General features: G+C 40.0%; 6 protein-coding genes across 10 annotated transcripts in view; 1 reads left to right on the top strand and 5 right to left on the bottom strand.

The window, feature by feature from the left end:
- The window catches only part of LOC103146882 (phospholipid transfer protein-like), a 7,354-nt gene extending 1,771 nt beyond the window's left edge, over window positions 1-5,583 (bottom strand). The window contains exons 1-13 of the mRNA XM_007564976.2: window positions 5,361-5,583; window positions 5,144-5,266; window positions 4,956-5,043; window positions 4,638-4,766; window positions 4,178-4,333; window positions 4,050-4,104; window positions 3,735-3,896; window positions 2,261-2,428; window positions 2,089-2,139; window positions 1,823-1,984; window positions 1,676-1,743; window positions 1,552-1,591; window positions 1,399-1,450 (exon numbers count right to left, since the gene is read on the bottom strand). Coding sequence (XP_007565038.1) covers window positions 1,399-1,450; window positions 1,552-1,591; window positions 1,676-1,743; window positions 1,823-1,984; window positions 2,089-2,139; window positions 2,261-2,428; window positions 3,735-3,896; window positions 4,050-4,104; window positions 4,178-4,333; window positions 4,638-4,766; window positions 4,956-5,043; window positions 5,144-5,255 — 1,243 coding nt within the window. The 5' untranslated portion in view covers window positions 5,256-5,266; window positions 5,361-5,583. The remainder of the gene's footprint in view (window positions 1-1,398; window positions 1,451-1,551; window positions 1,592-1,675; window positions 1,744-1,822; window positions 1,985-2,088; window positions 2,140-2,260; window positions 2,429-3,734; window positions 3,897-4,049; window positions 4,105-4,177; window positions 4,334-4,637; window positions 4,767-4,955; window positions 5,044-5,143; window positions 5,267-5,360) is intronic.
- Window positions 5,584-7,511: 1,928 nt separating this feature from the next.
- LOC103146880 (integrin alpha-3-like) lies at window positions 7,512-29,749 on the bottom strand. 4 transcript variants are annotated; one of them, XM_007564974.2, is made up of 29 exons: window positions 29,471-29,748; window positions 28,309-28,478; window positions 21,981-22,108; window positions 20,023-20,108; window positions 19,782-19,912; window positions 19,600-19,706; window positions 18,892-18,990; window positions 18,586-18,645; window positions 18,353-18,506; window positions 18,058-18,251; window positions 17,898-17,986; window positions 17,489-17,622; window positions 17,341-17,412; window positions 17,198-17,259; window positions 14,561-14,697; window positions 13,295-13,438; window positions 13,121-13,218; window positions 12,754-12,922; window positions 11,868-11,954; window positions 11,711-11,790; window positions 11,560-11,637; window positions 11,189-11,288; window positions 10,946-11,119; window positions 10,742-10,861; window positions 10,423-10,533; window positions 9,422-9,520; window positions 9,222-9,347; window positions 8,961-9,103; window positions 8,117-8,205 (listed from the first exon to the last, which is right to left on the bottom strand). In XM_007564974.2, exons 2-28 carry the CDS (start codon window positions 28,464-28,466, stop codon window positions 8,993-8,995), a joined length of 3,108 nt encoding a protein of 1,035 aa, XP_007565036.1. In that variant the 5' UTR covers window positions 28,467-28,478; window positions 29,471-29,748; the 3' UTR covers window positions 8,117-8,205; window positions 8,961-8,992. The 4 variants fall into 4 exon arrangements, with proteins under 4 accessions (XP_016533428.1, XP_016533430.1, XP_016533429.1 ...); XM_016677942.1 differs by lacking the exon at window positions 8,961-9,103 and having other exon boundaries at window positions 7,512-8,205; window positions 29,471-29,749; XM_016677944.1 differs by lacking the exons at window positions 8,961-9,103; window positions 19,782-19,912; window positions 20,023-20,108; ... (1 more) ...; window positions 28,309-28,478; window positions 29,471-29,748 and having other exon boundaries at window positions 7,512-8,205; window positions 19,589-19,607.
- Window positions 29,750-36,044: 6,295 nt separating this feature from the next.
- On the bottom strand, window positions 36,045-51,425 carry LOC103146879 (globoside alpha-1,3-N-acetylgalactosaminyltransferase 1-like). Its single transcript, XM_007564970.2, has 11 exons — window positions 51,351-51,425; window positions 46,685-46,858; window positions 44,154-44,186; window positions 43,368-43,403; window positions 40,454-40,510; window positions 39,407-39,439; window positions 39,197-39,331; window positions 38,995-39,127; window positions 38,067-38,262; window positions 37,039-37,258; window positions 36,045-36,963 (listed from the first exon to the last, which is right to left on the bottom strand). The coding sequence occupies exons 2-11, from the start codon at window positions 46,732-46,734 to the stop codon at window positions 36,825-36,827; spliced, it is 1,032 nt and encodes a 343-aa protein (XP_007565032.1). The 5' UTR covers window positions 46,735-46,858; window positions 51,351-51,425; the 3' UTR covers window positions 36,045-36,824.
- Window positions 51,426-53,156: 1,731 nt separating this feature from the next.
- LOC103146878 (DELTA-sagatoxin-Srs1a-like) lies at window positions 53,157-57,172 on the bottom strand. 2 transcript variants are annotated; one of them, XM_007564967.2, is made up of 4 exons: window positions 57,097-57,172; window positions 56,372-56,546; window positions 54,820-54,905; window positions 53,157-53,738 (listed from the first exon to the last, which is right to left on the bottom strand). In XM_007564967.2, exons 3-4 carry the CDS (start codon window positions 54,894-54,896, stop codon window positions 53,321-53,323), a joined length of 495 nt encoding a protein of 164 aa, XP_007565029.1. In that variant the 5' UTR covers window positions 54,897-54,905; window positions 56,372-56,546; window positions 57,097-57,172; the 3' UTR covers window positions 53,157-53,320. The 2 variants fall into 2 exon arrangements, with proteins under 2 accessions (XP_007565029.1, XP_016533434.1); XM_016677948.1 differs by lacking the exon at window positions 57,097-57,172 and having other exon boundaries at window positions 56,372-56,625.
- Window positions 57,173-58,893: 1,721 nt separating this feature from the next.
- Window positions 58,894-63,210, top strand: LOC107837727 (interferon a3-like). The gene is made up of 5 exons (XM_016677947.1): window positions 58,894-59,670; window positions 60,825-60,896; window positions 60,990-61,142; window positions 61,809-61,910; window positions 63,015-63,210. The coding sequence occupies exons 1-5, from the start codon at window positions 59,536-59,538 to the stop codon at window positions 63,117-63,119; spliced, it is 567 nt and encodes a 188-aa protein (XP_016533433.1). The 5' UTR covers window positions 58,894-59,535; the 3' UTR covers window positions 63,120-63,210.
- A 4,074-nt stretch (window positions 63,211-67,284) lies between these two features.
- On the bottom strand, window positions 67,285-68,256 carry LOC103146917 (DELTA-actitoxin-Aas1a-like; the record flags this gene model as incomplete). The annotated part of the gene is made up of 1 exon (XM_016677949.1): window positions 67,285-68,256. A coding segment is annotated over one exon (468 nt), but the record flags the coding sequence as incomplete, so codon positions are not given.
- Between the last annotated feature and the right edge of the window lie 1,135 nt (window positions 68,257-69,391).

The raw sequence follows: 69,391 nt of genomic DNA, 5'->3' as shown, positions 1-69,391 counted from the left end.
TTCAACAAATCACTAAAAGTTTTGTCTTGGTTTTTTGAAGGTCTTTGAGTTTCTTTTGGTCTCAATAACAGCATCCACTTTGTGATGGACCGAGTTAAAACCAGAAGAAGTCACAGGATATTAATTAGAAAAATAGGTTTTTATTTTAACCCAAAGATTATAAATGACAAAGGATAAACTGAGCTCATAAAAGAGGTCAAAGAAACAAAACTGAACTCAGGCAAAAAATGTAAACAAACTGGCTGCACAAACAAACATAACTGACCTAACAAAGAAATGACACACAGGGGTTTATATACTGGCTGATCAGACCAATTAAGACACAATAGGGATAACTAAACAGAATACAATTACAAATAACACAAAACAACTAACAGTACAGCTAAGTTTAGCTAAACTAAAACCCAAAAAATGAAAATCAAAAATATTAAAGTTTAAATACTAATATTTACTTAAATACAAAACTTATCTAAATAAAGAAACTACAAATTTCCCCTGCCAGCAGGAACTAGTGGTGCAGTCCAATCAGCATTTAAGCCTGCTGAGCCCTGGCATCCATCTTTTGTCTGGCCACTCCAAGGCAGGTAAGTACCGGCAAAAACAAACAAAGTTAGTTGCAAACAAATTAAACTTTAAAGTTGATATAAATACACATGTTAACTAAATGTGCGCGCTAACATAAAGAACAAATGTATCCAAATCAACTAATAAGTGTTTTACTTAAACTAAAGTGTTGTTTTTGAATGAAAAAAAAAAAAAATTAAGAAAACTAAATTGTGCATAAGAGTTACCGACTTCTGCCTTCAGAGTGTGGCCATGGATTTGGCCATCACACACTTACTGAACAACATTACTTCAGGTAGCACCATATGTTTTATGCAACATGCTGACGACTTCCCTCTATTTGGTCAAAGTATCCAGCTAACGGCTCTTTGGGAAGGGTTGGAGCTAAAATCCTGTTTTCTGTCTAAGTGTTTTCTTTGGGATTTCCCAGAGAGTTTCTGTGGCAACCTTTTAGTGACAAACAACCTAAAAGTCTAAGTCAGTGCTGGTAGAGAACAAGTCGTGTTACTCTCTCAACTTCACAACTTTACTACGACTGTGGTGGAATCAGTCATAGGTCAATGTTAAGTGACTTAAAATCCATGGACCAAACTGAAAATGAATGGAAATCAATGAAATTGCAAAGCAATACCCTGGCAGACCTTTAGAAAGTCTGGAGAGATGTTGACCCTGGCAAGTTTAAAGGGTTCCAGGAAAGACCGGCCCTATCTGGTGTGTGACATAGCCACTTCCTGGATGATTGAACTCAGTCTTTCTAAGTTTGAGGACTGTTTTTGCATCGACCTCCTGAGGCTCTCTGCCGTCAGTCAATTCTTTTCCTCTCCATCATCTCACCTGACAGGAACTTTGTGGCTTCGTTGTTCATCAGCTTGTTCAGAGGAGCTACCTGCTCAGCAGCAACACAAACACCCACAAAAAAATCATTACTCGGCAAAGACTGTTGAAGGGTCTGGGTATGGCAGCTGACAGATGAAGAAATGTTCTTACCAGAACTTTTCTAACTTTATTGCTGGTTTCAATTCGACAACTGAAAAATAAAAAATAAAAACAATTTTAAAGGAATTAAAGACTCCATATCTGAAAGTTCGGAGGAGTTTTCATGTTTCCATACTTGATGTCTTTCGAAGGCAAAGTGAGACGATTCCTCTCAATGGTAACCATCATGCTAACGGAGCAAACCTGCAGCAGAGATGGAGGTGAATGAGAAGAAAATGCCATTGGTCCACCTGAATCTCCTCTGTGGGTCTGTTTGCGTTACCGCGGACACGGAGAAGACGTCGGGCCTTCTAGTTTCAGGGGCAATGACCTTAACTCTGATTCTCATGTTGAAAATGAAACCGTCACACTGGGTGATGCTGATGGTTGGCGCTTCGGTGAGCCCCACCTGACCTTCAAGAGGTTGGTCCAGGTTCCACGGTTGCTGTGGAAATACCGTGTCATTATTCAGTTTTGACTTCAGAAGCTCAACAATGATCCCCCTGTTTCAGAACATCAGTGTTTTCGTATAACTCTTATTCCACTTACTGTGAAGAACTGCTTGACTCTTAAAGCGAACTTCATGGCCCTCGAGTTTATCTGCCGTAAAAGAAAGAGGATTCTGAAGCCTCAATAAGAAAGCTACATCATCAATGAGTGTTGTTAAAGAGTTTTCTTTACTGAGGACTGGACATGTCAGCATAACAAAGTCTTTACCTACCCTATCAAAGTTTTTCGATAGGGATCCTGCTTCGTAGAGGCATCTGGCAGCAGAGTTGAAGAAAAATTCAGAGATCCCCACATAAGCCATCAGGGTGTTCTCCATGAAAACTGGCTCCACGACTGTTTCCATCACAGGAGGGGGCTGTGGCTGCCTGTACGCCAGGCCCTGGTGGATAAACACACTGGATCATGAAACTAGCAGGAAAAAGCATGTCAGCTTGCATCAGCTCTGACAAGTTATCCACAGTCTGTGGACACGAGACCACCCATGATACCTACAGTCCAGTACCACCCCACTATCTGGAACCCCAAGAGCTGTGGTACCATTCGGACCGACCAGCAGAGGCTGATTTGAAGTCAGACGTTGATTGGTTCATTGACTGTGAGGGCAGGTACATCATATGTTGTCATTTTGACCTGTGGCCTGAAGTCTTGCAGTTTTTTCCTGGTTCATTTGGACTTGACTTGCACACCTGCATGTGCATGATCTCAGGGTTTTGATGTTTTTCTGGAGGATGAATTCACACTGGAGACTGGGATTACAAGCATCACTACAGGCAAAGTTTTGAAATCAGGGAACAGTGATTAGAACTCGGCAAGACTCTCTGAACGAGGGGTTCAGCAAGGCCCTGAGTGGCGCATGGTTGATTTAAAGGTAAAACTGGGAGTGCGGAAGGAGCTGGACGAGACACAGAAAACTCTTCTGCAGGGTCTCTGTGGAGATGGCCTCAGTCGACTTCATCAGGAATTTGACATGACGATCCCTGCTCACTTCCAAGGCGGAAAAAATGCCACAGATGATGCCCACCAGGAAACTGTCTTATGTTAGTGGCAGCCGCCATCTGTCTGCTAACCTTCTCTCACTGCTCTTTGTCAGAGATGTTCATGTGTCACAAGTTCTGACCAGAAGATGCAGCAGTTCATCCTTACCCTTTTTTGAGTTTCTTGATCCAGTGCAATGGATTCTCCTTTCTAGCCCTCATCTGACTCTGACCACCCTTCTGATTTTTACACATTAACTCTCTTAGCGACTAGACAACAGACCCTTTATTAGCACAAAGATAAGGTACCTCATCTCTGCCTCTTCTTGCATGACCCGTTTCCTTCTAGAGGAGTGAACTACAGCACAGCATGCAGGTTATTTGGATGCAAAGATGATCACCTATATTTGGATCGCTACAAAGGATCCTACCCAGTACCAGAAGAAGTTAGTAGCTTTCTGTTTGAGTCTCTACAAATTAACCAGCTGAGAAAGAAATAAAATCTTTTTTAGGGACAGAATAAAGGGAAACATGTTTTTTATGTTACAGTACACCAGGTAATCTGTATTCATATTGTCCATTCCTTAATTATACACGCCTGACTGAATCTTAAATATGAGACAAAATGTACAAGTTTTTGCATTTCAAGCAGGTTGTAAGTTTAAAATCGTAACTCAAATCTAAAAAGCAACAAAGTAAATCTTTCCTCACTTTGAAAGTCATGTCCAGGCTTGTAGCTGTCACTTGGATGTCTCTGGTTAGGGTATAGTCAAAGTTGATGCCCAAGTCTAGCGGGAGCGGTGCAGCCATTGGAATACTGTTCAGCTTCTGGTTCACAAAATCCAGAGGATAGTTTTTGAGAAAGGGGCATAACTGTAAGCAGAGAGAGCAGAGAGAGTCCTGTTAGCCTTCATACTGCTGGATAAACACTGGCTGCTTCAAAGATAATTAAAGTTTGTGATATCTGGCCACTAAGCAGTCATTTATCAACATTCAGGTTCAGACAGAAGAGGACGAAGAAAAAACCTTATTGGAGACTATATAGGCCCCAATTCCTTGTTCAGTTATCTTCTGAAGATTCCTGGAAACAAAATAGAGCTTTCAGAACCTTCACAGACCCAGAATCTACTTCAAATAGTCCGGATCTCAGTTACCCAAATTGAGCTGCTCCAACAAATCTAATTTGGTCGGCTGAAGCCTGGCAGGCCCTCATGTCAGCTACCAGCCCTCCATTTTCATTTCTGGCCAGACCAACCTCCATGTTGACGGCTGCACCTGTAAAGATGAATTCTCGGGACGTCCCTGGTTCACTGTAGAACCAGAAATGGATCACTTAAGTCATGATGATCAGAAATACAATCAAAACTTTCTAAAATCAAATAGGGTTTGCTTTTGCTTTCGTTGCTTAAAGCGAAGAACTTCTAGACACGGATGAACTTTGACACTGAGGTTTTAGAGTAAACCCTGCTGAGTGAACTCTGAAGCATTAAAACTCTTCCTTTTTAAAGTCATCATTAGTTCTGCTGATTTACTGATGTTACTGAATTCTCCACCAGTTTGGACCCTCAGTCTGGTGTTCTACTAAAATTGGAGTAGATAGAATTGGGTACTTACACGAAATAAAGATTAATGCTGGCGTCAAAGTTCAAGGTAAAGCCAAAGTTTTGAATCACTAACTGGAAGCCATAGTTCTCCACGAATGAAAGATGAGCTTCGTTGACGTTGACCCCAGTGAACTTCACACTGAACAGAAGAGAAGAAAAGAAACTTCCATTTCATAGTTGATTATTTAACATGCAAAATAATACTTATCTACTAAACCTATAAGTTAGCTAGGAGCCAGTTTACAAGTACAACTTTTCAAATGGCACCACTTAAGTTGGTGTAATGCAGTCAGACTTTGTGTCAGTGGGTGTCCGGTCAAGACATTACTTGTTGAATTTCAAGTTCAAATACTGGAAACCTGGAAGTACATTTCCTTCCACTTGCTCGTGAAACATGATAAGAGCTTCGTCTCTCACTGTGGAAAAACAAACAGCTTCATCACATCACAGGAACTCAACAACCAGAAATTACAGCTCCGTTCCCATGTTCCAACTCTAGGTCAACAGGAACCTTACACATGTTCAGGGCGTGGTTGGTGATCCGGACTTTAAGGGCGGTGGGATCAACGAGTCCAAAGGAGGAAAACATGAAGCTGAGGAAGAGGAACAAACAGGTAGAGGAAGTCATCCTGATGACACCTGGAATGTTAGAAGAAAATAAATTATTTTCAGAGAATCAGCATCTTCTTCTTTGCGTCTGGAAGCATTTTAGGACTCTGGTCAACATTGTTACTTGTTTGAGTCTAGTTGATGGAGAGTTCAAGAGTTCTGTTTGTTCTCAAACCAAACCATCTGGTTTCTGACCAGTCTGAAGTTTCTGACCAGTCTGAAGTCTCTGGAATCAATCAGGACCGAAGTGGACGACTGCAGCCGCTGATCTGATCCTCCACAAACCCACGGCTGGAGTTTTATACTCCTGATTCAGCATTTCGTCACAGGAGTGATCGTGAGAAGACATGATGGTTGATTCTTTACTTCCCCTGATTGGGTCAAATGTTTCTCCAACCATGAGGTTCCATCATGCTGCAAGTTTTCCCACAATTCCCACATCACTGCAAAAACACAAAATCTCACCAAGCACTTTTGGTAAATATCTTAGTACACTTGAAACTAACTTACAAGTAACTTTTCAGCAAGATATAAGCTTCTGTAAATAATTATTTGGCTTTCTTTGGTTCCATTGGCAGATTGTTTCACTAAAAATACGGGGAAATGTCTCGTTACAAGTGACATTATCTGCTAAGTTTATTCACGTGATTTTAATTTTATTTCTTATTTAATGGAAACGGAATATAAATAAAAATTTTCACATATTTGTAATGGAAATGCAGCTACAGAGCTCTTCTCACCCAGTGGACTGGAAACGGATCCATCTTGCCGCAGTTGTTGGCATTAGTCCCCGAGTCTCTCTGGAATATCTCAGACACTTGTTTGGTTTGAGGTTAAAGCAGAAAACTGTAGCTAGTTGATGCTGGATTACTTCTGTGGTTTAGCTTCAGCAGGAGAAAGGAGAAGTCATGATTAAGTAGCTCTGATCCTTGAAACTGCTCTGAACAAAAAGGGAAGCACAATGTCTGCATCATCCGTGAGAGCTGAAGACGAACCTTATCTCCTGCACAGCGCCTGTCCTGACAGGATCTTACCCAACAGCCAGCAGTGATTCTGCAGCTTTTCTACGGAACATGAATATTTACTAAGCTCAGAAATGGTCATCAGTGTGACATAATCATTATCTGATTGCATTTCTGCTTCTTAGCATCAGAACTGAAGTCCAGCTGAGGAAGCATCAGAAAAGGGAAGCTGCAGTGAAAATACAGTCTGGTGTTAAAAATTTAATTAGGAGAGAGTGGACTCAAACTCTAGTCCTCCAGGGCCAGGGTCCTTTTACATGTCTCTCTTGTTCTACACACTTGAATTAAATTGCTAAACTTCCTCAAGTCAAGCTCTGCTAATGAGTGGGAGTGTAACGATGCCAAAAACTCATGATTCTGACATCAAAACAATGAGACGGGATGATGGTGTTGCATGTTTTTTTATGACTTATGATTTGAACAAACTTCATGTGGGATTTTAATTGCGTTTCTTAATTAGCCTGAAATGTCTTGTGCAGATTTCCAACAGAAACGCAGCTAGTGAAAACATCTGTGCCAGAAAAGTTTGAACCTCCTTCTGTTGTGTCCTGAGTTTCTGGAGAGATCACAATCCAGTAAAACTGTTTATCTCCAAAGATCAATAGTTTTGACTCATTATCCCTGAAATCAGGAAGCTGAACATCCAAATCTCAAACAATAAATTAATAAACAGAAGATATTGGAACATTTTAACCTTTAACCTTTGGTTATGTTTGGTAACTCTTGCATCACATTTAGAGGTGAAATGATTCCATCTTAAGGCAAGTAATCGAAGGAATGATACTTGGCTAAATTAACTTGAGAAAAAGTTGTTTTCTATAGCCCTGAATCATTTCTAAGCTCAGACGCATCCAATCTATGAACATATCACTGCATTAGTTACTACTGTCTTACTTTTCTTGGCTGAGAAGCTGAAGCTCCTGGAAAGAGGCAGAACATCCCCCAAAAAATGAGGGTGAATCATAATCAGTATATAGCAGCTACTAGTCTTCTCCGGTGTGATAGACTTTTGATCTGGTCCACAGCATCAAGATGATCCAGTCAAGCACCTTTGGGATGTTCTGGACTAAAAAAAGTTTGTTTTATGAGCTTTACCTTCTGTCTTTCAGGACTTAAAGTATCTGCTGCTGATGGATCAAGTCCGAGACGGAGATCCAAGACCAGTCAGAAGTCTTCTGGTGGCTTTGAGAACTGACAAACAGAACATCATCACAGCACCACATTCTCTTTAGGAGCATCACAATAAACCAGTGAATAGTAAAAAAATACTTTAATATCATCAGCATACAGACAAAACATCCATTGACACTGCAGGGAATGCTAACTCACACAGACTAGAGCTGCTTTCAGGGGCTGTCAGAAATTACAAAATTGTACATCCATGTCTACAGCACGAACAACACTGGACCACGGAGCACCTGAAGGCAGCAGGACGAATTTACAGACGAGTCATGAAGGCAGCATGGACAGAAATGCTGACCCTGCAGCAACATCTGGTCCTTAAAGGAGCATTCCAATATTTAGAACATAGCCCTTCAAATTAAAACCTTGCTGGATCAGTTGATTCTTTCCAATGGCTGAGGGCCAATCAGACACGGATCAATAAAAATTGTACCAATAAAAAAATCTTTGAGTTTGCAGCTCCACCTCTGAGTGAACTCAGGGTAAACAGGTGAAGCGAGTGGCAGCAGCCTGGCAGTGTTGATCAGATTTGGTCCGGATTGGTTCAGTTTGGTATAAGATCCGTTTCCATGGATACCAGAGGTCTCAGTGGCTTTCAGTCCAAATGGTGACCCAGTGTTTCTGGATCTTCTGGTTCTGGGTCGAAGTCACTTGTTCCTGGATCAGGAAACCATCATCATCGACATGCTGCTCGGTGTTACCCATAATCCTTCTCTGCTGGAGCACCGCCGTCTGCCACGCCTCAGGATGCACAAAGAACTGACACTGCAGAAAAAAAAAAAAAACATTGTTTCCACTCAACCACAGCGGACAGGTGAGCAGACTGACTGGTGAACAGGTAAGTAGGCGGACAGGTGAATGGGTCAGGATTAAGGCAGGTAAATGTGCAGCAGGTGTGAGAATCAGAGACCAGACAGCCTGAAATGTTTTAAGCTTTATGGTGAACATATTCTCTGATTGGTTAAAAACGTCTAATGATGGGCGTGGCCTTATCTGCAGACAGATACTAACCAAAACATGGCTGCTAAATTTGATAAAGTATAAATTATAAAGAAAGAGACATTCATAAAACTAGGAAGACAGAAGTTAGTCCTTAATTAGCAAGCGGTACTAACCCATCTATAAAGCAGGCAGTAAGCACCACAAAGCCACGTCCTTGCAACTATCTGTACAGTCTGTAAGCAGGCAGTAACCAGATTGTAAGCACAAAGTAAGTTGTTCAGTGTTCCTTAAAGCAGAGCTTTCTTGCAGCAGTCAGTAAGTGGTAAACAGTCGGGCTGTGGTCCTTGCAACAGGAACCACCTGCAGCAGCTTGTGCAGTCAGTAATCAGCCAGTAAACACAATGTAAGCAGGCAGCAAACAGTTGTTGGTCCTTTAAGCAGGGCTGTCTTGTAGCAGTCAATAACCAGACCGTTAGCAGTCAGTAAGCAGTCGGCCAGTGGTCCTTACAGCAGGGCTCTCCTGCAGTAACCAGTGCAGTCAGTAAGCAGTCAGTAAGCATCCGGTCAGTGGTCCTTACAGCAGGGCTCTCCTGCAGCAGCCTGCCTGGCCTCAGAGCTCCTCGGTCAGCTTGTCCATGTCAGACGGTTGGCTCTTCATGCAGGCCCTTTGGGTCTTGGCCTCGTACATCTCCCTGGTGCTGGCTCTCTTGAAGAAGCCACACTGAACAGCAGGGGGCAACATAACAATTTACCAACCGGGGTGAGCGACGCCATGGGGATGAGATGATGAGAATGTCTCATGTGGTGGATCCTGAAAACCAGCGTCGGGCTTCACAAACCTTCCAGAGCAGAACGCAGATCAGAGCCAGTAGCAGAACTCCAGCCAGGACTGACACCACTATGATCCACCAGGGGGCGCCAGAGTTCAGCTGCAGCTCAAACTCTGGGTAAATGTTGACCTCGATCTGCAGACAGGAAGCAGAGACTCAGGGAGGCTGCAGCAGGCCATCAGGCCGGGATGGGAGCAGCAGGGTGTTACCAGTGAGGGGGACGACTTCATGGTGATGGTGCTCTTCGTGGTCTTCAACTTCAAAGTGGCCTGGCCTTGAACCAACACACTGCTAGCATCTCTGTAGTCCTGAAACACAACGGGAGGCTTTCTACTCAGTGGCCACTAGAGTGCACTGCAGCACAATGAAGCTCACATCTACAGTTCACATGCTAATATTCTTTAGTCAACCATTTTATTTATTCGTTTGTGTTTAGGGTTTGGTATGGATTGGACAGGAAGTGACCATGACTCTGGCTGAACTGTTGAAGCTGGCGAGTGTTGCTCAGAACCAGTGGTGGGCACACTTATTCTAATCTGCTAATTTTTCATTTAGCAAACTTTCATTTATCCTCCACTAAATTTCGCTGGATAAATTCTAAAGCATTAATTTATTTTGCTGTTTTGTGAACTTTCAAGTTGAATACAGTTCAAGATCTTTTTTTTATTGAGTAATAGAATATTAAATAATGGAAGTACTAAATATAACTTTATTCATGACAGAAAATATACATGTATATTACATATAATTGATGAATTATGTATAATATAGAATTACAATTTTGATTTGGGGATGACGTTGCGAGTGATAACAGTACTAGCAAGGAAATGTGTCATGAAAAAACTTGTACATAAAACAAATGGCTAAATCTTTGGTTAAGATTTCTTCAACTAGTTAGACATTTATATTCATGCTTTTATTTTGAAATAAGTGAAGCCTGTTTACACAATTTCTTCTCCTCATGTTCACTCTCTTTTTTCTCCATTACCTTTATTTCAAGCAAGAAACATAAAGGAAGAAAATAAAAAACAATAGAGAACAAGCTATAACAATATATGCAAGTTATAAGTGTTTATTTAGAACTCATTAGCATTAGCTTCCACTAAATACCATGTAGCACTTTAGCATTAGCAGGATTTATGGTTAGCGCTACTAACATTTTAACTAGCGGTGGAACCTGACAGATGATCACCGTTCTGGGTGACGGTACCTCAATCATGGTGGAGTTCCACAGCCGGCTCTTCACCGTCAGAGTTGCAGAGTTGTTCATGTTGAGCAGAGGACATGAGAACTTCACACACCTGGCCCCGCTGCTGCAGTTCTGCAACACATTAGGATGATCACTTTTCTTTTGGACTCCATCGACCTGAACCAGTTAAACCATTGACCTCCATCAGAAGGTTCTCTCTGTTTAACCTTCAGTGCTAACCACTTTTCCAGAAGTCTGGCTTTTTAGCTGGAGCTACAATGTTCAATATGTCAAAGTGGAAACCTTCACTTTGTGGACATGTCCGTTGTCATGTCTTTACCAGTTTAAAGGTCTTTCTCTGTCTTTGCATGCTGAGGACTGGGAGTGTTTTCTCTTGTTTCCTTTCCTCCTCTCCCTTCATCCCCAGACTCTTCCTCATCATCCTCTCATCATCGGACATCTGAACAAACAAATGCATACATCAAGCATTTATTCTGACTGTTATTTTGAAAACAGTGTCTGGGACAGGTGTTGCGGTGGTTACCACAAGCTTCAAAGGGTTGATGATGTCGCCGTGTGTGCACTGACGATTCGAGGTGCCTTCCAAGCTGATCTCTGTCAGGTACAACAGCCACTTTCCGTTCGCCACCTCCTTTGGCCAATCGAACTCGACCTCCAGGTCGCCAAGGTGACCTAGAGGCTTCCCCTGGACGTGAACCTGTTGGGGAACACCTGGTTACACCTGTCCTGTCTCTGGTTTGGAGCAGTCCAGATCATCCAAACAAACCTGAAAGGTGAAGACCACCGGACTGCCCACGTCCTCCGTGCTCTTCATGGCGCGCTCACCAACCACATGACCACCGAAGAAGACTGAACCCGGTTTGATTCTAACAGGAAACAGTCAATCAGAGGACAGCTTCAATTAAACTACTTTATTATTTAGTTTGATCCAACAGAACAAAACCTGCTACTCTATGATCCAATAAAAGTCAGAAATAATTCACCTGTTAAGTTTATGGCCACTAGATGGCACCCTATCACTAACCTTTAGTGAGGTTTGTTTTTTACTCATGAAGCAACATTGTGTCAACCTACTGAAAGCAGAATGGTGCCTGCTTTCCTACCAGCTGTTCATCAGTAAACTGAATCAGTTCTTACAGAGTGAGAGTCGCCTGCAGGGAATACTCCACCAGCAAGCAGACGAAGACTGGAGACAGGTCTGACTGGTTGCTGAGCCTGAAGACACAGAGACACACATCAGCATCCGGTGGTACAAACTCAGACCGAGACGTGTGAGTGGATGCCCTACGTGGACAGGACCAGCTGAGACTGGATTTCCTTGGTGTCCAAAGCGATTGCAGATGGCTCAAATTTAATGAACATCTCAATCTGGAACACAGGAGCAGAGAGTACAGACAGACTGTGATGCTACAGCTGGAACGCCACATGCAGGAACGGGTATTTACCTTCTGGTTGCTTCTGAAGGGATTCCCCAGCTGACAGAGAAGAGTGGCCCCTTCAACAGAACACTCAATGGCTCCTGAGCTGCCCCCCTGAAACAAACAGAAACACAACAAAAAAATAAAGACCCAGATCCTTCAGGGTTCACTCAAGTCTCCTGTGGTTTCTCACTGGGACTAAAACGGTAGGCAACTAAATTCCAGTGCTGAAGTGTCCAAGAAATGTTCTGAGTGTGACTGATCAGATTAATACCCAATGAACTCAAGATTAATTTGGAAATCAACTTTTTAGTGACAGAACTCTCTTTAGGAGTCAAACCAAACCCATTCCTTCTATTGTAATGGAAGATTCAGGGACTTTTCAGCCCTGATACTTTGGTATACTTGGTTCGATTAGGGATCAAAGTGGCAACATTCATAACATTTTCAGCTGCTGCGGTACACTTTCACGTGGTGCCTGTTCCTGTAGTGGTGATGAATTAAAACCAAATTAAGGAAAAGACACAAACACCTCCTAAAAGACACGAGAGTAACTTCCTTCTTCACATGATATTAAAAATGGAGTGGTGTCAGATTTAAGCGGTTGTACAATTTCTCTTTTGACTGGTAAAAAACCTTGAGATATTTCTCCAGCTAGCGCTAGATGCATGTTTGTTTTGGTTGTATTTACCCATAATGCCCTGTGCTATATTCTGCTCCCTACTTTTGGATTGGTGTCCTCTCCTTTTGCCGTTCGAATCGCGTCAAAGTTCACTTCGACCTAACTGATATCTAGGTTTGATCACACATTCAAGACTTTCTGGGCAAATGAGCTGGAGTTGGATTAATGCAGACTAAACAGGACTGGTGTAAATCCATTGTTAATTGGAATTAAAAATCTCATCTTCATTGCCTTTTGTTGGACTCCAGAGTAAACAAGCGATGCCGGGACGCTGATGTTGAGGACAGTGTTGTGGGCATCCTCTGCCAGTCGACCTGGTGACGCCGTGTTGCTGACGTTGACCTCCAGAAATAACCTCCTGATGCTGCTGTTGTAGTTCAGCAGTTGGTTGCCATCCTGCCTGGAAACAAACGGATCAACAACAGAACATCAAGAACCTGATGTGGCTGGAGGAGTTTTTAGGTCCTGGTTGCAGGACGGACTCTAGCTGGTGGTTGTCATAACTTCTTCATCTTTACCCCACCTGTATTTGTCTCAATGGTAACCAGTTCTGATCAGATCAATATTCTGACATGATCCAATCAGCTGTGTCACTCACATGGAGAAGGGTTTGTGGTCCTCATCTGTGAACCGAGCCACCATCTGAAGGTTACTTTGACAGATGTTATCAGACCCACAGGCCTTCTCGATGTGAATCTGAATGATGAAGAAAAGCAAAAATCAAACAGTGTTTCAAAAGATAGTTATTTCTCTGAAAGCAACCGGATCTGACCAGGGTTTTGATGAGTGGAGGTGTCGGGCTTAGGATGGGGAAGCGCTTCAGATTCTGAACAACATTGCTTCTGTTGGGAAGTTTCTCATTTAGAGAGACGTTCAGGGAGAACACCAGAGGCTCCACCACGTTTTGGATGGCACTCTGCAGAACACAGATAAATAGAACATTTTATTTAGTTTACCAGAACATGGGTCAGGTTTTCCAGCTGATAAAGATGTGGAAGTAAAGTAGTCAGAAAGCAAACTATATCTCCTTAAAGTCCAGCATCAACCAACCACTTAAAAAATAGGATCAGAGTTTCTAACAGCTTTTTGTTTTTGTTTAAACTCTGGAGAACAAGAATGTGGACTCTGTCACCAGCAGACTGATTAACACATCACAGCGACGTTTGTCGCAATCTATTGGACTTATCTCTACCAGCAGAACTTCCTCTCACTTAATTGTAGTCAGAATTTCACAGATATCAAACGCAAGTGCCAGAACTCCAGGCAGAAGCAGATAAAAAAAAAGCTCTGATTGATTGAAGAAGCAGCATTTAGCTACAACTAGGAACTTTGACATGTTAACTTTGATTAATTAATTACATAGATATTAAGTTGTTAAACATTTCAACGCAGTTAATCGCAATTTCTTTTATCCACGCAAACATCCCGAGCCGGAACCTCTGTATCGTGTTTCTGCTACGGCCGTAAATCTGATGCACAAGCAACGTCCGCAAACAACATCGATAGAGACAAAGCCGCTTCTCTTGATTCACTGGGGTTCATTTTTGCTTCAAGAAACGATCTGATGTGACGCTGGGCAAGATTATCGCTGTGTGAATATTGCGCTAAACGCAGTTAGTATATCAGCGAAGCCTAAAATAGCAACGCGATGCTAAACGTGTAGCAGCACAGACGTCCCCAACGTCAGCATCCACGGTCTACTTTTCTACTGGATTTTTTCAAATGATCAGCACTTAAAAGCTGAATGGTATAATAGCTCTCATATGAATCTGTTGGTTTCTATAACCTAAATAGAAACCAACAAAATGTCTTTGTGAACTCATATGTTTATTTATTCAATAATTTAGCAACAAAAAGGCTTTTTGAATTGAAAAAGTTCCTCATTTTGTTGATGTCATTTATATATTAAAATATGATTCATTGCGATTAACTGATTACAGACCCTTCAGTTAGCTCAGTTAAAGATCATAAGGTGTTTTCACGGTTCATATTTTCATGTGTGATGAGCTCAGGTGCCTGCAGGTGGCGCATATCTCACCAGCAGTCCGGCTTTCAGGGTTTTACACTTTCCATTCCCTACTGACTGGATGCTGGAGTACACGCTCTGTCTGCTGTCATGGAAACGGAGGCGGGGCGAGAGACTGGTGACGTCACCAGTCACAGTAAAGTTGACAGCTGTGAGAAAAAAACAACAAAACTGAAAACAACTAAAGTTACAACTTAAAACAAGACTTCAAGTTTGTGGACATTAGAAAAAATTGTCACATTCTGCATTTTTTTAATTTAACTACTTAAGCCTTTTTATCCAATATCATAAATACATTAGAAGATGCAAAAAAACAAGTAATTCAGTTTCTTTTGAAAAATATTTCATGAAATAAAATGCAATGAAATAGCATTTCTTTTGGGTACACTTGATCTTTTATAGTAAAGGCTGCATGTGCAGCTGAAAAATCCTTTAACCATCAACATGTGAAACGCTCTGCCCTGTCTGCCTGACATTACATCAGTCCAGTGTACACGTCTTTTGCATTGATTAAAAATTGCATTTTAAATGGTGCTTAAAAGTTTTTTTTTCTTTTACAGAATTTGAACCCAGTGAAGCTTAAACTAGGCCAGTTGAGTAGTTCTGGGTCGAACATATTTACAACCACGCCTTTCTTTTTCTTACATGTAGAACATGTATGTTGTTTGTACAGTTTTGCTTAATTACTTTTGTGAGTATATTGTTCTTTCAGCTACTGGCATGTTTATTGTGTTCATTAAGGATTACTAAATTAGTTGCTGATTATTTCAGTAACTGATTAATCGCTTCATAAACTTTGGGTTTTCCAGGACGACAGAGCAGGCTAAGGTGACAGCAACACAGATGAAATCTCACTCAGAAGGACAAAACAGAAGCCAACATGCTGGGATCAAATCCTAAAAAGAACAACACTTGGTAACAAACCCAACCAACCGTCCCAGATGTTTGGTGTGTTTCTGCTTTGGCCTGAAGAAGTTTATGTGATTGGTCAGGTCTAATACTACTGGGAATATTTAGAGGCTGTTTCTCACTGAGACAGCCAGGGGAAGTTAAGTCCAGAACATTTTCCTGATCTTCATGTGACAAAGTGTCTAATAATCTAATTAGTCTCAGAATTACACTGTTTATTCCATCTAAATCAGATTAACTAACCCAAAACTTCAGATGAGGAACTTCAGGAAATCAAGATGAAGCAAGAATATTAAAAATGATTAGACTTTAAACAAAATGTGCATGAGGTGACAGTTTTACTCTCAGATGATGATCACTCCACCTCATCTACAACCGGTTTATTCACCTCATGAAAGGGGTCACCTTGACTCTGATTGGTCGGATTAACGACAGCGCGCACACACTCTCACAGACCTCAGCGGAGGGAGTGTGTGTGTGTGTGTGTGTGTGTGTGTCAGATGGAATAATATCCGTTTGTTTAATGCGATTTATCATCCACAGAAACACCGGGACACTCAAGGACACGCCATGATGTCATCTGCCGTGTGGGCGGTGCAGGTGTTGTCATAGCAACAGGGTGACCTTCCCTCAGATTGGACAAATTAACACAATGAGGACATGCAGCTCATCAGATATGCTGATTAACAGCGGGGGTTGATTAGCAACATGCGCAGGAAGCAGCTGTCAGTAAGCAGTGTAACTGAGCTTGTTGCATCTCCAGCTGCAGGAGACGCTCCAGTTCGACTCCACCAACGTGGCGGTGAGGGTCAGTCGGACCTGCTGAGTTTGACCTTGAAGCCAGAAGCATCCAGGTGAAACAGCAGCAGGAGGACGACCGCCTCTGGAAAAGCCCAGAGGAAGTTTCAGGAACCTGCAAACCAATGCATCTCAAAGTCTCATTCACAACATTTACAGGAAATAGATAAACTTTGGGATTGAGGATCACAAGAAAGACTGAATTATATAGCTGTCTACCTTTCCAACTATCATTTTAGTAATCGATTATTCTATTTATTATTTGGATGATTACACATTCTGGTGAATTTTTGAGGTTTACCACTTAAGCTTCACAATTTTAACTAATTAGATTTACTTGATTTTCCTCATTTCCTCAACATTTTAATTAGGGATGAAACGATTAATCAGGTCAATCACAATTAATCAAGGATTGAAATAATTGTCAACTAATTTAGAAATCAATTAATTGGAGTATTAAGACTAAAAAAAACATTTGCTGAAAGAACAACACTGTCAACGCAGTAATTAAGTGAAAGTTACAAAAAATAATCAATGGATAACTGAAAATTAACCAGTTAATCACAGAAATTTTATACATTCTGCAGATTTTTAATTTGTACCACATAAGTCTTTTTATGCAATATTAGAAATAAATTAAAAAATGCAAACAAACAATTCAGTTAATTTTCTAAATTATAAATAAACATTTTGGTGAGTAGAACAAATTTACAGACAAGGTTTTTTATCTTAAATGCAAAATGTATGTATGTTTTGTACAGTTTTAAATTAAATACTTTTCCGAGTATGCTGTTGTTTTAGCAAATTTCCTTTTCATTAACTTTAACTAAATTAGTCAATTATTATTTCAACAATCAATAAATCACAAATGATTGTTTCAGCATATGGTTCTACTTTTTTAAAACCTTCATATTGCTCAACACAAATAAACTGCAAACTCACAGATGCTGCTGATGTTTTCTCCAGCGTTGAACTTGAAGAAGAAGCACACCTCCACCTTGATACTGAGAGACAGACCTTGTTAATGATAATTATCACAATAATAACGATGAAGGCAAACTTGAACAGTTTCCTCTGATTCTCACTCGGTCTTATTTCGGGCGACCACACCTGGAGAAACTCTTAACGTGGTGTTCAGCTGGATGACAGGGCGAGATCTGAGGAACCAGCAGAAAATTAAGACCTTCAGCTCAAGCAGGTAAAGCTCTGGTTAGAGAAGCTCTCCTTCAGTACCTGAGGAGGGCGACCGAATCATCCAGAGAGCCGACCAGCAGGTCTGGGTAGTGGTTTCCATCAACATCCACACCGGCAGCCAGGGAATACCCGAAAGTCCTGAACCCAGGAGCTACAGAACGTCCTTCGATCATCTGAGGGGGACAGGTGAAGGCTAACAGGTGAGGTGGTTGAATTACTAACTTAATTTAGTGGAAGGGTTTCAGTATTGATATAATCCTGGGGTCTGACTTTCTTTTTGGCATGTACCCATATGCTTGTAATCATAATCTGGTTCAGGGGATAAAGGAAGTCACCTGACTGGTTTGGGATTGAGGTAAAACCTCCATACTCAGCTCAAGCTCCTCTTATCTCCTCTAGATGGAGATAAGTGGAGTTGGAGTTGCCCGTGGAGAGCATTGTTTGATACCTGACTCGGTTTTGCAGAGATTCCCTCTTTGCTCCCAGTCCAGATCATCACACATCCAGTATCGTGAAAAGGAGCTCCCACTGCAAAGTCTGAAACACAACATCACATCACCCCGACTGATTACTGATTATTAGACGTCAGCATTGTGCTGCTGCCTCACCCTGGTAGCCATCTTGGTTGAGGTCCCCTGCTGCAGCAACAGCCATTCCAAAAGCAGATCCAACTGAACCCATCAGAACCACAGTGGGTTCAGAGTGGAACCTCCCTCCTGCGTTCATGTAAACATAAACTGCCCCGCCCACCTCCTGCTGGCGGTTGAAGTAAAAAGGAGCGCCCACCAGCAGGTCATTCCACCTGCAGGCCAAAAAACCAAACAGGAAGTGAAGCACTTTTCATCAACCAGATCAAAATGCAGGTTCTGCGTCTGTCATTGCTGTATCAAAATGATTTCTCACCCATCGCTGTTCAGGTCTACAGCTACCACGACGTTACCAAAGTATGAGCCAACCTGCTGACCTCGTAGAGTCTGCTGAATCACCAGATCTTTGGACCGCTTGACCGCCAGCATCACAGAACCACGGGCGTCCATTTTATTGTCCCTGGGAGCCCCTGTTCACAAACACATCAACACATTGGTCAGAACATCAACAGACCCCAGGAGCTGATGAGGAATGAAGGTTGGCTTCACCTGCTACGATGGTTTGACTCTCTGCAGAGAGAAGGTGAAGAGCCTGAGTGACCGAGTATCCTGCAGGAACACAGTTTAGTTTTTAAGATGCTTCTTTAATTTCAAAATGAGAGCAGCTGCAGTTTGATGTGTTTAACTGGCTATCATTAGCATAAACATCACAGATCATCGATTCGCTAGAAAGACTGAAGGTTCTCAGGCATCTTCTGAGCTTCCCTGATGCTCCTCAGAGAAGATGACATGTTGAGAAGGAAGGAAGCTCAGATCAGATTCTCAGGAGAAGAATCACTGAAACAGATAGCTCACCTAAATAAATATTCCTATAACTTGAGTTCTTGTAGTCAAAGGAGTTCTTTGTCGAAATAAGGTCATTGTTCGGATCCATCCAGAAGGCATAAACATTTCCTGGAACACACACATTAAAAAGTCAATAACACTGGAGAAAAGAAATGCATGAAACAAGAAAGGAATTTTATTTATTCTCATTTGAAAAATTACTTCAAAGTTCTGCAGAGACCAGAACACATCCTCTATATCTGTACATGCCTCTGATTTAAACTTCAATGTATCTGAGTTGGGACCACATTAAGACAAACCAATTTAGTTTCTATAAAACTCAAACAGCTCAAGACCGTTATCTCCAACTTGGAGGTGCTGATTCTTATTCCAGCTGCTTCACACTCAACTGGGAAATGGTCCAGATCACGGTCTGATGAAGCCAACAGAACCACATCGTTTGCAAAACGCAGAGACCCAGAAGGCCACCAGAACGGTTACCCTCAACACCTTGGCTGTGTTCACGAACCAAATCAGCGACAAAGGGCAACCTGGAGGGAGTCCAACTCTTGTTTTGTGGACATGACTCAGTGTATAATAATGGCGCCTGCAGGTTCATATCACTAGCTATATATCAGTGGGTCTGAATGGTTGTGGACTTGGAAACCTGGAGGTGAGGAAGTAACCAGACATGTGATGGTGACATCATAGAGGGGCGGGACTGAACAGAACAGGTACCCCGCCAACTGTAGCTCCCAGGTGAGCCAAAGATGGCGTCGGTGTGCGTGATGAAGGCGGAGATTCCAAAAGTACACATGCCCTCACCAGTGTGATCCTTCCTGTAACTAAACACACACACACAGGTACAACAGGTAAATGTAGCCTCTCCCACATACTAAACATGGAGTCATGTGACCTACTCGCAGTTCTGCTGTATTTGCTCCCAGTTTAGCGGCTCTTCATCATGACGTGGGCCGTTTCTATGGAGATAGCACCGGCCAATTAGCTTTCTATCTCCTTGGTACACCTTAACGAACCGGTGCCCACATGCCTGCCAAGACACACGGTTCACGTTAAATTATTTCAGTTTGTGGTTAATAAACATTTAATTACAGCAGAACGTTTGGTTGAAATAATCAGCCAATGAGAGCAGAGTCTCACCAAGACCCTCCCTCCAGGTCGGCCCTGACTGGCTACTGTGACGCCCAACCACATGTCCTCCTGCTGGTCCTCAGTGGGGTCCAGGTCTGCAACAGCACAAAGACAGAAAACTGGTATAAAGTACTCCAATGAGACATGTCCCCCTAGAAAAAAAAACAAAGGTCTCAGATTGAGGAATTTGACTAGGTCGTTGCAACCCATTTGATTCTTTCATTTATCAGTCATTCTGTTGAAGATTTGAGTTTGGGATCATTGTTCTGTCGATGACTGTGGTTGGACCAACCTTCAGCTGTTGGACATTTGATTCTAGAATATTTAGGCATAAAAATGAGTTTATGGTTCAGTCAGGTTCCCAAATTTACTTAGAACAAGACAATTTACCATGTTATAAGGGAAATAATCTGCTAGTGAACAATGTACATTTTCATCAATATTATCAATTATTAACTCACAAAAACTCTCCTATATCTTGCTAACATGTTAGTTATAAGTTAGTTCTGTCTTATGTCAAATGGAAAAAGATGTTTGCACTAGAAACTAGACTACACTACTTGGTAAGAGTTTATGTTTTGCAGCGTATTCCTATTCCCTGTGGCACAGTATCTACATTATCAGTCATCATGCACCAGCTGTCATGCTTTAGTCTATTTGTTTTTATTTTTGTGTTAAATTTTACCTCTGGGTTATTTTTACAGTGAGTCCTGAATATGCCCCACTCAGGATCTTAATAATGGGAGTGTGGTTGTGTTGTTCTGAAACAGACAGCAGATGTCACAGCTCAATGACTGATGGACTACCCATAATGCACCAAGATGGCGATAAGATCACAGGCGGCAACGAATCAGTCAGCTAATGAACTGAAAGTCCAGAGCCAAGCAGCTCAAATGGGTTGTTTTCTTCCTGTGTCATGGCTGTCAGGCTGATGGGATGATTCACCTGTCATGGACGAGCTACCATTAATCAGCTGTTTTAACTCTCTTGTTACTTTCTTAAGATGTATTAAAACTACAGTTAATAACTGGGCTGATGTCATTTCAGTCCAATGTTCTGCCAGGACGTCTTGGGTCAAGTCATCTTTGTTTGTTCTACCACCTACACTGGAAAATCATAAAATCTTTAGTATTTTTCATCTAGTTTCTTGTGTTTATATTTATATTAAAATGAGACAAAAATAATTTAAAAGTAACTTTTTCAGTAACCCAAATAAACTTGTGTTAAGTCAGAAGATCTTGACTATAGATTAAAAAAAAAAGTGTTGGTTCCACTGGAAGATTTTTTTTCACTTAAAACAGGAAAATGTCTTTTTAGAAGTAAAAAAAATCCCGACTAATACAATAAAACTAATACATTGTAATCTATATTCAAGAATTATTGACCGAAAACAAGCACATATATCTTGATGAATAGTTATTTTGAAGTTATTTTTGTTGTATTTCATGCATACTAAATTAAGATTGTGTGTTGGTTTGGTTTGACTTTATTTAATGTAGTGTACTTTTGCAGTGTACTGTAGCACTGTTTTGCAGATAAAAGTCTTTAAAGGCCTCTGCAGTGGGAGCTGTGTGTCAAACCAAAGTTCACTTCAGGCTGAACTCCAAAATCCAGAAACCTCCTCTGAGAATAACCAGGATGTTCAGATCCCCGAGTCAAAATGGTTTTTCAGGATTTGTTGCTATAAAACTGAAAGTTTTGGAGATCCTGAAGGATCTTTGTGTCCGTCATGTGTCATGTGGCCTTATGTGGTCTAAGCTTAATTTGCTCCTTCTTGCTTAGAAAGGCCAGTAAGGATCAAACTTCCACCTTATTCCCAAAGATCTGTTCTCCACTCTACTGGGAATTTGGGAACCAATTTTCATGAACAAACTGTTGGCCAACGGAGGCTTCAGAGTCTCAGAAGACATCCACATCCCTCAGTGTGAAACAGGAAGTAGGATGACATGTTAAGAGGGGGAACTTACTTTGATCTATGAATGTTATCCTACTGCACTCAGATGGGTTAGCCGTGACCGGGCAGCTGTACACGCCTCCTGTTCGATTGGCTGGAACGTGAGGCTCCGCCTTCTCCCTGGGAGCGCCGACCAATAGCCTTTCAGGAACAGAGGTAGGCAGGGTTACCTGTTGTCTGATTCTGTCTTATTTTTCATGTTGATGTTACAAGTTGTTTTTTTGTTTTGTTTTTTTTTTGCTGCTGATGCATCTTGTACTACAAACAGTCAAGCACTAACTAAATGAATACTGTTTTATTTATTTTGAACAGACAAAAACGAAAAACGCTTTTCAGACAGAAAATGTAGTATTTTCTGATTTAAAAAATAATTTAATTGTTTATTTGAACATAAAGGAACAGTAGTTGTTGCATTTTAGGCTGGAAAATGTTAATTTTCTTGCTTAAAAAATAATTGAATTATTTGTTTAGTTGCATCTTTTATATTTCTAATGTTGCATACAAAGGATGAAGTGGTTGAATTAAAAATCTGCCGAATATGCAAATTTTAAAAATCTAATCACAAGGAATATTTGGATGATTAATCGATTATTCTGACGATTAATTGATTAATCATCAGATTAATTAATCAATTTGGGCATTAACTGTCAGATAACTAATTGATTAATCGATTACTGAAATAATTGCTAGTTGCAGCCCTGGTGTTAGATGTTCGGTGTTAAAGGAACAGTGTTTTCAATCCTAAATGTCATCCTGATTGATGGCAGTGACCCGTCATGGTTCTTTGGGTTTCCAGGAATCACAACCTGAGCTTCCCAATGGAGGTCATTGATGCTTAAACTGACTGTTTTTATATTTGAGTCACATTTCTTTTGAGTCTCAGGATAAATGGAGTCTGAAGGACAGAGGGGACACCCAATAACACAATGACAGACTGAGGACAAGTGTCTCCCTCTGATTAGCTGAAGTCATGTGACATAAATCAGCTGGAGGACAACAAACTGTTTGGAGGTCAGTGTGAGTCAAGCGTGACCGGATAGGACCCATCCTGACTGGACTGGACTGGAAACACTGGAACAATGAGTCAATCCAGCTGGGAATTCATTTAAAGGTGACCTGTTGTGCTTCCTTGAACAGCGTAGGACAGGTTTAAGATGTAAACAAAACATGTTTACTACATCTTTTCAACAAAATCATTCTTAGAAAATGATATTTTAGTGTGATCAGTTCAGAATGAGTTGATTTAGGCCGTCTTGTCACTTTAAATGCAAAAAAGCGGCTGCTGGCCACGCCCCCTTACTCAACTGTTTCACTTGTATGTTGAAATGGCTGCAAACAGATGAGTTATACATCCGTACATCTCTGAAAAGCAGAATTGGAGCCTCCTGCATAACCAACAAGAATACAGCTAGTGGTTTCCATATGATAAGTCAACAACAAAACACATGTCTTTTCCAGCAGCCATTGTACAGCACATACAGCAGTAAAACCAACTGAACAAATGTACTGGAGCTCCACTTGGGTTGCTAGGTAATGACACAGTGCTTGCTTATTTGTCCCATTGCATTCTGGAGGTTTTTGAAATGGCTCATTTTGGAAAAACCAAAAAACTAACTTATTGCCAAAAAACAAACAAACAAAAAAAAGGTTGAACTGCTTTTAGAAGCATCTGCCTGTACAAAAGGAGGTACAAAAATGTAAATAATGTGAATTTTGGACAATACTTCCTGTCAAAGTGAGGACTGGAGGTCGCCATGGAGACAAAACGATGCAGCATTCACGTCTTTAAATGCCAGAGGGATGGGTGGCTCCTCTTACTGACAGGAAATCTGTGGGTGTGACCACTTCCTGTGTTCACTCAGATACTTTAACTCTATGTGACCTCTAACCTGTTCTCTGCTCAGGTAGGTTGCCATGGTGATGGAGTAACAGCAGTGTCAGAGAAGAGCAAAAGCATCTATAGGAGATAAGTTATTGATTCCAGGATTGTCCTCCATGTCTTCTGGGAGAACTAATCCAGAATCCAGAAATTAATTTCAACGACTTCCAACATCCCTCAGTCCAAATTGGACTTCAGACGTCTCCTGGCAGAACTCAGAGTCTATATTCTGCTTTCAAGAACCAATAAAACCCCATCGACTCGCTGGATAGCCAATCACGGGGCTTGGAGTCTGATTAGAGGAAACTCCGACCTGCAGCACCTGAACCTCCAGAGGAACATCACTCTGTGCATGAGCTACACCCACAGCCAATCCAATTAACAGACATAAAGAGACGGTAGCCATGGCGACCGTGGAGACAGACAGCTGGGTGACCTCCGGTTGAGCCGCGCGAGGATCTCCTTCAGGAAGCGGCAGCTCAGGAGGGGATGAGACACGTATGTTCAGAGTCAGAGCAACATGGAGCAATCAGCTGCTCAAAGGGAGGGGGAGTGTGTGTGTGCATATGTGTGTGTGTGTCTGTTTGCGTATATGCGTGCATGTGTGTGTGTGTGTTTGTGTGTACAGGGGAGAGGGGGCGTACCATGTGACCTGTCAGCATCTACAACTGCTTAAGCTCATAGCGAGGCTGTATGTGATAAACTGTCCTCCAGAACCAGCTCAGGCTCCCAAAATAAAGTTTGTCCACTTCCTAATGTTCCTTCTTATTAAAGTTTACTCTGCAAAAACACAAAGTCAAAAAACTAAATCTCAACAAGTACTTTTGGTCTGTTTTTTAAGACTTGTTTGAAATAAGAGGTAGATTGTTTTCAGTCAAAAATTTCTTAATATTGATTAAAAAAATACAAGTTCTTTGGCAGATTATTTCACTTATAACATGATGCTTTTCCAATGTTATAAGTGTAAAATAATCTGCCAGTGGAACTTGTACTTTTTCATCAATATTGAGGAACTACTGACTTAAAACAAGCTCATATATTTTGCTGTAAAGTTGCTTGTTAGTTTTGTCTTAAAGTGTACTAAGATATTTGCACTAAACATAAGATGTAAGATTTTGTATTTTTGTTGTCCAACTAACCTCCAAATCAACTTTTTGTGCAGATAAACTGTCTAAATTGGTTATTTATGGTTCTGTTTTTATGGTTCTGTTCATATATTTGTAACATTTTTGTGTAAATTTGTTTTGTTCTGCCTAAACCGTCTCACTGCCGGCCTCCTTCTGCCCAGCGGTTCCTAAGCAGTTGAATTTTCCTGTTAGTTTCAGTGGAACAGCTTATGCTCTGCGTTCGAATGTAAAACCGTCTCAGTCAGATTCACGGGGCTCCGGCGGCGAGCACAGAGCGACACCGGAGTGGATTCTCACTCCTGTCCCCTGATCCCACTCCCACAGAAAAATTCCTGTTCCATCCCACGGCTGGTGAAATTACTTCCACTCCCATTTTTCTTCTTTTAGTCTTCAGGCAATACACTAAATATTTATTTTGTTGTCCCTATTCTTCATTAACTTACTTTGTTTTCTGTGGTTTTAATTCAAAAGATGTGAAAACAAGAATAGTTTGTCTGTGATAATATAGGGAGGCATTTATACCTTTGATCAAAAAACTTTTACTAAAGGGCTCAAAACAACTAAGTTTTCAATAGAGATTTATCTGTCAAAATGTAGTAGGAAAAAATAAGAAATTATGAAATTAATTTCAGAAATTTTGGAGAAAAAAACATGGAAGTTTCTGAGTTTAAGCAGTTGAATTTCTGAAAATGTCTGTGTTTAGAAAGTCAAAGTTCTTCTGCTTTTAAAACTCAGAAAATTCAATTTTTTCCAGAAAATTTCTGAGATTATCTCGCAAATTTCTGACTTTTGAAATTCTGAAATTTCCCAGATTTTTGTCTCAAAAAATTTGGAGATTTTCTTGTGGAAATTTTATCCTTGATATTTTCTGTTTACAATGATCCTAACACATAGAAAAGTCTCTTATAAGTTAGTTTTATCTTATTCCAGATATTTGCACTACAAAACAAGACCAAAATTACTTGGTAAGAATTTGTGTTTTTGCAGTGTAGGAAGCATTTTATGGTTGCATAAAAGTCTCCAACAACAGAAAAAGAGTCGCTAGACTTATCATGTTTTGAAAAAAAAAATCTAAAAAGTCAATAAATAAAGTGTCACAGTGGATACGTAAGCACCATATGATTTTCTGGAGAAAGCTTTTGTTTTCCATTGTGGGTTTTCCATATAATCGTTTCTGATCTGAAGTTGTTGCCTGATTCCTGCGGCCCCTTTCTGCTCCAGCTGCTGCCGTTTTCTCAGGCTGCAGGAGAATTCAGACACATTATTAACACTGCAGGGCATTCACCTGACTCCCTGTGCTGCACATTCACACACAGCTCTGATCTGATGGAGCCTCCTCATCATGGACGGTTATCCACGTGAGTCTCATGGAGCCGGATCAGCAGCAGCTGGATGGAGTCGGCCTCCTCAGAGGGAAACCACTTATCACAAACTGGGAGATAAAACTGCACGGAGTGGAGAACCAGGAGAAACTCTCAGAAGACCGGAGACTGCATGGAAATCTGAGCTCCAGACCTCTGAGGAAACGCAGACTGATTGGTTCTGACCCGGTTGTAGTTGAGCAACAACTCCTCCAACTCTCACAGCTGGCTTCATGAATCATTTGGATATTTCTTGGTAATGATGATGGGGATACTGGATGTGTTCTGATGGGGTGCTGCTCCATCCTTCAGTATGAAATAATACCATTTGTTTGAGCGTTACATGCTGCAAGTCCATCAGAACATTTTTATCTGACTTGATAAGCAAAAATCTGATGAAAGTAAGAAATAATATTGACCAACGATGTTGAAGTTTTGAGTTATTTTGGTTTGATCACCCAGACCAAATAGGAACATAATTCATTAAAAGTGACCTATTATGCTTCCTTGAACAGGTTCGGATTTGTCTACGGTCTATACGAAACACATTTAATTAAAGTTTTTGCACAAAACCATTCTGGTCGGTTCAGAATGAGCGTCCTGTCACTTTAAATCTATAAGCTGCTGCTGGCCACACTCCCGACTCAATGTTCACACTCACACTCAAACAGATGCACATTTATACAGCTGTACATCTTTGAAAAACAGAAGTTGAGCCTCCTGCACAACCAACAATAATACAAGTGGTTTCTGAAAATTCACTAGGACAAAATGGTTGTTTTTACAGCTGTAAAACCAGCTGACAAAAGATGGCAGATCGCCACTGGGGTTACGGGGCCAGACATGACTGGGGTTGCTAGGTAACGACGCAGTCCCCAGAAGTTTTTGAAACAGCTCATTTTCCAGGCACCGAAAAACATTGACTTATTGCCAAAAGAACTGTTGTGGGGATTTTTTTAGTGTTTGGCTGGTTTTAGGAGCAGGTGAAACTCAAATGAAAAATGTCCAAAATGTGAATTTTTGCACAAAAAATCCCCTTTAAAATACTTCTCTACTGCAAAAACAAACACATTTTCTGTGCTTTCACTGAATGGGTTTGATTCCAGATATGAATAATAGCAGCACAAAGTGAGGAAGTTGGGCTATGAATTGATGGATGGTTGTTATGTGGGTTCTGAACTCCGCAGTGCATTAATGAACCATATCTCCACTCAATAAAAGGTTCCTGTCTCTACAAAATGAAGCTGTAATAACATTAACTCTGCTGAGAAACATTTCATATCTCAAACATTCACAGGGAACCCAGACAACTGCTGTTAGAGTTCTAGTCACGCATGTTTCAGTGCATGAGGGCCAATCAGACCACAGATTTATTTAACGCTCAGAACAGGAAGCTGAGGTTTCACATGGCTGTGAGCAACGGCTCGTTTCTGAACGGCAGTTTGCATTTATGCGGACACACCTGAGACGTTCAGAGGAAAGGAGAGCAAACACAGAACCAACAGAATGTCATAAATCCAGGAGCCGAAATTCACAGCTCCAACCTGAAAATGTGAAAATATTAATCTGCTAACGAATCTTTACTCCAAATCCTCAGATGTTTGGAAAAAAAATTCCTGGAATGAATTATCTGATTCAAGCAGCTTCTGAAAAAAATGTATATCTTGCTAATTACTCAGAAGATGTTGACACTGGATTATAACTCAGATTATGTTATGCTTTGTGGATTAGAAGGGCAGATTATGTGATACTGTGAGGAGTAGAGGAGCAGATGGGTGCAGGTGTGTGGATTAGAAGGACAAGTGTATAGATTACAGGGGCAGGTGTGTGGATTAGAAGGACAGGTGTATAGATTACAGGGGCAGGTGTGTGGATTAGAAGGACAGGTGTATAGATTACAGGGGCAGGTGTGTGGATTAGAAGGACAGGGGTATAGATTACAGGGGCAGGTGTGTGGATTAGGCGTTAACTCACAGGTATTTCCCCGTCTCCAGATCCTCATGCAGAGCAACAGAGAATCCAAACAGATTCTTGCTCCCGATTGCCTTCAGCACCGGAAACGACGTGTCAATGTTGATCGCCACGTTCACACTGAGACAGACGCTCAGCAGCACAAACATATCTGTTGCCATGGAGACTCACACCTGGAGGGAATGAGAACCTCAATCACGCTAACAATTTTATCAGGGTACACTTCCCACTGAGCAACAGCCAACAGAAATGATGTGTGGAGCGCTCTAAGGTGATTGGTTGATTGGATCTCTAAGGTGATTGGTTGATTGGATCTCTAAGGTGATTGGTTGATTGGATCTCTAAGGTGATTGGTTGATTGGATCTCTAAGGTGATTGGCTGTCACCTGTCTGCCAATCTGTAAGGTAAGAAACTTCATCCAATCACAATCTTTACCTCTGTCAGCTCCAGTCATTACAGGTAGAAACTAGAGATCAAACCTGAAATCTGAGTATAGTGTCAGAGTCACATAAAGACGGTAACAAAGCCAGCCTTCTGTCACCTGAAGAACAACTACCTTTGTTTCATAATATCTGTAACATTGATGTGTATTGATTATTTTATCTTAATGTATTTCATAAATTTATGATCAACACATGAAAGATTGTATTGTCATGTTATGTTTTATTCTATACTATTTGGGTAGAGATCTATATAACCCCTTTGGATTTTTCCCCTTTTTGTACTGTCATTATTTTTCTAAAAAATCTTTGTGCAAAGCTAAACTAAACTGGACAAACAGACATGACTTTACTTGACTAAGACAGTTTCCACTCTTCATATTTATGCACATTCAGAAACATTTTTTGCTTGAATGTTTAAAATAAGAAGTTGTGAACATTTTAGTCACTTCTAAAACACCCCTGATATTTGATTAAATGTTTTTTTCCAAGTTGCATCTCAACTTGGAATGCTTTCTGGATCCACAAACCATTTATTTTAACTGGTTGGACAATTTTACCAGTTTCTCTGCTGAAGAAAAGGATTCCAACATGCTGATTGGTCCCTGTTATACTTTAATTGTCTCATTTTGGTGAAACAAAGTGAGACGATAAGCCGTAGGACACCTGCAGCTGGAAAATGACTGCTGCTCGGTCAGCTTACAGAAACAAGATGAACTCTGACCTGAAGCTGCTCCCTGATGCTTCTGGGTGAAGGGATCTGTCCAGATGTCCTCGTCCTCCAACTGTCTGACTGCGGGCGGCTCTGCTCCGTCTGACTTCTCCGTCTGCTGAAACGATCTTCTGCACGCGCTCAGATCAGCCTCTCTCTGTATCAGGTCTCCCTCCCTCTCTCTCTCTCTCTCTCTCTCTCTCTCTCTCTCTCCCTCTCTCTCTCCTTCATTCTTATTCTTCAGCTGTGCTCGCTCGTCCTGAAATGAAATCATGTCTGAGTGAGTTAACCCACCCACACACACACTCCTGTTATTAGTGTGTGTGTGTGTGTGTGTGTGTGTGTGTGTGTGTGTGTGTGTGTGTGTGTTTGTGTGTGTAAAAGTGAATGTTTTTGTCTCACACTCTCAGCTCAGTTTATTTCAGCTTCCTGTCTTTGTCTTACTTCCTTTCTCCTTTTTCTAATTTTCACAAAGACACACACGCACGCGCGCGCGCGCACACACACACACGCACACGCACGCACGCACGCACACATACACACACACACACACACGCACACACATCCCTACAAACCTCTGAGAACGCTCAGTGACATTTATCTCTTGTCAGGTGTTAATCTGGACGTTTTATCTGCATCAAGGACGAGTTTATCAGTTCCAGCTCTAACTGACTCCATGGACTGATAAAAAAAAAACTGTAGTTTCTGTGCTTATCATAGTTTTAATATGGCAACAGTCAAACCAAGGTTCTTCAGGGCCAGTTTGATGTTCAGGTCTGTCATGTTTTGATGACCACCGTCACTGTGAGAGGTGGGCAGAGTAGCCAAAAAATGTACTACAAAAAGAGTAGCAGTACTTTAACAAAAAAAACATGTTTGTTTTTAATTCAGTGGGTAGAAAATCCAGAAATTTTACTCAAGTAAGAGTAGAAATACTTCAAAATAAAATTACTCAAGTAAAAGTAAAAAGTACAGTGTAGTACAAATACTCCTAAAAGTAAATTTTTTAAAAAGTTACTTAAGTAAATGTAATTAAGTAAACATAACTAGTTCCTACCCACAATGTTCATTGTAAATTGCACTTCTTTGCAGATCTGCTGGTGAAAACAGGGTTTTATCCTGCAGCCCCTCATCACTCTGCCTCACTCTGCCTCCTCCGTGCTTCACCTGAGCTAAACAAACCTGCATCATTACGTCAGGATCAGAGTTTCCTCACAAAGATGAACTGATGAACCTCCCAGGTTATCTGATGCTGCACAAAGCCCAATCAGAGGAGGCAGCTGGCCCGTCTCACGATCAAAGGCTTCAGGTGAGCTGGCAGGAAACACATCAGAGAGCATTCATTACTTAGCTTCACTGCTGATGTCACCATGGAAACCAGAAGACGACTGAAGGTGCTGATGCATGAAAACAGCTCATTGGTTCCCAGTATGAGTGTTTGAGTATCTTGTAATAACACAATAAATGTTTAGAAACAGAGCAATGTCCCTGCTCAGTCACCCAGAACCCCACAAAGCAACCAGAAAAGACCGGAAACTTCCTGAAGCAGTCAAGTGTTTAAAAACTTACTACAACAGTAAAGAGCTACAGCCACAAGGAAACAAAAACGACCTGAAAAGCCTTAAATGTTGCAGACTGTCACAGATCAGAAACCCTCTAAGAAAGTTATCAAAAGCCGGATGCTAGCTAATTGAAGCTAAACTTCCTGAATCAGTCATCAAGGGTCTAGCATTTCCTGAACGAGGCATTAAGGTTGTGAAACTCCCTTAAACCGTCTTCAGTGGTTGAAAATATCCCAACACAGCAACAACAGACCTGAAGCCACCTGAAATACCTTCAGCTAGGCAAAACTTTCTGATTGAACCATCCTGGATGAGAAACCCTCTGCAAAAGTCATCAAAAGCCAGACACTATCTAATTAAAGTAGTTGTCAAGGGTCCAGACTTACTAAACAGCCTTTAAGAGCTTAACACTTCCTTAAAGAGTTGTCAAGGGTCCGAAATTTTTGGAAACAGTCAACAAGCCTCTAAAACTTCAAGAAACATCAGTTAAGAATTTAAAACTTTCTGACTCACATATTAAGGGTCCAGCACTTCCTGAAACAGTCATTTATGTTCTAAAACGTGGGGAACTATTTTCAATGGTTGGAAATATCTCAAGACAGCAATGAAGGACCTGAAACCACCCAAAGACTTTAAGGGCCTAAAACTTCCTGAAACAGCCATCAGAAACTTAAAACGTCATGAAGGTTGTGAATCCTTACATTCGTATGAAGGACCTAAAATCACTTGGAAAATCTGCTGTGAAGCTTCCTGAAAGTTATCGAGGGCCTAAAACTTCCTGAACCAGTCATCAACGGTTCAACGCTTCCTGAGACAGTCAACAATGGTCTAACATTTCCTGAATAAGTCACTGAGGTTGTGAAACTTCCTGAAACCGTCTTAAATGTTCGGAAATGGAAGACAGGAATCACCTGAAGGGCCTTTGACAGTGTGAAACTTCCTGAAAAAAATCAACAAGAAAATAAACCTCCCTGAAACAGCCATCAAGGGTCTACTACTTCCTGAAACAGTCATTCAGGTTCTGAAACTTCAGGGAACCAATTTCAATGGTCAGAAATATCCCAAGAAGGCCTTGAAGGTGCTGGAAAGCCTTCAAGGACCTAAAACTTACTGAAACAGACATCAAGATGCTAACACTTCCCAAAATAGTCATGAAGGTCATAAAACTTCCTAAAACCATCTTCAAAGGTCAGAAACATCCTTAGATAGCGATTAAAAAAAGCCCTTAAACAACCTGAAAATCTGCTGCGAAACTTCCTGAACCAGTCATCTGGGTTCTGAAACATCCTGAACCATTTGGAATGGTCAGAAATATCCTAAAACAGCAACAAATGACCTGAAATATCCTGAACTATAATTATTACCACACAAACTCAATAAAATACTCTCAAGTGTTTTTAAGTTCCTAAAACAGTTTCTATGATCTAAAACCTTTTGAAACAGTATACAGAGTTGCTAAAACATATGAAGGACCTGAAACAGGAATGAACTGGTCTGAAATCCCTTGACAGAAGCACTGAAGAACTGAAGCCATGAAGCACCTGGAATTGTCCAAAACAAAAGAGCATTCAGAGGTTTAAAGCTTCCTGAAACATCCTGACCTGATGACCCAACGTGACCTGGATCATCGGAGGAAGCTTCCACTCCAACAGGTAACCCTAACCTGCTGGTAACAGCTAGTATAGCCATCCTTATTCCTAATGTCCAGAATCAGAACAAATTCTGTTTTGGAGCTCAATTTTTTCAGACAACAGCAGAAAAAGGAACAAAACAGTGATGGCTTCGTGAGGAACCAGGATCAAGCTGTGGTGTGAAGTTCTTCAATCATTCTCTGTTCCGCAAATCCCTTCAGGCTGAGAACCCGAGAGGATGCTAACTGAGCTGTCAGACAGTTTTAAATGCGAACAATTTCAGTTTTATTCCTGTCATCAGGCATCCAGACTGCAGGCCAGGGAAATCTCTACTAGCAGAAACTCAAAATAAAAGGTTCTGTCTGTTGTCATATTGCTGATGTTGGTCCAGATTCTCTGACATTGACGAACTCTGTATCTAAATCTCCAAACTTTTACCTTAAAGCAACACAGTGTTTCAGCTTCATTATGTGTTTTTGTCTTGTTCCCCACCGGGGCTTAGTTACTCTCATGGGACTCAAAGGTCAACTCAGGTCACTCAGTGGTTACAGTTTATAGCTATGGTTAGCAGATTAACACCAAACTCAGTATGGTTAAGCTCCTAGGTTTACTGTATCATCACAAATAAAAAGTAATAATAAAACCTTTTATTTAAAACATTGTTTTAAAACCAACAAACCATCAGCAACTTACAGAGATCAAGGAGAGGTAGAGCTGGGTGTCATCTGCATAGCGGTGAAACTGGATGTTGAAATGTTTGAAGATGAAACCAATGGAGGAGATGAATAATAAAAAGAAGGGCCCAGAACTGAGCCCTGGTGAACACCAGGAGGGAGAACAGAAATGAATGAACTGAGTGCGTTTAGAGGGGTGAGAATACAAATGGAAGAAAATCTTTGGTGGAGGATGGAGTGCAAGATGATGTCAAAGGTCACACTCAGATCAATGAGGATGAGAAGGAAAAGGAAACCAAACTCAGCAGTGAAGAGGAGATTGTTGGTTATTTTAATCAGTGATGGGGACAAAATCCAGACTGAAGCTTTTTAAATAATGGGTTGGTGGTTAGACGGGACTGAAGTTGGTATTTTCTGGCCCAGGATCTTTTAATTCTAGAAGATCTTTGGAGTCTGGTTGTAGAAACAAGATGATGATTCGGTTGGGATTCCTAACAGATTTTGGTGAAAAGGAACCTGAGCAGAAATGAGAGAGTAGCTGGTTTCAGGAGGAGACTAACAGGTAGATGTAACGGGGTGAGCGCAGGTTGTTAGGGTGAATGTTGAGGCTGTTTAGATTTTTTCTATGATAAAATCTGAATTCACAGGCTGTTAACCACGAACATGAGGGCCCTTGTTGCTGCTCCTCAGGTTACATTTTAATCTCTGTGAGTTTCTACAAGCAGATCTGAGCTCTCAATAACTTTATCTCCATAATCCGACTGAAAAACATTCCTTTCTGCCCTTATTGTCGACATGCACTCGTGTGCAACTAAAAAAAATAACTTTCTGATGAATTAGAGTGAATCCAGGGTGACGAACATTACAGTTTCTCCAACAACGTGAATCAGTCAGTGTGGGACTGTGTTTCTGAAGGAAGTGTCTGTGTAGATGGAGAAAGATGAAGGGCTGAGCAGGAAGACCCTGATTGCTGTGTGATGACAGAGTGGATGATAACGAGGACCCAGCAGAAAACTCATCTGATGTCAAAAAGCAAACAGATTAGGATCAATAACAAAACTCTTCCTGCGACTCCAGGAGAAAAAACAACCGGATGTTTCCTCACAAACACGGAGCAAAACTTTGTTGATCCTGAAGAAAGTCCAACCCAATTCAATCCAAAAATACTTTATTAATCCCAAAGGGAAATTTAAATGTTGTCATAACTCATAAGACTGAAGAAACTTCAAAGAATCGTTGTGGATCTCCAACAAATCTGAAGTTTGCTTAATGATGGTGTCATGACATGCCAACAGCTCCATATCTGAGCAGCAGGAATTATATTCCTCAGCATGAAGTGATGACATCATCAACTGCTAATCCAGTTTATTTCTTAAATTTTAATGGTTTTTATCTCTGATGAAACATTTCACACAATTAGTTGCCAGAAACCCGCTTCCTGTAGGCGAACCGCAGTAACTTGGAGTTTTTCCTCATTTATTTAGTTTCTCTGTTCGGAAACACTCGGAGATAAACACATCGATTTATCGCCTCCTGCAGGCGATTTGCTGTAACTGCTTATTAAACTGCATACATGTAATATCCTGGTAATTCTGACGGAAAGGTGTTGACTGAAGTCAGTTTTGTCATATTTTTAGGAACTGAAAAGTGTCTGATCTGGTTCTAAAAACAAAATAACTACTTTAAACTGATGTCTAGGCAAAACATTTTCACCAATTTTTTCTAACAGAAGCTTCTGGATCCATCCGATACTCCTGCCCTGGGATGTTCTGACACCTTTCTCAAATGTTCAGTCATAATGTTCTGTCTGATTTGTGAAGGGGAGGATACTTTTAAGGTTTTAGATGTGGCGCAGCGGTATGAGAAGGGGACAGAAGGTGTGAGAAATCCCTCTACTTCTGAGACTAAACGGTCTGATGATCCGGACAAAGAGAACAACACAATCTGGCAGGTTTTATTGTTTTATGTCACTTTAACAATGATCCCTATTTTTGCAGAGAGGTAATTCAAACCTAACCATAAGAAAAACAAACATTACTCTGGTGTTTACAAGTCCACACCTTCCTGCATGGATGACGGATCATCTGGGCAGCTGTGGTTCTGTTAGCAACCTGGTACCAACAGATGGTGGATTTCATCCAAAATTCTGATTTTTCTGGGTATTAAAGTTCCTCAGTGGTAATTATTTGTTAAAGCGTTCCCAACATGCGCTCCCTGCTGGACAAGACGTCCTGCGTTTTCAGAACAAGCTTATATAAATCAGTTTGAATCACCTAACGGACATAAAGTCACATAAAAAAGTCCAAGAACTTTATCAAATATGAAATATAACACATTCTGCTGGTAGGTAGTACTTATTGGAGCCATAAAGTTTTGAAACGGCTCCCCCTGGTGGAGGCAGCTGCACAGAAGACAGAACCTCTCGATACGAGACGAACTCCAAAGATCCAGAAAACGAACAGCTGAAATGACGGAGCTTTTTGAATCTGTGGTTCCAGGAGAGAGCAGGAGGATCCTGAGCAGAGCTGGTCAACTTCCTACTACCCAAGAAAGTAATCCAGTTACTTTACTGATGACTTATTAGTTACTTTTCATAATTGCTAAATAAAGCAATACCTTTCAGTCTAACTTTATTCGTCATTTAAAGTTTAATTAAATGAAACTGTTTCTTTTCAGAACTTTTGTTTTGCTCTTAACTTTATGTATTAAGCAAAGAAAATAGGAATGCAACATTTTTTGTTGAGTATTAAAACATATTCTCTGTGTATTCCACCATATTTGAAAAAAATAAGTTAAACCGTAATCAGCCCTATTCCACCATTTAAATAAAATTATTTTAATGTTTACACTCTTTCACTCACATAAATTACAAGGATGAAATCAAACAAATGAATTTAAATAAAAGTCCCTCCCTCCTGTACTTCTAATTATTAACATTGACATGTCTTAACAGTTGGTGAAGTAAAACATTTCACCTGTTTAGCAGGATGTTGTAGCATTGCCCGAGGGTTTCTGCGTTTTTATTCCTCAGATTTAAAGAGGAGTTTTCCCCTGGATGTAAGTTTTTTACACACGAAGACATTTTTGTCTTTAAATCAAACTAATGTTTGTTCTTCCAAACATTAAACGTTGTTAGTCTGAAGTATCAGTATCAGTAATTACCTTTTTCCAAATGTAGCTTTACTTTACTCATTTGAAAGAAGGAACCATTTTACAGTAATGTGTTACGGTCAATCACTGATACCTGCAGAACGTTGGCATCAAGAGAAGAATCAGAACCAGCAGCAGCTGCAGAATCAGAACCAGCAGCAGCTGCAGAATCAGAACCAGCAGCCGCTTTAATTCACATACAAACCTCTGGGTTCTTCCAGGTTCCTTCAAACAGACTCCCAGTTAAACCAGTGAAACAACAGAACTGATCCAGTCGGTGAGTATTGCACATGCTCGTATTGAGTCTGGGTCGGAGCGAACAGGAAGTTGGTTGGCCCAGTACTTCAGCTCAGTTGGGTCGTATTTCGTTGTAGTTCTTTATGACCCCAGAGAATCTGATTACACGAACTTCCGAGTTTCTGGCTTTGAAATCCTGCCACAGGTACTCAGGAGACAGAACCTTACTGGGCTTGTTCAGCCACATGTACCTGGACACAGAGACAGGAAATGACATCACCAGATTGTAGAACCAGGCCTGGCATCTGTGTACTTTACCTGCCTACCTGTTCAAGTGGCTCTCCTCCTGCCAGGCAGCCTCAATGCCTTCCTTGGCATCGTCTTCGAAGTTCTTGCGGCAGGTTTGAGCGAGCTGATGAACCTCGGCCAGGACGCCTCCGAAGGCGCCGCCGCAGTAGTAGAAGTCGCCCTCGCCAGGAGCCACGTAGGCTCTGGAGGCGGGCCGCCGTTCGTATGGGAACTTACTGCGGTCGTCTTTGTAGTACCCTGAAAAAGGAGGAGGGAATTCACTCGTTAAACTCATCTGGACTTAGAGATTTGAGCAGCCAACAACCTGACTAACATTACAAACAGGACCAAACACACTGAGGGAAAAAAACTGAAGGAGTTTTAACACCTGATAAACTGGAGACCAAAATCACAACATCTGTTACATTTTCAGCTGCTGTGGTTCTCTTTCTCACTGCATTGTATCAAATGAACCAAACCGTCTGATAAACCTGTTCTCACGCTGGCCTGTGGTGGCGCTGTACCAAGAATGACATCAGTTGTAGGGTTTCTCTTTTGTCTTCATTAAAAGACCATTTCTCCTGCTAGTGCTAGGCTAACCTGTTTGTTTTGGCTGTATTTACCCAGAATGCCCCGTGTTGTAGTCTACTTCCTGCTTTTGGAGCAGTCTCCGGTCCGCTCAGTGTTCTCATATGCATTCGAATCGCACCAGAATTCACTTCAACTGAACAGAGACCGAGGTTTGTAAGCTGACCGGACTTTGGTTACGCATTCACACCTCCTCAAATGAACTTTCTCGGCAAAAAAACTAGAGTTTGATTGAAGTCGACTAAGCAGAGCTGGTTTGAAAGCACCCTAAGAGTTGAGATGAAATTAAGATCCCTTAAACCGTCTACTTTGCCATTAAGGTATGACTCCTCAACCAACTAGAAACATTTCTTTCATGGTGAAATTTGTTTACTGCATGTTGTCCAAGACATATTTTCCCTACATGGTTAATAAAGTATATATCTATAAATCAGGCCATCTCAAACCCAGAATCCAGAATGAAAACTGGAAGCTGTACCTGGATGGATCACAGCCACCAGTTCTCCTAGAGACTCGGTTCCCCATCGACTGTGAAACTTTGAGTCCACATCCAAACAGAAGATGTAGTCCACATCGTTTTTGAGCGTCTCCTCGATCAGGGTCTGGATGATCTCCATCCTTCTGGCTGAGATTTCCTGCCAACGTTTGGAGTTCGGCACCGAACGCACCACCAGCTGAAAGATGAGAAAGATGAGCTGCTAATCCACAAAAAAATGCCCTTTCAAAAGCATGCATGCATCTTGATCTTCCCAACATTTTGTCATGTTACAACCTTAAATATCAATGTATTTTATGTGATTGTATGTGATAGTATGACATAGATGTAACATCCATGCCCTGTCTTCTGGTAATCTAAGATCAACTTGTTGACGTCTAAAATAACTACCTGTCCACCACCTACAAACTACAAACAGCTGCTCAGAACCTGGACATTGTTATGTAAATCCTATAACAGAGCCTAATGATATCATGTAATCCCTTCGAGTGTCATTTCATGTAGAACTTGCACATCATTGGGCCTTATGGGCAGGTTTTCAGTGTGACATATTGAATCCATTTATATCTGTAAGATATAATCCCTTTAAGTGAAGCGCCTAATTTCACTGGGCAGAAAACAGTAAACAAGGCTAATGTTTGTTGTAACCTTGGGCATGAAACTATACATTCTATTAGTGTTAACATAGTTTGTCTAAAAGAACTTAACGACTAACAAAGTCATTCAAAACCACTGGATGAGACAGTCAGTCAGGTTGAATGTGCTCCAGCGGCGCGCTCCTTTATTATTATAATATGGGAAATTGCTAATACTGGAGGACGGCGGGAAAGACACGGTATAAATTTAGTAGGCTTGACAGGTATGTGCCATTTGTGATCTAAACTGTGAATTCTTCACGTCCTCTGTTTACCTCTCTGCCAGCAGCCATTTTCACTTTGGGCACCTCATTCGGCTGGTCAGTGAACACATAAACCTTCACTTTGAAACCTACGAAGAAGTGCTGCTCTGCTGTCTCCAGGAAGTCCTTCAGGAACCTGATGTACCTGAACAGGAACCGCAATGATCAGAGGTGGAAGCAGACGAGAAACACCCCACTGTGACGTCACACTCACTTCCCAACAGCAAAAACTGTGGCAGCAACGGTGATGTTCCTCTTTTGGTAGATACTGTCAAGCAGAACCGGGTAGAAGGTTCCCTCCCAGACGACCGGCGCCAACCAGGGCGTCACCGACACAACGTCTGTCCGACTGCGATCAGAGAGCGACCGTTAGGGAAACCAGAGCCATGAAAAACTCAAACCAGCAGCAGGGGGCGATACTCACCCATGCGTGATGCTCGGCTGTGGGTATTTCAACCTGAAACACAGACAGTCAGTCAAATAAAGTTCATCCGACACTTCTGGAGGATTCATCCGACACTTCCGGAGGAGTCATCCGACACTTCCGGAGGAGTCATCCGACACTTCCGGAGGAGTCATCCGACACTTCCGGAGGATTCATCCGACACATCCGGAGGAGTCATCCGACACTTCCGGAGGAGTCATCCGACACATCCGGAGGATTCATTCGAGCCATCCGGAGGATTCATCCATCATTGCAAAGAGCATCAACCCTTCAACAGGGTAAAAGGTCTTGCATTCATACAAAAAGCAAGACAAAGAAAATGATGCAGAGAACATCGCTATGAACCAACATTTGACCTGAATTTCCTCAGCTCCTTTTCATAAATATTTATATACCAAATATTTCTTCTTTATACCACTGTGGTGCTCATTCTGGTTCCCTCCTGAACAGCTCAATTGATTTTGTTTTTTAAAATGAAGTTTAAAAGTAGTTCCAGTATAAAGCCAGAAGAGGACAGTGTTTCCAAACTGTTCCAGGATTTAGCTGTGTCCTGATACTAGAGAGGAATGTGAAGGTACAACAAAGCCTCCCTTAATAGGAGCGGACATCATCCATAAGCTGCAGAAACATCTTTCTCTGGCAAAAACTACAACTCCCAGTAGTTTGAGACTCTGAGCTGATGTTTTATCCAACACATCCGAAGCTGAAGCGCAGAACTCGTCATTACTTGGTTATATGACAGATTACAGATAAAATAACTCGGATTCATGGAGAGAAAAATGGCAAGAACAAAAACTGCTGGAGTTAATTTGGTAGATAAGCAAAAATATTTAGGTACAAAAGGTTGTAGAGTGAAGCATGCAAAGCCCAAAGGAAAACTTATGAGGAACTGTTCATCATTTTAAACAACATCAGAGTCTGAATCACTGGAAAGATGAAAACTCTACAAACAGCTGATGAATGATTAAAAGAATACAGAGGCAAGCTGCAGACAGTAATTTCTATGTCAGGTAACGTACGTCTTACCCATTGGTTGCCACCAGGTGTAGGTCAGGACTCCTGAAGAGGTGTCCATCCCCAGATCTGAACAACATGCACAAACATCAACACCAAGGTCAGGTAGAGGACAAGCTGACGGCTGAAACCTGCGTGATATTTGAAAAGGACCTGATGGGGATAATTTTAGCTGTTACCAAACTAAGTTTGAGAAGACTTTTAAAATATGAATTAGGCGTTTTTCAACACATAGCACAATTTTGTCTGATTTTGATGCTACGCTTGGCTGTACTAAACAAGAACAAAGCTTTTTGTGGTTAACAAACAGGATTATGATAATAAGTCAAACCATTGGTCAACAAGTCAAACCATCCATCAGCTTTACAGCTCAACCAAACATCCATTTGCTCTCACAACTCAGGTGACCTCAGTTATTGTTGCTAGCGTTGCTCAGTCAACTCATCCATCAACGCACTCTAGGGAGCTAAACAACCACTGAATTCCTCTCCTGTTCCTCGAAGTCATCTCACTTCTCATCCAAAAGGTTTTTTCAGTTCTGATCATCTATTTGTAATACAACAAATATCTTTATAAGCTTCCTGAACAAAACAGTTTGCATGGTCAACCCAGTGTCAGACTTGAAATAATTACAAGGAAAATTCAAGACTCAGTCTCTGTGAGGTCTCGCCTGGAACGTTAGCTGGAGATCGGCACCAGCACTTCCCGACCCCACTAAGGGACAAGGGTGTTAGAAAATGGATGGATGGTCTCTGTGAGGATTTGTGTGTTTTCTGAAAACCAACATTAAGCAAAGGCATTGGCATCATGAAACCTCCACAGAGAACCGTCGACTCTCGTCAGCTGATGTTCTGTCCATCTAGAACAATGACCTGGAGCGACTTGAACAATCACAGGAGCAGTTTTGAAAATAAAGACTTTTCCAGTCTGTTCAGTTTTATTTGAATTAACCGGAAAGGAAGCACACAGTTTAAAGGTGAGAGGTAATCCCTGAGAAAACAGGCTCTGATCCTTCTAATCCCCCCTCCACCCTCTGAACAAACCTGGTTTGTTAAAGGTGTGGAGATGGAAACTGGACTGAACTTTGACTGACTTGAACAAAGCAGATCTTTCTGAGTCTGAAACCACTAAACCCAGCAGGTTACCATCCGGTCAGGTGGATGGTATCCCACTCTAACATGGCGCTCTTTCTGCCGAGGATCTGGTGGGTTCACTGTTCTTGGGAAAGCCAGCTTCAGTGAAATTCCCAAAAAAAACTTCTCATTAGAGGAAATCCTTCTCTCTAGTCAGAACATGCTTAAAGTTCTAATTAATCCATCTACAATTTTGCAATTTTTGCTATCAAATCTGTGATTTTGTGGCTTTACTTTAGAATTATTTTCAAGGAATTTTGCAAAATATCATTAAACCTCTTTCAAAATCTACATATCGACCCGACTTGTGAATCTACTTGAGTTTAATAAAATATCTGAGGGTTTTGGTGTTCATCTGCTCCCACACTGGACACTGGAATTGCAAGCGCCACTCCAGCCAAAGTTTTGAAATCAGGTAACATTTCTCCAACTGAAGTGAACAGAAGTCGGTAAAACTCTTTGAACGAGGAGCAGCGGATGGAAATCCCACAGCATATGTGCTCATTCTGCAGTCGTGGTTTAGCTGCACCAGACGCAAAGTTTAAAATGTCTGCTCCAAGTGGTCTGGGGAGTGAATGGGCTGAAACGATTAGTCAAATTAATCATGATTAATCGATTAGTGACGCAATCCTCAACTAATTTAGTAATTGATTAATCGTTAACTGGAGTATAAGGATTCAAAAAGGTGATTTGCTGAAATAATAACAGAGCAGCAATTAAGACAAAACTGTACTAAAAACATTTTGTATTTAAGATTTTTTTTTTATTTTCAAATACTGTAAAAAAAAGCTCTATTAATCACATTTGCTGAAAGTCATTACATGAACAATCTGCTGAATCTGCTAATCTTTTTAACTGATTAATCAATTAATCATAATCATAATTAATAGAATAATTGATTACTAAAATGATCAATTTCTCAAATTGGCAGCTGCTTTCAGATTTTTCCATCACTGATTAAAAATCCAGTAAGAATCAACACCAATTATATCTTAACATTTGCAATAAACTCACAATTATGTATTAGAAAAAAATGTAGGATTTATTGATTTTCTGCTAATTTCACATAAAACTGGAGGAACTGTTTAATTGTTGTCACTTACTGAACCCTCTACAGCAAATTGCTAAATATTTGAAATATTTGGGTTTGAAGCTGACTGAGACAATACATGGAAGTGAAAAGAGAAAAAAAGCTGATGGTGCTGCAGCTCCATCTCCTTCCGTTAGTGGAAAATAACAGACTTTGCAAACATCTGCAAAATAAATGCTCTCCATTCAGCGAACTCCTCCCTGCTGCACAAAGAAAGCCCAGCAGGTCGGGCTTCATGAGACAGTGGACAGTCAGGAAACACATCCTGAGGAAAAACTCATCCATTCAGGATCACTGGTGATGAGATGTTATTTTTATCTGGATCAGATGTAAACAGATGCAAAGTTTCTTGAACTCGTTTGAATACCACAATTCAAAAAATTTCCAGAACTTCCTAAATATGTTACCTAAATTAGACATTTGCGGTCCCAAAGTGACCCAGAAAACCTGACAAACACACCAAACTGAACCGAAGTGAGGAAATTACTTTTGATGTGACTGGTCAGAACCAAGCCACCGGTTCCCCTCCACTGTTTACACAACCAGCCGATAAGGAAGAACCCTGAGGGAGTTCTGGCTCTGGACGTGTTTGAACCCTTTGGCTGGAGAGCTTTGCATCGACTCGGTCGTCAGGTAAACACCCAACCCGTTCTCAGAACAAAGGTCGCCTCTAAGGCCACGCCCAGCAGTGGCTGTTACTCACCGGCCTTCTGAAGAATCACAGAGGCCTTCCCTGAATCTGCAGAAACAAAAACGTGCAATAAGAACCTTAAAGCTTCCCTTTGTTACACTGAATGTTGAGATAAAGCTGAAGGGAGAGGCTGGAGTGGAAGAGAGTTAGAAACCTGTTCAGCGTTATTAGATGATGCAGATGAATCCCTACTTCAACAATCCAAAATGGATCTGAGAGTCCATGTTGTTTATTGGAGACTCCCACCACAGAAACACTATTTAAACTCGGTTTTCCTTTTTTTCCTTACGATTACTTAAAAATAAACCCAAGAAATATCAGTTCATCCAGTAAAGCTTTTCATATAGAGTGGGTGCACTGCAAAAAGCACAAAATATTACCAAGTAATTTTGATATAGTTTCTAGTGGAAGTATCTTAGTACACATTAAATAGGACAAAACTTCCTTAGAAGTAACTTTTTAGCAAGATATAGTAGTAAATAAATCCTTAATACTGATGTAAAATACTTGTTCCATTGGCAGATTATTTTACTTATGATTCTAAAAGTACCTTTTTTATCAATTACAGCAAATAATACAATTGCCTATTGTTGGAAAACAATAAAAAATTAAGATTTAAAGGAATTTACATCCAAATTTATACAAGAATAAAATCATCATTGATTTTATTTTCATATAAATAAAATCTGTCTCTGTTCAGACACAGAATGGATTTCTGCATGTTGAGACCAAAAGGAAAGAAAAGAGCAAATTCAGGGCAGAAAACAGGAGAAACAGAGATTATGAGTAAGGAACTACCTGTAGATCGGCTTCAGGTAGATGAACATCACTCTGTGGGTTCAACCACAAACAAGGAAATAGAGATCAGAAACCAGCAATGGGAAAACTGCCACGGCTGATGGGAAGCATGAAATCTTTGTTTTTTATCACGTGAATGAAGCTAGGAGCCTCCAAACCAGGAGAGGACCTCATTACCAGACATGAACATTTTAGAGCCGGAGCTCCTTTCTACACGGCGAGACACAAAAACAGGAAATGTTTCAAATGTGCTGCTGGAGCTGCAGTTTTGCACCAACAGTATGAAACACCAGATGTACATATAAGCTTAATGTGATTTTATTTATTTTTAATCACATTAGACAAAGTTCCTGCCTTGCTGTTGGTGTTGACTGCATTGTGTCAATCCAAAAGATTGACACAATAAAAAAAAAAAGTACATTTATATGTGTAGTGAAATATTCAGCTGATCCGAGTCTTTATTATTGTGTTTGGACCAGCAATGAATAATAAAACATCTGGGTTTATTTGAGTCCAGTTTTTTACAGTGCAACTCGCCAGAGGAAGAGCTCCTGAAATGGTTTGGTTCCTACTCATTTATGTACTTTTCTTTGGGGAAGTGAAAAGCTTACGATCGAATGTCATTTTCTTTTTCCTGTTACTTGTGTTCAGACAAGAAAAAACGCTTTCAGGGTGTCTGACTCCTCTGCTTTAAATTGACTGCAGTGCACTGAAGTGAGCGAGACATATAGGTACCGTTATGACAAAATTTAATCGGTAGAGTGATTTATGACCCTAATCATTAATTGCTTTTGATTTCTGGTGACAGGTGTTCATCCCTCTTCCCCCCAGATGTGCCCCCCTTAAATAAACATTCCTTTGACACCTGTTAATCCCCAAAGTTCAACATTTTTTTGACGGTTGTTAATCCCCAAAGATAAACATTCCCATCTTTGGGAACTTTTTCCCGCCTCTATGAATTAGCCAATAGAAACAGGTATCAGCAATGAAACATTTCTCTCTGGTAGGTGCAATTTGAGCCTGGCACAGGACATCTGTTTGTCAATGATTTAAAGTACAACATAGTCACAAAGGGGAGGGTTGATGGCACTGGTGCTCAGTGTGGATTAAAGTACAACACATTTTGAGTCTCGTTTGTGATTTCCTTCATGCAATCAAAAAAAAACCTGAACCTATAAGAACTAAACTCTAAAAGTTCCTCATTTGTACATGTATTTCTCAAGGATATGTGGCAGGTAGTAAACAGGCCTACATGAGGCTACTCAAATGTAACTTTTAGCTTTCTGCAGTTAAAATGAAAGACAAACTCTAACATCACTTCCTTTCCAGAATTTGGCCTCAGATCATTGTGAAGCTTTCAGGCTTCGGTGTTCAGTCTTTTTCCTGCTATTGAATCAACACTGATCTCCTCACTGCTTCATGCTTTCTCCAAAATAGTAAAGGTTGGTTTAAATACATTTGAAACTCAGATTTTTTCCTGTAACACTTGCTAATGTGATACATGTGAGTAAAAGTTCCTCATCTGTGCATTTATTTCGTAAGAATATGTGACAGGGACTAAACAGGCCTAGGTGAGGCTACTCATATTTAACTTTCAGTTTTCCCCAAAGTTGAAAGTTATTTTTTACACTGCACAAACACATTTAACCATCTTGCTCACAAGATGGGAAATTGTTTTGTTACCTTTAAAATTATCCACAACTTTTGCCCTTGACTTATACACTGTATGTTCCTTTGCCTTAATGATGCATTCTTGAAAATATTTAATTTGCAGAATCCTGATAATAAAACTTCAAAGGTGAACTGAATGATTAGATTACATCTAGACACAAAATATTCAACTGTTAATTAGTAATCATACTATGGAAATGACTATCAGAACCATAATTGGTAACACTTTATTTGAAAGGGGTTGAATAAGACTGACATGACACTGTCATAAAAACCTGTCATGAACATGAATAAGCCTTCATAAATATTTATGACTGTTGTCATAAAGCGTCATTCGGTAAATTATGACACTTTTAATACAAAGTTGACATTATTCAAAATGTCTTTGTTATGACAACTTGACAATAACCAAGAAATCATTACTGATATAAATTTGTTATAAAAGTATTACTGATTGCACTTTAAAAATTAGGTAACTTGATGTTATTAAAGGTAAAGTTTAAATAGTAATGATTTCCTGGTTAATGTCAAGTTGTCATAACAAAGACATTTTGAATAATGTCAACTTTGTATTAAAAGTGTCATAATTTACCGAATGACGCTTTATGACAACAGTCATAAATATTCATGAAGGCTTATTCATGTTCATGACAGGTGTTATGTCATGTTTATGACAGTGTCATGACAGTCTTATTCAACCCCCTTCAAATAAAGTGTTACCCTATAATTTTTATTGCTTTGAGTATCATGTAAAAGTTTTCCGAAGTACATCACACTTGAGGTTCAACATTCGCTGCAGCGCGCACGCACACACACACACACACACACACACACACACACACACACATTGCAGTACTCACCCCAACACCACAACCAGAAACAGAAGCACTGCCACAAACTTTAGGTTCATCGTCTTCGTCGGAGTCCAACAGAGTCTGTTCTGACGCCTCTCCGTCCTAAACTTCAAATCCAGCAGATTCTGAAAGAGGCTCCTCTTCACAGTCTATTGGAGGTCTTTAAGCTTCACTGGATTCCTATGTAAAGAGACCAGGAGATGTTTAGATCCTGCTGACTTGGACAGAGAGTGAACGGAGAACAAACAGTGGCGAGAGAGAGACGGAGGGAAAGAGAGAGACAGGGAGGAGGTTGGCTGGTAGAGATAGCCAGTAAGAGTTGCTCCCTGTTACTGCTTGTTAATGCCTGCAGATAGACAAAGCATTCAGGTGAGCTCCAGTTTTAACGAATAACCTGATTTTTTTCCAGGTGAAGCCCAGGTGTAATTAAACACCTATGCAACTTTTCTGTCCTCTTAATCATTCATCCTGTGGAATGTCCTGCTGGGTTTTTTCTGCCCCTGATATTATTCTGAAGTCCCATAAATGTCCAGACTGTTAGCTTAGCAGCTAATAGTCCCACCAAAGTGTTAACATGGAAAAAAGAGAACTCTTCGTGTAAAAACAGGTCTTTCTCTTACATGCAGACAGAAACCAGACAGCTTGAATTAATGAGAGACTTCTGAAACTACACTTCTGTTATTCAATCACCATAAAATACAAAACATTTCCTTTCTGATACCAACATGGAAACAGTGTGAACAGGACGTCTAATGTGTACAAACCTAAATCACTAAATTAACTTTAGTGCTCACCTGAAGACTGAAGACCAGAAAGCATCAATCAGTCAGTTTGACTTTATCATTTTAGTTTGACTTCAGAGCAAATTATATAAAAAGTCAGATCAGAACAACATCTGATCAATATCTTGATCAGACCAAACACTCTGTTCAAAAGCAGCTGAATTTACAAGAACACAGTTAGTCAGCATGTTCCTACACACTGACAGGACTTTAATTATCCCCATTTGGTGTTTATATATTCTGACTTAAATGCCAATAAATAAGCCTACAGAGCAGTGGTTCCCAATAGAACAGTTAGCATCAGCTAACTGTTGTAAAATTAGACATAGCTAAAAAGTACAACATGATAAAACTACACCACTCAATTAGTTCTGGTAGAACACATTTAAAGTGTTTTTTGCAATCCTAAGAGCCAAATGTAGCTATTTTTGTACAGTTTTGGCTGAATTATTGTTCTGAATATGTTGTTCTTTCAGTAAGTGGCTTTTGTTTGAGTCTGTATAGTCCAGTTAAAAATTAATTGATTACTAAATTAGCTGGTGATTATTTAAATGGATCACAATCAATTCAATTAATTGGTTCATTGGTTCACATTTATAAAAATGTTAAACTTGAAAATTGTCTCAAAATTACAATATTGTCTTTTTTTGCAATAATTTCTGGGTCAGTTTGTTGTCCAGTAAAGTTTGCAATTGTGACAGGCCTAACCACAGAGTTTTTAAATTAGACCAAGTTTTATTCAGATATTAGTTTATAGATATCTGAACATCATCAGCCTAAATTTAGAAACTCTAATATGGTGGAGCCACTTTTTCTATGCAAAACTCGGACATATACTCGTTTGATTAGGGATCAAAATTGCAACATTTGTTACATTTTCAGCAGCTGTGGTTTGCTTTCACACTGCAGTGTCAAACGAAACAGTTTGAGAAACCTGCTCCCCTCCTCGCCTGTAGGGGCGCTGCACCAAGAACCACTGAAGGAAATGACATGAAAACCTCCAAAGGAGAGACTGAGCGCAACTTCCCTCTTTATGAAATGAAAACAAAAATGGAGTAGCGTCAGATTTTGGCAGTTGCAGTATTTCTCTCTTGTCTTTGGCTAAAGACTACCAGCCATTTCTCTTGCTATCGTTAATTTAACGTGTTCGTTTTGGTTGTTTTTACCCAGAATGCATTACTTGGATCAAACATTTCAGGAAATAGAAACAATTTGGGTAATTTAAATTTTTTATTTGGTTCAAACTAGGTTGAAACAGAACAGTCCCTCTCAGAGCGATGAGGTGGAGCTCGATTTATGTCGTCCACTCTGTTAACGTTATCATAGAATAACATCGTTAACAGCGTCATAATTATATGTCATAAAGTTTGACAGTTCCAGGTACAAAGTTCAAAAAGGGTGAGCCAGTTGAAGAACAATGATTATTCTATTAAACAGACGCCTGCAGGACACAACAATTAAACCAAATAGTCAACATATCAAATAGTCAACATACCTACGATGGCATATTAAAGATGCTGTAGATAGAAAAAAAGGAGTAATAAATTACAGCCAAAAGAAAAAATACTTTACTGAAAATTTCTGAGATCCAAAAGTAAAAAATAAAAAAAATGCTAGAAAAATCTCAGAAATCTTGAAAAAAAAGTTCAAAATTTTCAACTTTTGAAACTCAAAAATTTTAACGTTTTTTTTCTAGAAGATTTCTGAGATTTGTCTGAGAAATTGGCATTTTTCTAGCAAATTTTTATCTTGTTTTGTTCTAGAAAATCTTACATAAATGTAGAAAAATAAAAGTTTTTCTAGCAAACTTTTAACTTATGAAACTCAGAAATTCTCTTGCTTTTCCTAGAACATTTTTGAGAATCTCCAAACTTTAAGGTTTTATAGCAATTTTTTTGACTTGAAAATCAGAAATTTGCTTGTTTTTTTCTAGAAGATTTCTGAGATTTTTGTTGGAAATGTACAGTTCCTTTGTGTTTTTTTGTTTTAGTTTTTAATACAATTTAAAAATAAAATCCATATGATTGGGGTGTTAATGCTAAAAAATAAAATCCACACTGCTAAATCAGCTGCATTTTGACAAACAGAAACTGAGAAGCAACCAGAACTGCAGCTGGTAGACTGCCTGTTATAAACTGGGCTTCCAGGTTCTGTTTGGTTCCTCAGTTAAAACAAACATGTGACAAAGTTCTGACCCAAAATTGCTGATATTTTCCAATACATGAACTCATCCAGTCCTGTTTGCTGCTCCAGATATTCTCACCGTTAAAGTCCGAAACAGAAAACATTCTGCCCCTAAAACGAACCACGACTGTCTCCAGGTCGACCGACTCAGAACTCCCAGAACGGCTGTTAAACTCATGTGCGCTGAAGGGCCTGTCACCATGGCAACGGCCATGGAGTCCAACGGCAGGAAGTCCCTTAGAGAGATTTTCAAGATAAATCAGAAACGGACAGAATCTGCAGAAAATCCGTGTATGGTTCGTTCTTTGTTTTTTTGTTTGTTTTTTTCCAGTTTCAAATTAAAATTGCATTAACAAAACAAGCATGTTTTTTTTTTTTTTTTTTTTTCGTTTTTAAAACGAAATTAGAAAAACGGCAATTGCAAAAATAAAAAAGGAGTACATTTTGGGGGGTGGGGGCTTAACTGCAATGGTTAAACCAAAGATAAGCTTTTATTTTGTTGTTAATTCAACGGGGCCTTATGGCGGAACCAGAAATGAAGACCTGAACTCCCGGCACATAACTTTTTCAGTCACCAGTAGTGGCGGTAATGTACACATGGCGACGCAAAGCATTACTGATTTCAGAGTATGTTTTTTCTCTCTCAAAAAGTTCGATAATCAATGCAGAAAACGGTTCAAGTGCAGCCATTGTCTATTATTTAGGAATGGTTTGTCTTTATGCCGTCTTCATCCACTGTAAATGATTTTTCTTTAGCGACTTACTTCATTTCCAGTATCGCTACATATTAAAACAACAACCGTATTTTATTTTCATTTAGATGGCAAAGCAAAACTCAAACGCTGTTGAGTTTCTATTAATTCGATTTTGCAAACAATGAACGAACCATACACGGATTCAAGAAACATCAAAACTACCAATGCACTTTTGATTTTAACATCTACTTAACCTCTCAGGAATCAATCAATTTGAGCCACTGCTCCAGTTTGGGGGTGACTGCCCCGAGGGCCCCGATGACCACAGGCACCACTGGGGTTTTCACCTTCCAGGCCTTCTCCAGTTCCTCTCTGAGGCCCTGGTATTTCTCCAGTTTCTCCTGATGCTGTAGTCATTTAGTATTGCTACATCCACCACAACGGCTTTCCTCTGTTCTTTATCCACCACCACAATGTCCGGTTGGTTCGCCATTACCATCTTGTCTGTCTGGATCTGGAAGTCCCACAGGATCTTAGCTCGGTCATTCTCCACCACCTTTGGGGGTGTTCCCCACTTTGATCTCGGGGCTTCCAGTCCATATTCTGCACAGATGTTCCTGTACACTATGCCCGCCACTTGGTTACGTCGTTCCATGTACGCTTTCCCTGCCAGCATCTTGCACCCTGCTGTTATGTGCTGGACTGTCTCAGAGGCCTCCTTGCACAACCTACACCTTGGGTCTTGTCTGGTGTGGTAGATCTGAGCCTCTATTGCTCTGGTGCTCATGGCGCGTCCCGCAGCGGTTGCCATGGTGCAGCGGCGTGACGTAACTCCGCAAATGTTACCTTCTCATCTTAGCTAAAGAAACACCACCTCTCTCAGGTGGGCTTAACCGGACTTCACGGAGAGACTCGCTAACCATCCCTACCCCGCTCTTTGACCTGCTGTTAAATCAGCTGATTTAAACACCGAAGAAGAAGTCAGACCCGAACGAGCACAGGTAGACTCACCTGTCCGCGTCCAGACATGTGATTGTTTCTTGTTGACCACACGCTCCGCCCCCTGAAGCCCAATTGATAATGCAGCTAACTGGGATTCAAAAGGGCGGGGCAATCAATCAAGAGGCGAAACGTGAGTACGTCAGCGTGTCCGCCATATTGAGAATGGCATTTTTGTTGCTGCTCAGAGAAACTGCGGTGGTGCATTGGGATTATTGTAGATAGAAAAGTACATTTAGATAGAGGAGTAAATTTCTGCCAAAAAACAAATAAAAACAGACATTTTTAGATTATTTCTGAAAATTTCTGGACAAAACAAGAACATTTCTGAGTTTGAAAAGTAGAAAAAATGTTAGAAAAATCTCAGAAATTTTGAGATTAATCTCTTTTTTTTGACAAAGAATTTGGGCATTTCAGAAAATTTCTAAAATTTGAAAATGTTTAAGTCTTGGAAATCAGAAATTTCCCTGTTTTTTTTTTTTTTCTAGAAAATTCCTGAAAATCTTTTTGATTTTTTTTTTCTTACAATATTTTTAACTTTCCAAACTGAGAAATTATTTTTTCTAGGAAATTTCAGAGAATGTATTAATCTCAAAATGTCAGATTTTTTTCAAGCACATTTTTGACACTTTAAACTGAGAAATTTCCTTGATCTTTTAGAAAATTTCGGATATATTTTTTTCTAGAACATTTTTGAAATTAATCTCAAAATCTATAGGGTTTTTTTTGGCAGAAATGTACTCTTTTTCTTTCTTTTTTCTTTCTACAATTGCCCTAATATGCCATTGTACAGAATACTTTTGATCCACGGTTGTAGATCCTGCCTGAGATTGAGTTTAATATATAAAAACAAGCAATGCCCAACATACAAGCTATTAAAAACCTCTGATAGACTGACCTACAAGTTTGTTTGTGATTGGAAAAGACAAGGATACGTAACATAAAAGGTGTCAATCTGCAACAAAATTAATTTATCTACTCTTATTTATATTTTAACAGACAAGATAAGGATTAAATTATTTAAAGAAAATCATTTTACTGGCCCTCCACCAATAAATCCCTACTTATAGCAAGTTTTTGGACGTTTCCTCAAGTATTTTTATTGTTTCCCCCACTATTGTTTATTTAAACCAGGACAGAAAGAAAAAAACTTTCAGCTTAGCAGCTTTTTGTATCTGGAGTTCCCTTCCAGACCACCAGAGGGCACCACAGACAACACGTTTATCTTTTACACTTTTTCCAGCCGTAACCAAATTGTTATGTGTTCAAGGAAATATATATTAGTAAATATTGGTTATCAAAATTGACCTAAATATTCATAAGCATTATTTTGATTAGCAGATAATTGGCATTTTTGTTTCAATGATTACTATTATTTGAACAAAAATTAGCATGTAGCTTTTATTGTGAACATTGCTCTTCTGAGAACAGCTGAAGGTACTTGCTTTCAAAATGAAAATGTAAGCAAAAGTATTAAAAGTTTTGAGAAGAAAGCTTTCAGAATGAAAACGTGTGCTCTCGAATTATGGCAGAAACATTAAGTTTTTGTGTCTCTTTTGTTCAGGGAACTCAGTTTCCAAGCAGAGTCCTTCTGGATTCCAAGGAAAACCTGGAACTAACAATACTGCGTCTACTCTACTCTAAAGAGATTCCTCTGGTCTGGTACTGGGTGGCAGTTAAGAGGTTAATTCCACATATTTTATGTTAACTTCTCATAGCCACCAGACTCAACACAAGATTTAAAAAAAGAGAGATAAATTAATGAATGTGAGCACGTGAAACATGAGCTGCAAACCAAAGTAGAGAAAAAATAACATCTTTCATTTGATAGTAATTTATTCAAAGTTGACATTTGTTGAGCAGGTTACAGTGGGATAAACTTTATAAGATATGAAAGAAGCAGCCTTTTGTGGTTAAACTTGGTTAAATAAAACCAGATGGTGCTGGTACTGGTTTAACTGGACCAATAGAAGCAGCCGGTCTCAGTCATCGCAAAGCTCCAACTTCAGAACCGGCTTGAAGCTGTCGGACATGCTGGCCCTGATGGTCATTTCACCCTTTTTGTGGGTCAAACTGGGCCCGTTGGCTTTTCCCCGGATGAAGTCGTTCTGAGCGGCGTAGTACATTTCATTGTAGAGGTCATCATCGCACAGCTTGTCTTTGCTGAAGATTCCCACGGCGTACCAGTTGCAGAAGATGTTGAAGTCAAAGGGAACGGAGAACATGACGGCCAGCCGGCCCTTGATCTCGTCGTTGGACTTCTGGACGATGTTGTACATGAAGACCCCCGCTGAGCCGCTCGCTGTGTAGACTTTCTTGATGAAGAGAGCACTGCCAGATTCTGATGGAGAGAGAGTTGGAGGCAGAGGGGACTCACAGTTTCCCTTAAAGACATAAACCCTGGACAGAAAACAGAGGTTTAAGTTCAATTCAACTGAAACTGCTGTTGGTTTTATCATCTATCTGCAGGTTGCTTCAACTTTTAATGTGGTTCTACCTTCACGCTGCAAAAACACAAAATCTTACCAAGTATTTTTGTGTAGTTTCTCTTGCAAATAACTTAGTATGCTTGAAATAAGACAAAACTAACTTAAAAGTAGCTTTTCAGAAATATATAGAGGCTTGTTTTAAGCAGAGCAGGATAGTAACTAGTCACATTTACTCAATTACATCTACATAACTTTTTTGAAAAATTTTACTTTTAGGCAAATTTTAATTCCACTGTACTTTTTACTTTTACTTTAGTAATTTTATTTTGAAATATCTTACTTGAGTAAAATTTCTGGATTCTCTACCCAATGAATGAAAATTTTATCAAACACAGACACACACCTGCAGTTTTAATCACAGATGAGCACACACACACACACACACACACACACGCACACACACACACACACACACACACATTTAAAACAGGTTTGTTTTGAGCAATTGGATTGAACCAAAGCAATTATACAACTAATAATAGTTGCTGTGTATTTACACAACCAGTTACAAAGCAATGCAAAGCGAAAGAGAAAGAAAAACACTAGTTTAATCAAATAATGTCTTATTAAGAAATAAATGACCTTATTAATGCAGTGTGAACAGAATGGGTTTTGTTGCTACTGACTCAACATTGGCAGAAGCTTTAGCATTAGCAACACATTTCTAAGGACAATTCTGACATATTTATGCTGGTAGTGAAGAGAAAACACTCACAAAGCAGTGATTTGAAACATAATAAATTATGTTTAAATTGTTTTGTTCAACAAGCAACTGGAAGGTTTTATGTCCAAGTCAATCCAAACTCTGCCTCAGTCAAGTTTCAGGCATCCCAACCAAATTAAAGCTCAGGATAAACACAGAATCACTTCCTAAAAGGATGATGGACGAACTGAACCTGTGAGTGTCTGTGTGCGTATGTGTGTGTGTGTGTGTGTGTGTGTGTGTGTGTGTGTGTGTGTGTGTGTGTGTGTGTGTGTGTGTTAAAACTCACAGCGGCTCACATAACTTCAAGCTGGAGCTCTTATTCTGAATCTCCACGGTGCACTGACGCTGAGTTGGAAGAGGCATTTTCAGAACCTGTTCAGGAAACAAAACGGAAACAACTGGACCCTGAATGGGATTTTTACTTGTACTCATGCAGGCTGACAGGGATAAAATGCTGAATTTTGCTCATTTGACAGACAAACAGAAGAACTTTAGAAGTTTGTCCAGTTCACCTTCACCAGAATAAATGAAGTGTGTCCCATTAATATCTGGAATTCATTCATTGATTTTCAACTAGACTTCTTCTCTTGTTCACTGCAAAAACACAAAATATTACGGAGTATTTTTGGTCAAATTTCTTACTACCCATGAAATAACACAACACTAACTCAAAAGTAACTTTTCAGAAAGGTGTAGAGGCTTGTTTTAAGTAAATAATTCATTAATATTGATGAATAAAATATAGCTCCATTGGCAGATAAATTAACCTACAACATGGGAACAATGTCTGGTTATAAGTTAATTTAAATGCCAATGGAACTATATTTTATTCATCAATATTAAGGATTTATTTACTTGAAACAAGCTGCTATATCTTGCTGGAAAGTTACCTGCAAGTTAGGTTTGTCTTATTTCAGGTGTACTAAGATATTAGCATTAAACAAAATTACTTGGTAAAAATGTTTATTTTTGTGATGTTTATTGAAGGTTTCTTTCATCCAAACTCTTCTTCAGTTCCCCATGATTGGATGAACAGAACCTAAAGTTCTTGTAAGAACAATCACACCATTTAAGTCATGAGGACATCTGAGTCACAGGCCCTTCCCTTCATTCAGATGATCGTTAATTAACAATCCAAACATTTTTTCAACAATGCCATGGCAATTGTTTTTTTCAAATTTGATCCAACACAATGTCCAACTTTGAGAATTAATTTTGGGTTCAACTTAGGTTCTTATCAATTTCTAGTTTTTCCTCCTCCATCCATCTCAAATCATACACTGTATTGTGATTATTTTTTTCCAAATAAAAACAATCATTCATTCTTTCCTATTAATCCCGTTTATCTACGCATTAAGTTCAGTTTATTTTTCAAATTAGTTATAAAGTTTCAGAAGAGCATTGAGTCTTTGACTTGAACCAGCACAACAAGCAGCATATCGTTTTACAAGGCACATCATAATTATCATCCTTAGTGATAATTAAGGATTACAAAAGGTAACAACTTTGCAAAATTACCTTGAGCAAATGATCAAGTTAAAATGTGAACACAGTCTTGGTCTACATCAATAGATGAATGTAACTTTGGGGATTGTTTTTGCAGGGTTGACCCAACTAGATCTGCAGACTTTGCTCAGACTGCAAACAGCTCAGTGATCTAAACATTTCCACACTTCAAAAGATAAAGCAGAACCTTATTTTTAATCTCAGTAGAAATGCAGGTACAATGGAGAATAAAAATGCTGATATGTGGAGCCCTGAAGACAACCGAACCAGAAGGGGAACCACCGAACACAACCAGAACCGACCGAGACGTTCCAAACAGAAGGGATACTCACTGCGTCGGACCCGTCGTTTACGAATCTGCTTGACAGAGAGGAATGAAATCAGCTCTTCCACTGATGAAGGTGAGATTTAGGTGTGGTCCAACCTCTGCAGAACCGGTCTTTCAGTTGGCATCACTGGGAGTTTCTTGATGTTTTTCAGTTGTTCGTCTTACCAGGTACTTTTGGTCTAGATTTTAAGGGCAAATATCTTAGAACACTTGAATTAAGAAAAAACTAAGTTACAAGCAACTTTTCAGCAAGATATGCAGCTTGTTTTAATGCAATAATTCCTTAATATTAAAAGTTCTAGTTACATTTATAAATTTAATTCTAACAAGACATTTTCTCATGTTATAAGTGAAATAATTCAACTAGAACTTTTCATAAATATTTAGTAGGTATTTACTTAAAACAAGTTTCTATATCTTGCTGAAAGGTTACTTCTAACTCAGTTTTGTTTTGTTTCAAGTGTAATTAGATGGTGAAAATTCAGCTTTGAAAACTGAACACCCACATTTTTTGACAGGTTAAACAAACTCAATTATAGCTGTTGATTTTTTACTTTGTAACTTTACAAGTGGGACCCAATATATTATCATTGCTCATCAAGCAAAATGAATATTTATCTTTTACTGTGAACACTGCTCTTTAAAGGACAGATGAAGGCAACTTTTATTGTCTCTCTTATTCAGAAACTTCAGACTCTTTCTGTGTTTCATAGTAAATTTGCCACTCACAATATGGTGCCTCTACGCTGAAGTACAGAGAGGAAGAGTCTAGAACAGTGGTTCTTAACCTGGGTTCGATCGAACCCCAGGGGTTCGATGAGTTGGTCTCAGGGGTTCGGCGGAGCCTCTGCCGCGGAGGTAAAGACGAACTGTGTAAAGTCGTGATGACGCCCCGCTTTGCCATCACTTGCTGCAGAGGATCACGTTACATTGCTGAGCCAGTCAGAGCTGCGGAGGAGCACTGATTGAAGGAGCTCCACTCAGCGTGGATTTGAATTTGTGTCTTTATTTACTTCAGCAAAGCTCACAGTTTTTACCAAATTCTGTAGCTTTCTAGTCGCATCTTTTTGGGGTTGGTACTGCCTCTAGTGGCGTGGGGGTGGTAACACAACTAATATAATTACATTACTAAATCAGAATACCGCAAAGTCTTTATTATTTATTATTAAATTTTCATTCTCTTAAGAAAGTAGAGCTAATTAAATGATCTAAACAAGACCGTAAAGTGGTTCCAGTTTCTCTCGATGGCCAACCTGTTGAAACTGTGGCACATTTTAAATACCTTGGGTCGTTCCTGGACAGTCAGCTCAACTGTGCTGAAACACTGACTATATTTTGAAGAACTGTTCTCAGAGACTCTACCTTTTAAGAAGACTTAGTGATCATGGGGTGACCCAACTAGACTCTAGTTGGGTCACCCATATGTCTTGAATTTGGGGGGGAATCATATTTTATTTATCTCTACAGAAGGGTTCAGTGAATGCGTATATGAAACTGGTGGGTTTGGTACCTCAAGAAAGGTTAAGAACCACTGGTCTAGAAGGAAAACATAAGACAGAAAGTCAAACAGACCAATATGTTACATTTTAACATGATTTGAACTTAAATACATTCTGGTTTTAAGGTGAATGTACTCCACCCATACTTTGAAAGAAAAACATCAAACCAAACCCAAAATAAATAGGAAAAAATTGGGTTTCATACATCAATAATATTCCTGCACATAAAACTGAATAAAGATAAGATTTTGGCATTTTTGGAAACATAAATAGAAGTAGAAAATAATCAAATAGAAGCCTGAAAGTGCGGAGTTTGTCTCCCCCTGCTGGTCAGGTTAGCTCATTGCACCGGAACTCAGCGACTCATTCAAGAAGTTCTAAAAGAACCAGAGATCCTTCACACATCCAGGTTTCCCCAGATTTCCTTAAAATCTCAGGGTGTTAAATTTATCCTACAATCCGCTACTACGCATGCGCGGACTGACAGTCTCTTACCTGCAAACCTCACATCGAGACGCTACCTAATCTTTTATGACCGTCTTTTCTGAAGTTATTTTTATCTTTCTTGTCTTTAGGTGTGCAGGACGGTTGGTTTAATATTTCTAAATTCAGTCTGACGTCAATAATATCGTCGTTGTTCCGCATATTGTAAAGAAGAAAGGACTCTCACTGATGCAGTGTGAAGATTATGATTGTAAACATCACCCGAGACGCACATAATAAATATAACTGTAAAACTCTAAAGCGAATGAGCTTAAATTGTCAGATTAAAAAATAATGATCACAGTCAGTTGTAACGGATAAACTCAAATCTTGAATGAAATGTTCTGTATTTGTGATCATATGATAAAGAGTTTTTTGTCTGTAGCTTTAGTAAAAATGATAAATGTTTCTTATCCTGTTTAATCACAATGATTTTATTAAAGATATTCTCATCATGGGTCTATTGCGTCATTATCTGCAGCTGCTTCATGTTTTATTTTCAGATGAAGTCACGTCGTTCCGTCACTTTTCCTCCACAATCAGAAAGTGAACTGGACAAGATTGTGAAACAGAAAATAAGTGATGTAATCACGTTCACTAAGAGGAGCCTTCAAAATAAAAGCCGCTCACTTTGGTTGAAATAAAATACTGAAAATTCGGATCAGTCCCAAAGTCCAAATCAACCTAGAACAATCCGGTCTTCACCGCTTTTAGTTTGCTTGTAAATCTTTCAAATGTTTCGTGTTTTTTGTTTGTTTGGTTGGTTTTTGTAACTTTGTTTACAAACTGAGAGGCCGCCATCACTGTTTACACATGCGGTGAGGTTTGGAAACTGAATGGCAAAAGAGGAACTTCCCACGTGTTCTGATCCTGGATCAGCAGCTCGAACTGACACAAGCAGTCAAATCACACCCGATTATTGGTTATTGATCAGAGGAAATGAACCCTGGAGATTATCCAGCTGGGATCTGTCGCCGATCAGACCCGATGCATAAAGAAATAAAGTTTGAACGCGTCTATCTCGCAGTTTATTCGGTTTCCAGCAGAGGGCGCTGTGAAGACAGAAAGAATAAAAAGGAAAGTGGGACTTTTCCTCTTCTTTTCATTTTTCTGTCTCCAGGAATAAAATGATCGTCTTCAGTCAGACCAACACAATGTCAGCACAACTCAGCTCATCCTCAGCATCATGGATCCCACCACGTTCAGGAATATGGCAACCATCCTCATCCTCTGCAGCGCCCTGACCTCTGCACTCTGCTGTGATTGGCTCACCCACTACAACGACCTGAGGAACAGCACTTTGGTTCGGGTCAGGTCCATGGTGAGTACCGACATGCGTCCAAAAGGGCCTTTTAGAGCGGATGACAGGATTACCGGCGGTGGTTTGGACATGAATGAAATTCATTCAGGGAATCTAAAAGCATTTTCAAAAAGTATTTTAGATTTGTCCAAACTTTTTGTCACATGTCAGCTTAAAATGATCATTTTTTAAAACTACAATGCAAAAATACAAAATCTTACCGAGTATTCCTGGTCTAGTTTTAGGTGCAAATGTCTTGCAGTACTTGAAATAAGACAGAAATAAATTTACTTTTTTGCTTGTTTTAAGTCAATAATTGAAAAGGTAGTTGTTCCATTTATAATTAGTACTTTTTCATCAATATTAACCTGAAATTAAATCTTTATTTATCTCACACAATTAAAATGTCAGAGAATATTTAATAATTATTATCATAACAAACAAAACTTCTATATCCAGTTTGAAAAGGAGTAAGAAAAAAACAAAGCTTATTAAATCTTAACCCCAATTGTCTCATCCAAATATGTCCTAAATTCTGTATTTACACACTTATTAAGGAATTGTTGACTTAAAACAAGCTCCTATTTTTTGCTGATAAGTTACTTGTAAGTTAATTTTGTCTTATTTCAAGTTTACTAAAATATCTTGAAAGATATTTTTTTACCTACTCAATGACAAAGTAAGCATTAACTATTTTAATTAAACTTTTGTTTTTATTGGAATGAGACCATAGATCCAAAACTTCAAATGTTTTTTTTTCCAGCTTGCTTATTATTCTGGGCTCCATTGAAGAAAACTGAAAAAATATTTGATCTATTTTTAGTAATAAATCAGGGTCTAGGTCAGTGTTAATTTGAACATTTGTAATTATATGCAGATTTTGTGCAGAAAAGTTGATCACTTTGTGTGGAAAGTAGATTTTAATTGAAAAGTTCTAGTTCTGTCTTGATTTATTTTATTTATGCTTGAATTATGATTGAAAAAAATCAGTCCAGCCCCTGAACCGCACTTTGAACACCCTCGTCTTAAAGAGACTCCTAGTGGATGTAGTCAGTATCAACGCTTGACGTTTCAAAGTTTGTAGTTCAACCAGTTCAACCAGTTAAACCATTTAAGCAGCTGTGGTTTCTAAAGTGTGATGTTGAGAAATTCAAGGTTGTTTCATTATTTTCCAGAAATGTCCGATCGCCACCACAACTCCTCTGCGATTCAGAGACAGACTGTACAAGGACATGAAGACGAGAGAGGTAATCAGTCGATCAATTGATTGATCAATTGACGTAATCAGTTCTGTCAGCCAATCAGAAAGCTGCAGCTCACACCTGTCTTTGTGTTTCCAGGAGACCGCCCAGCTGCACTTCATCAGAGGCAGTCTGGTGCAGATTTACAATCTGTATCGCCGTGGCAACACGTCAACGGCTGGCTGGGATGCCTGGAAGACAACCGACTTCCTGGAGAGCATCAACAGGCAGTTCATGGAGCTCAATGAGTGTGTGAGTGCAGCTGGAACAGCGCCGCAACGCTAACATAAGAGGAAATTACACTGAAAAAACAGAATGGAGATCCAAGTTTCAAAAAATGTAAAAAAAAATTAATTCACTCCACCACACATGCATACAAAGTACAGCAAATTAGTTTCCACTGACAGATGAGAAATGTTTTATTGTCCAGCTCTTGGGTGGCCCACCCCTTTCTGATGCCGTCCTGGGAAACTGCCCATATCAAAACAAACATGTCTGAAGATTCTCAGTTTTTCCAGGTTTTTATATTTAAAGGTGGCCATTTTGGAAATGTCTTTCTTCATTCATTTCCTATTGAACTTGTGCGGTGAGACGACAGTCGCTTGTCCTCATCCAGCTGAGCGACCAGCTTAATTTCTGCTTTTAGGTCAAAATACGATGTTCAGTTAAAATGTAACTTTCAGATTAATCGCAGGCATTAGCGTGTTAACATTGACAGCCCTAGTTAACTTATATGCAATCGAGTTATGTTTGTCAAACTTCATTTATTTATGTCTGCATAAGTGTGTGCATCAGTTTGATTACTTTTAACAAATGAATTAAGTTTTTTAAGTTGGATCACCTGTTTTGTTTTTTCAGTGTAGAGTCTGATGATAATTCAGCTTTATGTCAGACTCAACCTGCTCTGGTGTTTTCCAGGTGAAGTCAACACACAACGAGGCAACAAGCAAACATGAGGTCTACGAGAAGAAAATGAAGCGATACTACCGATACCTGGAGAATAACACTCTGCTCCACCCTGTAAGTACAAATACTTCACCTCTGAAGTACAAATACTTCAGAGATGTTCAAACTTGCTGAACTTTCACACATTTTCTCACATTACAGCCACTAAACTCTACTTTAGTGAAATTACACGAAACAGAAAAACTCCTGGTTTAAAATTTTTAAAAACAAAAATCTGAAAAGAGTGTTTGGCCGATCTGTAGACCTACCAAAACATGGACATCCAATTAGACCAGAGGTGTCCAAAGTGTGGCCTGGGGGCCATTTATGGCCCTTGAAATGATTTTTTTTGGCCTTGGCCTGACCACAACTCAAGAATGGAAATGAAATGGAACAGACCATTTCAAACATTTTGAAATGGTCTGTTTTTCTTTTAATAAGCCCTCCATTATGTTTGATACACAGATTCCATAAAATGTTTGATTATTTTTCAGCCAAGTAAAAAAAATCACAAACTATTTGAACATTTAGTTTACTAAATGTAAGTAGTTTAAATTTGCTAATTTTTGAGATAAAAAATTGAGACACCTCTTACGTAGAACAACAGGAGAGTTTTAGTCAGAAAAGCAGCCTGTAGTAAAGTTATACACAAAACTGTTAGCAACTAACACATGGTGGTGGCAGCATTATGCTGTGGAGATTTAAACCTGTTTGCAGTTCAGCATCCACCAGTATAAACACCATAAACATCCAACCGAAGGTATTATAGGTTAGTTTAGTTCAAATCAGATTTGTTTTAAAATGGTCTAGTCAAAGTCCAGACCTGAATCCAACTGAAGATGAGTAGAGCATAAAATGCGTGTTCAGTTATGATGAAAAAAAAATCAGCCAGTAGATGTTAAAACATGGAAAAGATAAACCCCACAGAAACTTAAGGCAAACACATATGCATGCCACACTTTTCAGATTTATAGCCATTATTAAAAAAATTAAAATTAAAAACCTTCCATTTGACAACAATGAACTAATTGTGTCAGTCTGTTACACAAAACCCCCAAAAATCCACTGGAGTTTGTGGTTGTGTGATGTAAGGAAATTCAACAAGTGGGAATATTTTTTTGAGTGTCTGACATTTCAGTGAAGTTGTGACATGTTCTGACCCGGGTTCTGCTCCGGCAGGGCGGCAGAGACGGCTGGGAGATGCTCAGGAGGGAGACCGAACAGAACCTGATTCGACTGGACCTGCTGGGGAGCCTGATTAAAGACAGAAGGGGGCAGCATTGAGCGATTTACTGATGAAACCAATTCAACAGTCTTCGAGTGTTTCTTTAGTTCTTTTTTTTTTTTTTGATTGGTTGATTGATTTTTTTACTTACTTGTGGTGCTTATTTATGAACAAACTGTTATTTATTTAAATATTTATTATTTTGTTATTTTTATATCAAAATAAATTATGAAACATCATATTTGTGGAATGGTTTGTATTTTTTATTTATTTTAACCAAAAAGCTGTGAGATAAACAGAAGAGATATGAAAGTTGGTGTAGTAAAATATTGAGTTAATTGAGCTGAAATCATGTCAAATATGGGACTGAAGTGAAACAGCTACATGTTCAAATTTGTCTTCTTTTGACTGGAAACGTATCCTTACCAGGTTCTCAAATTATTTTTTTTCCTCCAGAGAACAAAAAATCATGGAAAAAACTAAACCAGGAAAACCTCAGGAAAACCTGAAATTTAAAAGGATTATTCTAAATTTTAATCATGATTTTAATTATATATTGGTTGCATCCTGAAACTGTCACCTATGTCCCCCATTCTTTCATGAGGGTGAGAATGTTATATAATGTGAGAGTGAGCAAGACAATGGAAAACAGTGATAAAGTGTAACAGGTGTGACAATGAGAATATTAAAGAGTGTGTAAAAAAACAGAACAAAGTGAGACTGTTACAAATGTGACAATGTTCCTAATGAAACAAAGTAAGACTAAAACAGCAAGTGTGATAGAAACAGAGTAAACGATTGATACATTGTGATTGGTGTAATAAGAGTATTTTCACAAGTTCAACAAAGTTAAAATATTTAAAAGAGTGGGCGTAATCAGTTTTGAGTTTTTAGGAATGTTTTCACTTGGCTGCTGGATCAGTTGGCCGTGGTTCTCCCTGGTTGAGGTCTGGAGGATGTCATAGGTCAGGGATGCCCAAAGCGGGTCAGGCATCCTGCATGTTTTAGTTCTCTCCCTGATGGTAGTAACAATCTTTTCAGCATGCCAATGTTCCTCTTAGGCCTCTAATGAGCCATCATTTGATCCAGGTGTGTTTAACCAGGGAGAGAACTAAAACATGCAGGATGCTGGGCCTCGAGGACCGACTTTGGGCTCCCCTGTCATAGGTGAAGACGGCCACTGAACCACACACCAACCAAGGTATCTTCTTAAAGAGTGCGGTGCCGGATCCAGACGGACGGAGAGTTGGAGGCAGACAAGATAGACCCTGACCAGAGACACAAAGATATTTAAAAAAGCTGCTGATGATTCTGATCTTCAATCTGCATCAACCTTAAGTCTGTTTTTACTTTCTGCTTTTTAGATCATTTAGAGTGCAGAATTGGACTTGTAGCAGTTTAAAATGCGCAGTTGGACTTGGGTTACTAATTAGTGCATGTAAGTTAGCAGTTATATTTAGAAAATTCTGCAGATTCTGTCAGCAGTTCAATGCACCACAAGTTGCCATTTTTTCCACTTCATCACCTGCCGCCACTGGTGTCATCGTAGCTCCATTCTGATGTGACTTCTGGTCCAATTCAGTCAGAGCTCTATTTTTGCTCTCAGCCATGAGTACCAAGCAGGAGATCAAGATGATCTCAGAACTGCCATTTGAGACATGAACGGGTCCAGATGAGGAGAAGCTGGCCTGCTGACACACACACGAACCAGAACCTGAACTCACATCGGATCACGCGGCGTGAAGCAGGAGGTTTTGTTCTGAATCTCCACTTTGCACTGACGCTCAGAAGAAGACATTTCTAGAATCTGTTCAGGGAGACAAACATGGAAATAATTAGGTTTAAGGAAACTTACTCATACATCCTCACAGGAAAAACATCCTGAATTTATCAGAGAGGAAAACCGAAAGGAACATTAGAAATTCATTTTGCCAGATCGGAACAAACAGATTTAGATCCCGGACCAACTGTAACTTCTAACTTATGACATACAAAGACAATGTGGATAATGCTGAGTGCTGAGGAGGAGAAGAGAAAGAAAAAAGAAGGGATGCAGATGAGCAAGTTAACATTACAGCTGTTATAAGAAGTTCTTCCCTAACTAATGTTCATGCTTCATATTGACTTTCAAACAAAGTAAAGTCACTAGATTTGTCTCTTTTTTGATTAAAAAAAAAAGTCTCTAGATGGTCTGAAAGTCGCTAAGTTGTTTCGTTTTGACCAAAGCCCATTTTAACCCCTTCTGATCACCTCAGCACTTGGCCACGCCCCTCAGTGTCTCCTGGCCCCGCCCACTTTGGTGTCATTTTTCTAAATTTATCAGGGGTGTGGCAGACAGGACTTGGTTCTATTACTGACCCTTTGCAACTACATCACTTAGACATTCAAGGCACCATGATGGAAGTTGAAAGTGACAGTCGAGAGTATTGAACAGAGCAACTAAAATAATTTTCCAAAGTTGTTTTTGCCACTTTACTCATGGCTTCTTCTTGTTCGAGTCGAGCTCATTTGTCTTTGAGCCAAACACATCCGGTTGGGTCTGATAGACGGCAGTATTTACAGAAGCTTGAAACAGCTAGCTTACAAACTGACCCGTACCTCCTCCCTCCTGATGTGTTGATTAATTTACCGACTTTCTCTGAATTCACACCACATGATTTAAATCATTGTCATAAACAGTGTTTCCTCTTACACCAGACCAGCCTTAAAAACGTACAAAAGATGAGATGCTAACCAGTTATTTCCATTCATGCTAGGCTACATGATGCTGTGGGGCACTGTATCCATGGTTACTGACGGCTGGACGCTTACCTTAATGCAAAGCAATATTTGATATCTTTCTAATCATACTTACTTATAGCGTAATTGTTAATCTTCTTACCTTGTCTTACCTCTTGCCAGCAGCTCAAAAGGATATTGATCAATTGATCAAGCAGAAACCTATTTTTGTCCAGACAGCTCAGTTACACCCAGACACATTTCATCCAACTCATTTTTATTAGTCAGTTTTTATTAGCCACATTTTAGCTGATGTTTAAATCAGCAGGAATCTGTTCCAAGTCTTTCTTTTAGCATCCAAATTATTTTGGTCTTGAGAAAACCATATGGTTGAGTTCTCCAAACTAGGGACAAACTATCTGAGACTTGAAATCACCAACCAGAACCAACAGGCCCAGATGATTAGAATTTTTCAGATGAAAGTTACTCACTTGTTCAGAGCTCTTGAGGAACATCAGTCATCTGGAGATCTCTGTGACTGAGCACTGGATCCAGATTCTTGAGTAATGTTGGTGAGAACTCCTCCTCCTGTGGAAATCTGAGCCCTAAAAAGACCCTGAATCCAAGTCTGAGATCCCTGGACGAGACATGCTGGATAAAAGTTTAACTCTCTTGAGATGACAAATGGAGCAGCAGAAGATAATAGAGGATAAATCTTTCTAATTATTGTGTTTATTGAGCTGAAAGCCTTTATGATAACCATCATGGTAACTTTGGGTAAGTATCATTAAGGGGTAGTCATGACATACCCCTTAATGATGAGTCCCTGTGAAACAGCTTTACATCACCATCAGATTCTGAAGCTGTAGATTATCCAGCTACTTGGTGCTCAAGTGATGAGAGAGCGCAGCAGCCCCTTTATATCTCCCATTGTCCTGGTCAGAAAGAAGGACAGGAGCCTGATGAAATGTGTGGATGGCCAGCAGCTTAATAGCAAGACCTGCAAAGATGCCTTCCCACTACCACAGGAGTGTTTGGACCCTGTCACAGGTGCTCGCTGGTTCTCTATCCTTAGACCGGGCAAGTGATTACAACCAGCCCCTCGTTGCAGAAGCTGACCACCATAAAATGGTGTTCTGTTCTCCATTTGGTCTATGTAAGTGGAATAGCATGCTATTTTGGTTTGCAATGCACCCAGTACATTGCAGAGGCTTATGCCGTGTATTTTCAGCTGCTGCTGGCGTTCTGACTAAAACCAGGAAGATAGAGAGCATCACCCAGTTCTAAAGTCCTTCTACTGAGACAATAGCCTGTGAAATACTGTTGGTAGTTTATAAATCACCAAACAGCTTAAAGGCCTGCTGCTGTTGTATCAACCTTCCAGACCTCTCAGGTCTTCTGGCTGTTGATAGTTGCAGTGAGGGATCAGATCTCCTCATGGTGTCTGTGTTCACACTCACAGGTTGGACAGAAGCACATAGTCCAGACAGCTCAGTTACACCCAGACACATTTCATCCAACTCATTTTTATTAGTCAGTTTTTATTAGCCACATTTTAGCTGATGTTTAAATCAGCAGGAATCTGTTCCAAGTCTTTCTTTTAGCAGTTTTGAGTTTTTAGGAATGTTTTCACTTGGCTGCTGGATCAATTGGAGATTTTTTGTTGATTTAAAGATTCAGATGAACATTCAGAGTTTTTCTGTACAATTTAGAAATGCTGAACCTGCAGGTTTTGTAGACGACTCATCACTGAACAGAAAATATCAGGGTTTATGTGGCGATACTGGGTCAAACTCCAATTAAGTTCATACAATGTTAACCTTTTCAACTGGGAAGAGTGGACGGATATCTTGCAGGGTAACTGGTTTACTGGTATAGAAGAAGTTAATGATGATTATGTTGAGAAAGAAGAAGAAGCCGTCACTGGTTAAACAGAAATAGGTTAACTGGATTCCAGTGTTGCTCATGCAGGGTAAACTGGATAAACTGGACAAAAGGAAGTGGCCGGTCTCAGTTGTTGCAGAGCTCCACTTTCAGGACGGGCTGGTAGCTGTCGGACATGCTGGCCCTGATGGTCACATGGCCCGCTCTGTGGGTCAGACTGGGCCCTTTGGCTTTCCCTCGGACAAAACCGCGCTGCGAAGCGTAGTACATCTCCTTGTAGAGCGCCTCGTCGCAGAGTTTGTCCTTGCTGAAGGCTCCCACAGCGTACCAGTTGGAGTAGAGGTTGAAGTCGTAGGGGACGGAGAACATGACGGCCAGCCGGCCGCGGTTCTGCTTGGTCGACTCCTGCAGGATGTCGTATGTGAAGACGGCCACCGAGCCGCAGGCAGCGTGGGACTTCTTGATGAAGAGCGCGGTGCCGGATTCAGACGGACGGAGAGTCGGAGGCAGAGGACAGTCACAGTTTCCACTGAAGAGATAAACACTGAACAGAGACAGAAAGAGATTCAACAAAAACTGCTGCTGATTCTGACGCCCAGAGTTTCAATCTACCTTCTACATCAACTTTGAGTTTAAAAGTTTATTTCAACCACAAAGGTACAATTGCAGTAACCAATTATGAAACAAGCAGTTAACATCACATGTTGTCAAATGCCGTCATCAAGTAAGTACACATGAATTACACTGATCATTGCTCCAGTTATTATGAATCAAAGCCAACTCTGAACAACTGGGTTTTTAGTAGCAATTTATCGGGGCTGATTTCCTTAATGTTGGAAAATCGGTGATCGTCCAGTTTTTGCACTCTAAGCCGATCTTATCCACCAATCTTATCTACCTCAGCAACTGTCCTCTGCTCTCCTGTGAGAGAGGTTTTACTGACAGACCGGCCCACCAGGTCATGTCTCCATGTTTACAGTTAACAATAGCTAACTGTGCCAATTCAGCGACTTTCTTCCTATAGTAAGGAACATTTCAGACAAAAAAAATTTGTGTCATCTAAAATCAGAATTGGCAGGTTTGGTTTTTTTTTAAAGATTGGTAATCGGAGATCAGCCAGAAAACTAAAATCGAATCACCCCCAGTTTTCAGCATTGATTTAAAACAAAACACTCAATTCTTTATGTCCATGTTTGGCTGTTTGGACCCGAGAGGTCTGGAAGGTTAATGCAACACTTTGATACGAAGTCATTCAGTTATTTATAAACTAATATTTAGTATAGTATTTTAAAGTCCATTCCTGGTTTTAGTCAGAACTCCAGCAGCAGTGTTCTGGATCTGATTGATTTTTTTAGGCAGACCTGTTGCAGTAATTAATGCGATAATTGATAAACATATGGATGATCTTGCTGGGACATTAGTCATTTAATTATGGAAATGTTCTTCAGGTGATAGAAGGCTGACTTTGTAACCGTCTTTATGTGTCTCATAAAGATGGTTTATATGTTCTAAGCATCTGTTCAATGATTGGATGGGTTCAAAGGTCACAATCTCTTTTTCCCATCCACCCATTTTCTATACACCCTTGTCCCTAGTTGGGTCAGGAGGTCCTGCTGCCTCTCCAGCTAACGTTCCGGGCGAGAGGCGGGGTCACCCTGGACAGGTCGCCAGTCTGTCGTAGGGCAACACAGAGACAGACAGGACACACAACCATGCACACACACACTCA

The sequence above is a fragment of the Poecilia formosa genome, unplaced genomic scaffold, assembly GCF_000485575.1.
Source record: "Poecilia formosa unplaced genomic scaffold, Poecilia_formosa-5.1.2 Scaffold170, whole genome shotgun sequence".
Taxonomy (NCBI): domain Eukaryota; kingdom Metazoa; phylum Chordata; class Actinopteri; order Cyprinodontiformes; family Poeciliidae; genus Poecilia; species Poecilia formosa.
Note: the sequence above shows the minus strand (reverse complement) of the source record. Positions and strands in the feature narration are given on the sequence as shown.

Excerpts from the sequence above, each read along its gene's own strand:
- LOC103146880 (XM_016677942.1), bottom strand. The coding sequence starts at position 28,466 with ATGGCAACAGATATGTTTGTGCTGCTGAGCGTCTGTCTCAGTGTGAAC. Across the intron at positions 17,623-17,897 it reads TCTCTGCAAAACCGAGTCAG|ATGATCGAAGGACGTTCTGT; the intron begins GTATCAAACAAT and ends TGTCCCCCTCAG. Across the intron at positions 11,638-11,710 it reads TCTCAGCTGGTCCTGTCCAC|GCTCAGCAACCAGTCAGACC; the intron begins GTAGGGCATCCA and ends CTGTGTCTTCAG.
- LOC103146879 (XM_007564970.2), bottom strand. The coding sequence starts at position 46,734 with ATGAACCTAAAGTTTGTGGCAGTGCTTCTGTTTCTGGTTGTGGTGTTG. Across the intron at positions 40,511-43,367 it reads TGTGATTCTTCAGAAGGCCG|ATCTGGGGATGGACACCTCT; the intron begins GTGAGTAACAGC and ends CATGTTGTTCAG. Across the intron at positions 39,440-40,453 it reads CACCTGGTGGCAACCAATGG|GTTGAAATACCCACAGCCGA; the intron begins GTAAGACGTACG and ends TCTGTGTTTCAG.
- LOC103146878 (XM_007564967.2), bottom strand. The coding sequence starts at position 54,896 with ATGCCTCTTCCAACTCAGCGTCAGTGCACCGTGGAGATTCAGAATAAG. Across the intron at positions 53,739-54,819 it reads TTGAAGTTATGTGAGCCGCT|GGTTTATGTCTTTAAGGGAA; the intron begins GTGAGTTTTAAC and ends TTTTCTGTCCAG.
- LOC107837727 (XM_016677947.1), top strand. The coding sequence starts at position 59,536 with ATGGATCCCACCACGTTCAGGAATATGGCAACCATCCTCATCCTCTGC. Across the intron at positions 60,897-60,989 it reads AGGACATGAAGACGAGAGAG|GAGACCGCCCAGCTGCACTT; the intron begins GTAATCAGTCGA and ends TTGTGTTTCCAG. Across the intron at positions 61,911-63,014 it reads ATAACACTCTGCTCCACCCT|GGCGGCAGAGACGGCTGGGA; the intron begins GTAAGTACAAAT and ends CTGCTCCGGCAG.